General features: G+C 42.0%; 2 protein-coding genes and 2 long non-coding RNA genes across 5 annotated transcripts; all 4 read right to left on the bottom strand.

Moving 5' to 3' along the window:
- Nucleotides 1-16,947: 16,947 nt before the first annotated feature.
- Nucleotides 16,948-18,483, bottom strand: LOC118560396. Of its 2 annotated transcripts, none has more exons than XR_004929308.1 (3): nucleotides 18,395-18,483; nucleotides 17,094-17,308; nucleotides 16,948-16,985 (listed from the first exon to the last, which is right to left on the bottom strand). It is a non-coding gene; the product is annotated as an uncharacterized LOC118560396 (long non-coding RNA). The 2 variants fall into 2 exon arrangements; XR_004929309.1 differs by lacking the exon at nucleotides 18,395-18,483 and adding an exon at nucleotides 17,822-17,985.
- Nucleotides 18,484-18,539: 56 nt separating this feature from the next.
- Nucleotides 18,540-19,759, bottom strand: LOC118560395. Its single transcript, XR_004929307.1, has 4 exons — nucleotides 19,574-19,759; nucleotides 19,387-19,489; nucleotides 18,871-19,063; nucleotides 18,540-18,626 (listed from the first exon to the last, which is right to left on the bottom strand). It is a non-coding gene; the product is annotated as an uncharacterized LOC118560395 (long non-coding RNA).
- A 10,947-nt stretch (nucleotides 19,760-30,706) lies between these two features.
- Nucleotides 30,707-37,412, bottom strand: LOC118560394. Its single transcript, XM_036131373.1, has 5 exons — nucleotides 37,290-37,412; nucleotides 34,433-37,015; nucleotides 33,286-33,436; nucleotides 33,092-33,186; nucleotides 30,707-31,000 (listed from the first exon to the last, which is right to left on the bottom strand). Exons 2-5 carry the CDS (start codon nucleotides 35,900-35,902, stop codon nucleotides 30,707-30,709), a joined length of 2,010 nt encoding a protein of 669 aa, XP_035987266.1. The 5' UTR covers nucleotides 35,903-37,015; nucleotides 37,290-37,412.
- A 1,367-nt stretch (nucleotides 37,413-38,779) lies between these two features.
- LOC118560393 (zinc finger BED domain-containing protein 1-like) lies at nucleotides 38,780-40,540 on the bottom strand. Its single transcript, XM_036131372.1, has 3 exons — nucleotides 39,687-40,540; nucleotides 39,422-39,500; nucleotides 38,780-39,168 (listed from the first exon to the last, which is right to left on the bottom strand). Exons 1-3 carry the CDS (start codon nucleotides 40,131-40,133, stop codon nucleotides 38,780-38,782), a joined length of 915 nt encoding a protein of 304 aa, XP_035987265.1. The 5' UTR covers nucleotides 40,134-40,540.
- Between the last annotated feature and the right edge of the window lie 31,549 nt (nucleotides 40,541-72,089).

Here is a 72,089-nt window from a genome sequence, read left to right as displayed (position 1 = left end):
CTTCCTGTGCCTCTCACTGCTGTCTGACTGCATTCAACTGACACTGATATGAAGCAGAGAAGAAGAGCCAATCAGAGGAGGAGCAGCTGATCTTTTTCCAGCACTAATGATGTAAAGGATGATGAGAGTTGATGTGCAGATGAATGATTTGTGTTTCCTCTGCAGGTGAAGGTAGAAAGTGTGTGTGAGCTGATGTGGATGTGAATTCAGCAGCATGGATCAGTGTGAGGACAGAGAGGAGGGAGTCCCTCCCTCTAAAACCACTCTGTGTGGGGAAGCTGAGAGCCAGAGCCACGCTCAGAGGTGAGATCAGCATCTCTAAGTGTCCAGAGCCCTTTTCACACAGCGTTCTCACTATATCAGGCCAGAAGAGACCAAGTGGTCCTGAAGCTGCTGCTGTTCCTCTTTGCTGCTTCATCCAGACTGAACAGAGCAGCTCAGCATGGTACCAGTGGGTTCTGACAAACAGCAAGTCAGTGTTGCACAACCAGCTGAGTGACACCAGCCTGTTGCTTAGAGCTTTGGGTTCCAGCAGGACACATCTGGAAAAACTCACCAACTTCCAGAACATTTCCTGGATCTTGATGACCAACATGTGTTCAACATTATTCATCCTAGAAAGAAGGACGGCTGATCAGACATTTATCCTCCTGAGACCCAGCGTCCACCTCCGGGGACATTGCATTTTTGCCTCTCTACCCCATATACTTAATTTTTTTCAACTTTAACCCACTGGCCTCATTAGTGGACACTACCAGCTTCCTCTAGTGGTAAGATGACAGTATTACACTCATTTGAATTGAAGCAAGATGGCGGGGAACCCAGTAAAAATCGTCTACAACAACTCTCATAAGAAAAATGGGCAAGGACATAATCTAAATTATATTTCATGCTTGAAACCAGTGTTTCTATGCACAATTACGTCTTTAGATTCATAAGGCATGCAAATTTGATTTTTTTTTTTTACAACTGAAGCAAAGCACAACATTGGTAAAGATGAAGTACTCATTTGAGGACATCAGGGCTATATTTCGTCATTGATTGTGCCATGTAGTTGGATAAACCTGGAAATAATTAGAAGAGTTTACAAATATAAATGGTAATTGGAAGTTTTATTTAGTCACATATTTTGATTTAATTAATCTGGAAATATTTATAATGATTCCCAAGTGTAAATAGTTCTTGTAAGTATTAAATCTTTCAACCAAATAATTATCTTGCAAGTTACATTAGCCACCTAATTGTGGTATAGATTTTTATCTGAATTTAGGGTTGATTTTATCATCACAGGGAAACTTGTCACATTGTCACAAACATTGTCAAAAACTGCTAATGGCAATTGTAGACAACTCTGATGTTAAAGATTTATGAGATGGAGAAGCAAATGATCCATTTGTGGACAAACATATTACTTATATGGACCTCTTACATTTAGAACAACCGTTGGATGACTCTGAATCCACCTAATTTTCCTGAAGAGGATTCTGATGATTATTTACTGCCTGATGGAACAGAAGCTAATCACTTCAGCAGTGATGATATTGACAGTGGGAAATGGCGTGAACTACCACATACAGAAGTACATAAACGCAGACGTAAACAAAGACACTGAGTCAGAACCCGAACCCAGGGAACCTCAAAATGCTGAACGTGGTGATCACTGGAAGTCTGCTCCTTTCACTCCTAACTTAGCTCAGTTTCAGGGTACAGATGATAAACTGAAAGATGAGCAAGCAGATTGGCAGCCACAGGATTGTATGGAGCAGTACTTAGACTTGGAGCTGATGAAACTACTGTCTGACTGGACAAATGCAATGTAACTGGCTAAGACTGGGAGATCTCTCAATATTTATGTTTATGAGATCTATGACTTGTTTGATGCATTGATTTTGATATCTTGTGTACATTATCCTCAAACAAAGATGTTCAGGTCAAATGCTTTGCAAATTCTTGCCATCAGTCATGCAATGTCACGTAATTGGTTTTTCAACCTGAAGAGCAACCTGAAAGTGTGTTGCACCAAGAAGTGGAAAATTTGTATGATGATGCACTTAACTGATCTTACTCTTGTTAACATATGGCTGCCGTAATGCCAAGTTTATTAGGAAAATGGCACCCCAACAAAGATTATCATTTTTGCATTTTACACATTATGGTACACACCTGTTTGCACCTTTGAAAGTTTCACCGATGACCAGTAGGTGTGTTTTAGATATGCAGATTGCTTTTTAGCAGAGGTTTTCTGTTACTTTGCTATACAGTTGGATAGCCATTGTAGTTGCCTGAAATACTTCCTTCTTATTAGATCTTTGTTGTATGCCCCAACTGGTTTTATATGTTTCACCCAATCGTGTCTTTATTGTGTCATTTGGGAATATAGATCCAGTGTCCTCATATGGGGACATAGCTTTTTTTAAAAACTACTGATTGTAGAAAGCTGAAATTTTGTGTGTATAGTAATTGAGATCGTCTAATCCCAAATTACAAATAAATTTTTTTAATGCAAAGATAATTTAATTGTCCTCATATGAGGACGTCATTTTTTTCAAAAACTATTTGTTGTATCATGACAGAGTTTAGTAATCAAACTTATTAGGTCCTACTAATCCCATGTAACTTGGAAATAATAATAAAAAAATAACTCCAAATAAAAGCCCGGGTCTCTAAAAACTCACCAACTTCCAGAACATTTCCTGGACCTTGATGACCAACATGTGTTCAACATTATTCATCCTAGAAAGAAGGACGGCTGATCAGACATTTATGGAACAATCTTTACATTTAGTTTCTGTCTAAATATGACCCAGATCATCAGAACCAGCTGCTCCCTCTATGTAGGTATTAAAACAACTTTTCTTCTTACAGAATGCTTGAGAGACTGAAATGCAAACATCAACCAGAACCAGAACCCAGCTGTGTGTCCTTTAAGAGCGACATGTCAATGGGTAAACCTATTGACTTCAACTCTCCTGGACCTGCATCCTCAGAGAGGTGAGCTGTATCTAACTGCTGTAACTGTGGAAACTGAGTCAGTCTGAAATGTTTTTATTCCAACATGTGTTTAACGTGAGCTCAGCTCTTTTTCCCACATTTCTATGTTCATATGTGAAGCGGTGTGTGTTGGATGTTCTCCAGAACCACAGCAGTGAAAGTGGAAAGAATGGATGTTGTTGGAGGTGTCCTGGATGCTGCTACATCATGTTTAACAGCTCTGATCTGTTTGCTTTTGGGCCTCAATGATTAGTCGCCGTCATTAAACACTTTTCTCTGCTTAAAGTCAAAGATTTAGTTTGGACTGGAGCTCTCTCTGATTGGTTCTCTGTGGTTCTGTAGTACCCGGTTCTATTGCTGTTCACCACTAAAAGTCCCTAAGCCTAAAGCTTTATCATTTTGATACAAAACAGTCATTATAATTTTCTCTACAATGGAGTAACTAGTATTTGAACTAGAAACGTTCAACTTCTGAAGAAGTTGAAGAAGGCGCCCGCCTGGTGGTGCGCGTAACCGTCAAAGGCAAAGCTTCCGAGTTCCTTGGTCGTAGGCTTTTATCGCTTGGGGATTTTAAATCAAATCTTCTGAGTGTGAAAAGGATTTGTCTTCGTCAAAACCAGCCGACAGGAGAAGGTCTGCATCCAAGCAGCATGGAAAATTGGTGTTATTAAAACATGATTAAATACTTCAATGTAGCATGAAAAAATGAAATAATAAAAATGATAAAGGCATTACAAACTACTAAAGGAAGTACAAACTCTGTGAAGCAGAAGTTGGTGAGACCTTCCTAGAGCTACTTCCGGTTAGCAACATGCTAAGCGTTAGCCGCTAACATGGTTGTGTCCAGTATCACCGGGTGATTGTACTCTGTTAGTTTGGTTCAAATCCTGTACTGGGAAGTTCCTCAAAAAGGGTGCCAATACTTAATGTCACCAAAGCTCACCAAAGGCCATGTGTCAGATCGGCCTCCTTTAGCAACTAAGCCTCACCAAAAAAAAAACAGCCGACAGGAGGTCTGCATCCAAGCAGCATGGAAAATTGGTGTTATTAAAACATGATTAAATACTTCAATGTAGCATGAAAAAATGGAATATGTGAATAAAAATGATAAAGGCATTACAAACTACTAAAGGAAGTACAAACTCTGTGAAGCAGAAGTTGGTGAGACCTTCCTAGAGCTACTTCCGGTTAGCGACATGCTAAGCGTTAGCCGCTAACATGGTTGTGTCCAGTATCACCGGGTGATTGTACTCTGTTAGTTTGGTCCAAATCCTGTACTGGGAAGTTCCTCAAAAAGGGTGCCAATACTTAATGTCACCAAAGCTCACCAAAGGCCATGTGTCAGATCGGCCTCCTTTAGCAACTAAGCCTCACCAAAAAAACAGCAGCCGACAGGAGAAGGTCTACATCCAAGCAGCATGGAAAATTGGTGTTATTAAAACATGATTAAATACTTTAATGTAGCATGAAAAAATGAAATATGTGAATAAAAATGTTAAAGGCATTACAAACTACTAAAGGAAGTACAAACTCTGTGAAGCAGAAGTTGGTGAGACCTTCCTAGAGCTACTTCTGGTTAGCAACATGCTAAGCGTTAGCCGCTAACATGGTTGTGTCCAGTATCACCGGGTGATTGTACTCTGTTAGTTTGGTCCAAATCCTGTACTGGGAAGTTCCTCAAAAAGGGTGCCAATACTTAATGTCACCAAAGCTCACCAAAGGCCATGTGTCAGATGCTGACAACCCACTCACAGAAAAAACTCAGTTAAATAGACGGAATGGTTAGTGCTTGGTTTGTGCACGTTTGTGCCGTTAAAATTAGCGTTTGTGCTGTTTTGGTTTTGAAGATATTAAAGAATATTTGTTAAGTTCATCTAGAGTTCACCATCCCATCATTTTGCTTTGAATCCAACCAAGCTGGTCAACTTCTTTAGTGCTTCATTTGTGCAGGTTTGTGCCGTTAAAATTAGCGTTTATGCTGCTTTGGTTTCGCAGATAATATAAGTTTTAATTCCGGCCGGTGACGTCACCACAGGTCGCCGCTGCAAAATAAAGCGCTACATTGTTATTCCTTTGCTGGTGCTGAGCTGGAGCCAAAGCAAACCAGAGTGGTCAACTTCTTTAGTGCTGTGTTTGTGCATCTTTGTGCCGTTAAAATTAACGTTTGTGCTACTATGGTTTCGGAGATATTATGAATTTTAATTTCAGCCGATGACGTCATTCCAGACCGCCGCTTCAAAATAAAGTGCTACGTTTTTCTTTCTTTGCTGGTGCTGAGCTGGATCCAAAGCAAACCACAGTGGGCTACTTTTTCAGTGCTTTGTTTGTGCAACAACAACCTTGGAATAAAATAAAATAAAGTTTTCATTAAGATTTGCAGCCCAATAGTTTTTGGGGAGCGTTAAGTTTTTGATATTTTGTGCTGAGCTCAATACACAACAAACCAAATTGGTCTATATTTTCAGGCATTTCTAATTCAGTCTATATGCTTTATACTTTCAGCTGATAACACAGTCAATATATTCATAGTTGAACAATATTTCCCACTTCATGCATAAAGCCAATAAAAAGTGGAATGGTCCTTCAGCCTAATTAAAGGTTTAGCTTGGACAAAGGAACGTTTTAGGAGATCGTTCCTTACAGTGTTGTTATACTTTATAGGCTGACCAGTGTGATTTATTTTTTGCAGTTTTTCTGTTATTGATTTTAGTTTGGGTATGTTTTCTGCGTTATATAAGCCTGTATACTTTAATTGCCCTTTTGTTAGGTGCAGACACCCCAAAATCTCCCTATTGTAGAGCAATAAAGGTTTGCTATTCTAATTAATTCAGAGGAGTAATGAACTATGACTAAGATCAACTATAACCAAGTTATTGTTTGAAAATGTTATAAACATTATACTCTCGAAGAAGAATAAACCCTTCTGATTAGGAAAAATAGACTTTATGAAAACAGTTGAACATTCTAATAAATGAAATGCCTTTTTTGGCAATGTCACTTGGCATTGCTATCTTAAGTAAAGTTTTTTTAAATGAGACAAAATAAATCATAATATTTATTCAGGAATAAAGTACAAAACAATATAACACACATTTTACAATAGCAGCTAAAACAACTTGCATGATAAAAGAAAAATATAAAATTAATAACTGCTTTCTTGAGAAAAGTGTTGAGACCAAACGGTAGACCTGACCACATCTTTTTACACAAATGAGGAACATCATTAAGGACGCCAGCCATCCTGCACAGAGACTGTTCCAGCCTCTCCCCTCAGTCAGGAAACTAAAAAAACAAACAAAAACATGTTTCCCAAGAGATCTTTGCCAATAAGCAGGAATATATAAATCATTTTATAAGAATGCTGTAGGGGGGGTGGGGTGGGGGGAGGCTCGGTAGATGACACAACTTCATAGTAATGTTACTGATTTATCAGTAGAAATATATTAAAAAGACTTACGTTTTTTCCAGTGACGGCAATAACATATGATTTACCGTAGCACTTTATTTTGAAGCGGCGGGCTGGGATGACGTCATCGGTTGAAATTAAAATTCATAATATCTCCGAAACCAAAGCAGCACAAACGATAATTTTAACGGCACAAACCTGCACAAACGAAGCACTAAAAAAAGTAGCCCAGTTTGATCGGATTCGAAGCAAAATGAGGAGATGGTGAATTCTGGATGACCTTAACAAATATTCTTTAATATCTTCAAAACCAAAACAGCACAAACGCTAATTTTAACGGCACAAACCTGCACAAGCGAAGCACTAACCATTCCGTCTATTTAACTGAGTTTTTTCTGTGGGTGGGGTGTCAGCTTCACGCAGCTCTTCCATCCCTCAGTGCCGTGTAGCCTAGCCACCGCATTTCTACCATAATATAAAACCGACATTAAATAAACGACTCACCGTCACGTAGTTGCAAGGAAAACACCCAATGGAACACCCTTCGTCTGGGTAAATTGGACTTGATTCAACAATATCCTTCAGTAATTTAGGAAAACCGGCAGCACAGCACAGCACAGCAAGCAATAGCAGCCACAAGACGGAGGAGTTCACCTCTGACCCGGAACTCAAAGAGTACTGCTTGTTGTCTGCTCACACAGCGCCACTCGTGGACAGTATAGGAACTGCAGGAACGAAGTACGTCTTTTTCAGTAATCATTGTTGAATGATGATAATGCATTTTTCTAGCGATGATTTCTGTCACGAGGACATAATGCAGTGTTGTGCTGGCAGCCATCCCAACTAATAAAAATAAGATTTAAGATTAAAATAGTACATTATAGTAGTAAAATAAATACAATTATTGTGGTTTAAGGACAAGTTTGGTACCTGCATTAAGGTTAATTTCAAAAGGTACTAGTCATTTTCAGACTAAAAAACATTCTAAAAAGATGTTCTAATTCAGTGAATATGACTGGATATTTAAACAGAATAATAATGAAATTAATTATTCTTTCAGCTAGAAGTTTTTGAGTATGACTAAAATTCGAGGCAGTGAAGGAGGGTAACTGATAAGTGATGGCTGATGGTGGAGAGCTTGCAGGCCTGGCTTCGGTGGAGAAGCAGCAAACAACTGTGGCAGGAAATGTGACTTTCATTTCAATGCAATGCAATGCAAAACTGTAGAACAGTAGAAATCAGTAGAGTGAGAAAAACTGGCCCTGATGTCCTCCAGTAGCCTAAGCCTGATTGTAGGATGTCCCTGAACTCTCGTTACATTACAAAGTTTACAATAATAGGGAGAGCCAGCGAAATGCTTGAGGCAGGATTTGACAGGAAAAGGAGGAGATTAAGTATTAATATAAAATACATTATTAAACAATACATAAAATACTTTAATGTTTTCTTAAAACGTCTGAATACAAACTGTCCCAAAACATGTTAAATAAATTCCTTTATCATCATTCATTTATACCAGTTGTTCAAGTTATTTAATTGTTACTTGTAAAAAAAAAATTATTGTAAATTAGAAATGTCCCATGTTCCTGAATGCACCATAGCTTTCTGACGCTCGGGAACGCATCACACTGGTCTGAGAACGCAGCGCGGAGTAGAGGCACGTTTCTGCTTAAGACAAAGCTTTGCTGTTTGTAAAACTCATGTCGGCTGGCACGGTTCATTGTTCTGTGTGAATGACAACAGACCACAACAAATGAGGCTGCTAATGAGCCAACAGCCAACAGGAGAAGGTCTGCATCGAAGCAGCATGGAAAATTGGTGTTATTAAAACATGATTAAATACTTCAATGTAGCATGAAAAAATAAAATATGTGAATAAAGAAGTTAAAGGCATGAGGTGAACTGTATTGATTTAAATTGAAAAATCGTTTTTTAAAGCCAAAGGGAAATGAAATATTGGGTGAAAATGTAATTCTCTAAAATTGGCACATCTTGGATTCGAACTTTCAATCTTCTGCTTCGCAGCCCGACACCTAACCCACTCGACCAAAACACCAGTGTCGTGCTCAGCCAAGCATTATTGAGAGGTCAATTGTGTTAAGAAGTGTTTTTTGCGAATTCTGTTCCAACTGTAAGTCGAAACGGCGTCAAGTACAAAAAGCCCTGATCGCGGCGTCGAGACGCACGTTTTGATATATAGTTTGTGGGGGTACAGCCTACGGTTCGGGCTGTATTAACAGTGACGGAATATTAATAAACAATAATAATAATAATAATAAAGAAATCCTTATTGGGTGCATAACATAAGGCCTCCGCCATGCATTTTCAATGCATAGGCGGGCGCCTAATAATAACTAGAAAAATTTCTGAAGAAATTTAGCAAGGCGCCTGCCACTTGGTGCGTACCGTACCGTCCGAAATAGCAACAGGAAGCAACACTGCAAATTTCAGCTTCCTACGGTCTTCACAGCCCCCGCAGCGGCCGTCGAAAGGTGCCATGTTAAGTCAATGGACCTCCTAGGAGCCTCTTGCTAGCAGCGTTGTCATGGAGACTCACTGACAGCTACAGCCCTCTCTGTCTGTAAAGGCAGAACAACCCTGGCTAAGCAGAAGTTGGTAGGACCTTCCTAAAGCTACTTCTGGTTAGCAACATGCTAACGGTTAGCCGCAAGCATGGTTGTGTTCAGTATCACCGGTTGATGTTACTCTGTTAGTTTGGTTGAAATCCTGTACTGAGAAGTGCCTAAAAAGGGAGAAAATCCTAAAATTCACCAAATCTGTCAAGCAGGAGTTTGTACAGGCTTCCTAGAGCTACTTCCGGTTAGCAACATGCTAACCGTTAGCTGCTAACATGGTTGTGTATGGTATCACTGGGTGAGTGTACTCTGTTAGTTTGGTCCAAATCCTGTACTGGGATGAGCCTCAAATAGGGAGAAAAAAACGCTGTTTATAACGTTGCCATGGTAACTCAAAATGGCGGGTGGTACAAAAAAATACTTCATGGGATCAGCACACATGTTTTAATATACACAATGTGGGGATTATAATACAAAACTCTTAGTCTCCCACGCCGGAAATCGATCCCACGACCTCTTGCATGGTAAGCCTGCACTCTCCCTCTGAGCTATACTGTAGCTCCATATATGGGCATGCATTATTGGGACCATAATGGGTTTGGTCCTCCATTGAAAAGCATTGGATGTTTGACACCTCATAGCTTGGAGATGCTTTATGCGACGTAGCCCAAATTGTTTGTGGAGCTTTCTCTCTAAAGGAAGAACAGACTCTGTGAAGCAGAAGTTGGTGAGACTTTCCTAGAGCTACTTCCGGTTAGCAACATGCTAACCGTTAGCCGCTAACAAGGTTGTGTTCAGTACCACCGGGTGAGTGTACTCTGTCAGTTTGGTCCAAATCCTGTACTGAGAAGTGCCTCAAATAGGGGTGCCAATACTTAATGTCACCAAACGTGACCAAAGTTCATGGGTCACATTGGCCTCCTTTAGCAACTCATCCTCACCACATCTGGGCCCAGAACTCAACATTTGACCAAAATGGTGTGTAGTGCCATTTCCCACATGTGGGTGGTGCTGTATTGGCCAATTGGGTCGTGTCTGGGCATCATGCCAGGTCCTGTTGGAAGCAAAGGCCCAATAGGAAAGCATGTAAAATCCAAAATGGCACAGAAAACTGACACATGGCTGAAAGTCACATGAAAATTTTAAAATGTTAAGAGGAAGTGACTGTGCGAATTTCAGATTTCTACATTAATCACAGCCACTGCAGTGAGCGATGAAAGTTGCCATTGTATCTCAATGGAGCGTCTCCCTCTGGGCCTCAGAGTTCCGTCGTCATGGAAACTCACTGACACACCTGCAGCGGCCAGAGTACCGAAGTGCAGAGACTTTGCTCACAATAAGTCCCATTGGATTATAATGGAGAACTTTGCCCCGAACAACGCTCGATATCTCTTCATCCGTAAATGGTAGAGACGTAATTTTTTCTGCGTTTAGTTCGTAACGGATAGGGGAAGAAGAAAAGCTATCGTTTTTTGCTAGAAAAAGTTTAATAAAGGTGTAAAAAATTATGATCTAAATGGCATTTTTGTGGATTTTCAGAAATCCTCTAAAAAGGGTCCCGAACAAATCGCTGTAACTCAAGAAGTATAAGAGATATCAAAATAATTCTTTCACCATGAGTATCAGCAGGCTTTTGAGGACCATGACGCTCATTTTTATGTTTGTACAAAAATCGATGTAGACACAGCGACGATGTAAAAAAGTGGTTGATGTGGGAAAATGCAGCTCCAAAGCGTTTTTAGGATTTTGCACATTCGCTACTCCCGAACAAATTGTTCCTGTGGAAAAACTGTAACAGTTATCCACAAAATTCCTTTTTTGTGAGTGCCAGAAGGGTTGGGACATTCATGTGTGAAAGTCTCATGTCTGTACATAAAACGGTTTAGGAGTAGCGACGATGCGAAAACATGTGATGTTTTGGATTTTTAGACGTCATTTTTCAAAACCGCTCCATAGGAAATAAATGGGGGAGGTTTCGGGTTTGTGTCGGTCTGAGGTGATTTGCGAAAAATCTATAAATGCCACACCAATGAGGGTTACATTTCCCAAATCCTGACAAAAATACCTACGTTTTGATGTATAATTTGTCTACGTAGAGTGAAAATTGAGCGAGTAGGCTCAAGTTGTTTGGAGTTTTGAAATTTTAAAAAAAGCTAGAGTGGGCCACTCTAGCGGTTGGAGAATTCCGTCATTGACTTTCATTGTAAACGATGATTTTGCTGATTTTTGGACATGAGCTTTGAGGAGTACTTGTGAGGAGACGATAACAGATATCCACATCCCATTTTCACTTCTGAGTAGTTCACAGATATATCTACAAACTAGAAGTTAAACGGTGTTCATAGGTGAAAGCATGGCGACACAGTACAGCTTTGAAAATGGTCATTTTGAGGCTTTTTTTAGGCTTTCTTTCTACCCGACTCCATTGATTATTATGGGTTTTTGGGGGTTGGTTTTTCCGCTAATTTTGTTGCCATGGTAACTCGAAATCCCAATAAAAGTAGTAGCACACTATTCCCGACCGAGCCGGACGTTTTGCTACCTATGTTGTAGGGGTGCACGCTACAATTCGGGCCGCATTAAGCGTCAAACAATTAAGAATATTAATAAGATAGAGACGCGTTTAGAGGTGCATAGTAATAGGTGCCTCCATGCATTTGAATTGGAGGCAGTGCTGTGCGAAGCACAGTACTGCCAAATGCTATGGCAGGCGCCTAATAATAATTTTAAAGAAACCCTTATTAGGTGCATAACATAAGGCCTCCGCCATGCATTTTCAATGCATAGGCGGGCGCCTAATAAAGAAACCCTTATTAGGTGCATAGCATAAGGCCTCTGCCATGCATTTTCAATGCATAGGCGGGCGCCTAATTATCAGTGAGAATGCTATACAGCATTCTCACTTATTGTTTTCCTGTTTTTCTTTATTATTATTATTATCAGTGAGAATGCCTATTGTTTTCCTGTTTTTCTTTATCAGTGAGAATGCTATACAGCATTCTCACTTATTAAGTTCCTTCAGGTCTTGATTATTATTCCGTACGTTTTTCGGCATCTAACTACTCCTGCATACTTCAACCGATTTAAACAATTTTCGTATCAAAACGTTCAGCTCGTTCACGACATTACTGCTATGTCTTTTTGTAATTATAACTTTTATAATATTTAAAATATTTAACTTTTTGTGCGTTTTTTGCTCTCATTGAAATTGAATGGAGAATCCTTCAAATTCTTCAAATATTTCGGCTTTTTGTAATCTTACTGCTTCAGCCTACTTTCAGCTAGAAACGTCATTGAACTTTTAAAATGTAGTGATATCTTTTGGCTATTATGGTATATTTCAGCTTTTTCATATCTTTTACCTTTTTCGTATAGTACGTCTTTAAAATAATTTTGGCTTTTAAAGAAATTCAGCAAATAACATGCGTTGCTACGGTCGTCAAGGAGGCTCTTTTAGAGTGCGAAATTCAACAAATTCTTCTTCTCCAAACAACTTCTTCTCACTCGCTCAATTTTAACCCTATCCACATAAATTATACATCAAAACGTAGGAATTTTTGTCTGGATTCGGAAAATTTAACCATCATTTGTGTGGAATTTATAGATTTTTCGCAAATCACCTCAGAGCGACAGTAACCCGAAACCTTCCCCATTCATTTCCTATGGAGCGGTTTTCAAAAATGACGTCTGAAAATCCAAAATATCACATGTTTTCGCATCGTCGCTACTCCTAAACTGTTTCATGTACAGGCATGAGACTTTCACACATGAATGTCCCGACCCTTCTGGCACTCATAAAAAAGGAATTTTGTGGATAACTGTTACGGTTTTTCCGCAGGAACAATTTGTTCGGGAGTAGCGAATGTGCAAAATCCTTAAAACGCTTTGGAGCTTCATTCTTCCACAACATCCACTTTTTTACATCGTCGCTGTGCCTACACCGATTTTTGTACAAACATAAAAATGAGCTCCATAGTCCTCAAAAGCCTGCTGATACTCACAGTGAAAGAATTATTTTTATATCTCTTATACTTTTTCAGCTACAGCCATTTGTTCGGGACCGTTTTCAGAGGATTTCTGAAAATCCATAAAAATCCCCTTTATATCATAATTTTTTTACGCCTAAATTAAAATATTTCTAGCAAAAACCGATAGTATGTCCTGTTCTCCTATCCGTTACGAACTAAACGCTGAAAAAAATTACGTCTCTACCATATACGGATCAGGAGATATGGAGCGTTGTGCGAGGCAAAGTTCTCCATTATAACCCAATGGGACATATTTTGAGCAAAGTCTCTGCACTTCGGTAGACTGGCCCGCTGCAGCTGTGTCAGTGAGTTTCCATGATGACGGAACTCTGAGGGCCAGAGGGAGAGGCTCTATTCGGCAAGAATGGCAACTTTCAACACTCACTGCAGTTGCTGTGAGTAATGTAGCAATCTGAAATTCGCACAGTCACTTCCTCTTGACATTTTAAAATTTCAAGTGACTTTCAGCGATATGTCACTTTTTTTCCCATTTTGGATTTCACATGCTTTTCTATTGGGCCTTTGCTTCCAACAGGACCTGGCATGATGCCCAGACACGACCCAATTCGCCAATACAGCACCACCCACCTGTGGGAAATGGCGCTACTGACCATTTTGGTCAAATGTTGAGTTCTGGGCCCAGATGTGGTGAGGCTGAGTTGCTAAAGTAGGCAGATCTGACCCATGAACTTTGGTCACGTTTGGTGACATTAAGTATTGGCACCCCTTTTTGAGGCACTTCCCAGTACAGGATTTGGACCAAACTGACAGAGTACAATCACCCGGTGATACTGAACACAACCTTGTTAGCGGCTAACGGTTAGCATGTTGCTAATCGGAAGTAGCTCTAGGAAGCTCGTATAAACTTCTGCTTCATAGAGTCTGTACTTTCTTCAGAGAGAAAGCTCCATAAGAAATTTTGCCCACGTCAATTTTTTCAAATTTCTTCAAATTCTTCAAATTTTTTCAAATTTTTCAAATTTTTCAAATTCCTTCAAATTTTTCAAATTCCTTCAAATTTTTCCAATTTTCTAAATTTTTCAATTTTTTCAAATTCTTGAATTTTTTCAACTTTTACAAATTTCTTCAAATTTTTAAATTTTTTTCAAATTCCTTAAATTTTTCAAATTCCTTCAAATTTTTCAAATTCTTCAAATTTTACAAATTTCTTCCAATTTTTTCAAATTCTTCAAATTCCTTCAAATTCTTCAAATTTTTCAAATTTCTTCAAATTTTAAATTTTTTTTCAAATTCCTTAAATTTTTCAAATTCCTTCAAATTTTTCAAATTCTTCAAATTTTACAAATTTCTTCCAATTTTTTCAAATTCTTCAAATTCCTTCAAATTCTTCAAATTCTTTCAAGATTTTACATTTTTTCAAATTCTTCAAATCTGATTTCAATGTTTTCTGCATCTTCTGCTCAATCATTCTGCAGATTAGCATTCTCACTCGCTGTTGCGTAGCATTCTCACTTATTGTTTTCCTGTTTTTCTTTATTATTATTATTATTATTATTATCAAGTGAGAATGTTATACAGCATTCTCACTTATTAAGTTCTTTCAGGTCTTGATTATTATTCCGTACGTTTTTCGGCATCTAACTACTCCTGCATACTTCAACCGATTTAAACAATTTTTTTATCAAAACGTTCAGCTCGTTCACAACATTACTGCTATGTCTTTTGGTAATTATAACTTTTATAATATTTAAAATATTTATCTTTTTGTGAGTTTTTTTAGAGTGGCCACTCTGCCGTTCCTATAGATTTTCCTTCTCTGAACAACTTCTTCTCACTCGCTCAATTTTCACTCTATTCACATAAATTATACATCAAAACGTAGGAATTTTTGTCTGGATTCTGGAAATGTAACCATCATTGGTGTGGGATTTATAGATTTTTCGCAAATCACCCCAGAGCGGCGATAAACCCAAACGCTCTCCATTGATTTTCTATGGAGGTGTAGTGAAAAATCACACCTGACATTCCCAAGCGACACATGTTTTCACATCGTCGCTACCCCTAAACCCCCTCATGTACAGGCATGAGACTTTCACACATTCATGTCCAGACCCTTCTGGCGCTCACAAAAAATGAATTTTGTCGATAAATGTTACGGTTTTGCCGCAGGAACAATTTGTTCAGGAGTAGCGTTTTGGGAAAATGCTAAAACAGGATCAGACTTCCATCCCACCAAATGAGGCACTTATCTACATCGTCGCTACTGCTAAACCATTTCATGTACAGGCATGACACTTTCACACATGAATGTCCCGACCCTTCTGGCACTCACAAAAAAGAAATTTTGTCGATAACTGTTACGGTTTTGCCACAGGAACAATTTGTTCGGGAGTAGCGAATGTGCAACATCCTGAAAACGCTTTGGAGCTTCATTCTTCCACATAATCCACTTTTTACATCGTCTCTGTGCCTACACCGATTTTTGTACAAACATAAAAATGAGCTCCATAGTCCTCAAAAGCCTGCTGATACTCACAGTGAAAGAATAATTTTGATATCTCTTATAATTTTTCAGCTTGAGCCATTTGTTGGGGAACCTTTTTAGAGGATTTCTGAAATTCACTAAAAATCCCCTTTATATCATAATTTTTTACGCCTTTATTAAACTTTTTCCAGCAAAAACCGATAGCTTGTCTTCTTCCCCTATCCGTCACGAAATAAACGCAGAAAAAATTACGTCTCTACCATTTACGGATCAGGAGATATAGAGCGTTGTTCGAGGCAAAGTTCTCCATTATAACCCAGGCAGACTCTGACAGAAAGTGTCTGCACTTCTGTAGACTGGCCCACTGCAGGTGTGTGAGTGAGTTTCCATGATGACGGAACTCTGCGAGCCAGAGGGAGAGGCTCCATTGAGATAGAATGGTAACTTTTGACGCTCACTGCAGTTGCTGTGATTAATGTAGGAGCCTGAAATTCGCACAGTCACTTCCCCAGATAACAATTTTTTATGGCCCAAATTTGGCCCAAATGTGGCTTGCCATTTTGGAAAAGCTTTGGAATGATGTACGGCCCAAATTTGGGCCAACTCTGGCATGCCAAATAAAGAACAAATCTCAGCCAAAAGTAAGCCAAAATGGATTTTGGAATTCCAAAGTGTTGCCAAACCTACCCCAGAGAGAAGCCAAAAACCCATAACCTTGCCAAAAACTAGCCTAAACTGATCCAAAACGATGCCATAATTGAACCAAAATGATGCCACAATATATTTTTAATTCTATTTACTTATTTATTTATTCATTCATTCATTCGTGTGATAACTATATCCTAGGCTCATGTGCTATTTATGTGTTATATCTGTATGTATAAAAACGAAACAAACATTTTATATATATATATATATATATATATATATATATATATATATATATATACTTTATTTTTTAATTAATGTCTTAAAACAATGAATTAAGGATTGATACAATTATTCTGCTGGCTGCCCTCGGCTGGAGCCTGCAGCCGATTTTTCCTCCCCCCCCCTCGATCCCCAGCCCAGTAGAACCACCTTTTAATAGCATCAGCAATGGTCAGATCAGTTGCTTCCAGACAGACTGGGTTATGTCTGACAGCATCTGAAAATGACATAACAAATTAAAGAAAAACAATACTGCAGAAAAACTTAATGTGGTACAAGTAACATGGCAAACAGCTCATCCAATTTACAAACTGCAATCGTGATCATTAAACAGTGGTCATGAGCATTGCCAAAAGGGCATGGGAGATTAAATTCTGTTTAATTCTAATCAAGACAAATAATAATAATAATAGAATAAATAGTCAATATGGGTGCAGGATAATCCTTACCTGTCACAACTGCCCTGAGGTGGAGCTTTTCAAAAGGCACCTTGCCATTCAAGCCACGCCATGAGATCGTCTTAGCAAGGTCATTTTTGATGGCCTGTTTTAAAATGCGCCACACAGTTTCTTTTACTGTTGCCCCCCTGCCAATCCAAGAGTGATGACCTAAGTACAAAAAGAAAAAAAAAATTAGGAATTCAAAATAAAAGAGTCCCATTTTCCATCATCAATTCGGCATAAACATAAATAAAAAAAAAATTGAAAGCAGCTCACCAGTTCCTTACGGAGGTCTGGTTGATTTGCTAGATCCTTCTCAAGTTTATACAGGGCAGGCTTATCACTCAGAGGGAAGATGGTCATGTGGGATGAAGTGATGGGAATCCCTGTGACACCACTGTTGGATCTTTGCAAATCTTGGATCATTCTGATTATGTTCTTTTGCTGATCCATTAGAATTTGTTGATTTATCAGAACTTCTTTCAGAAGAGCTGAAAAAGAAGAATTGTTTAGTTCAAATGTGTAGTTTTAAATTATCAGGGCATGTACAGTCATGGATGAAAATATTGGGACCCTTGAACTTTTTCAAGAAAGTACATGGCCCCTACAGACAATGTGGAGGTTCACAGATGTTTTGGGGTTGCTTTGCTACATCAGGCACCAGAGACCTTGTCTGCATACATGTCATTATGAAATCTAAAGACTGATAAAAATCAAGGGGCATAAGGCATTATGCAATAGAGGTTATTGTCATTTCAGTAGGACAATGACCTTAAACACCAAAAAGTAACCAGATGTGGTCCTAAAGTGGCCGTCAATTAATCTATCCAAGTCCCATAAAACTCTCTATGTGTGTGTGTGTATGTGCAGCGGGCCTGTGTGTGTGTGGGTGGATATGGGTTTATATGTATGCGTATGTGCATGTGTGTATGTCTCTACAACTGTGTCTCTCTGGGTATTTAGGTGGGATGGGAGGGTTGGGTCTTCTTTTTTTTTTTTTTTACCTCCGCCAAGGAGGCAATGTTTTCAGTCGCGTTGGTTTGTCTGTCAGCAGGATAACTCGAAAACTTGTGCACGGTTTGGATGAAATTTTGTACAGTTGTTGGAAATGACAAAAGGAACAAGTGATTAAATGTTGGTGCATTTCTGTAGCCTAAGTAACATAAACAATGCAATTGTTACCTCCGTTTGAAATGTAGTGCTTACCGCGGTCACGTGGCCAGATGTCCGGGTCGCGGTGGCTGCTGGGTATTGTAGTTGGCTTGTGCTGAACATGTTTCCCAGTGTGTGGAGCCAAATTGGTAACGTAGTTAAGCACATCCACAGCATGTAGATGTTATGGCATTGCATCAGTGACCCCATGGCCTTGGCGGAGGTTTGCACTCTCTCAGTGCTTCTAGTTTTGTTTTGTTTTTTTCTCTTTCTTATCGCTGTTGTCGTTTTTAGCCTCTGTGAGGCACTTTTTGTTGCTTTTAGGTATGACAAGTGCCATTTAAATAAAATTTGATTTGATTTTTGAATTGACCTGTGGTGAGATCTCAAAACAACAGTTGGGAGAAGGCACCCTTAAAACTTACTTCCACACATTTGGTTGCAGCCTCTCATGTACCCATGATAGGGTGGACTAACAGGCTGGGCTGCTGTCACTGCGATGCTGCTGCTCTGCTGCTGCTCTGACCCTGCCATGCTGCTGCTCTGCTGCTGCTCTGACCCTGCCATGCTGCTGCTCTGCTGCTGCTCTGACCCTGCCATGTCACCATAATGTTGCTCTATTGCCTGGCGGAGGGTTGACCCCAGGTTCATTACATGCTGAAGGTGAATGTAGAAAAAAGAATATAAGAATTTTAAACCTATGAACTTGGTCATTAGTGAACAACAATGTAAGTTGTCAATTAAGCCTAAAGCTGCATATTATCTGACATTTTAATGTCAAAAAGGTTGCTGACTGCTGATCAATCATCCCTATTCCCTGAATCCCTGAATAATCCCTAAAGAGCTAATTTCAAACATATTTATTTACAACTAGAGATAAAATGATTATGCAATTCTATACCTGAGAATTCTGAGGCTCCTCAATAGATGAGGGGACCTCAACAAACCCACATTCTGTATTTGGCATCAGAATGAAGCGCCTGGAATTGGAGGGAGGTCTTGGGATAGCGGGGGCCTTGGGAAGAGACACAGTCTTCCTTTTCGGTGGACTGAGGTTTTCCTCCTCCTCCTGGTCTCTATTATATCTACTTGGCCTTTGTTAGAGAGACACAAAAGACACAGACATCAACATCGGCATCAGATACAAAGAATGAACTGAACTCCTAGTATTTAATACAAAAGTAAACAGAGAATATTATGTGCCCAGCAGGTATATAACACTGTTATATGAAAACATTGTCATATGGTAATTCTAAAGTAAATTGACCCATACGCATGCCACTTTTTAAAGAATGTGTGTGTGTGTGTGTGTGTGTGTGTGTGTGTGTGTGTGTGTGTGTGTGTGTGTGTGTGTGTGTGTGTGTGTGTGTGTGTGTGTGTGTGTAGAGAGAGAGAGAGAGATGCATAAAAGTCATACTTAAGTTTTCTTTTAGGCCGCATGTCTTGGTCGTCTGCCTCTGATGTATAGTCCGTCTGTTCCAGAGCCAGTGAAACTCGCTTACGGCACTCTAAAATACTGTCTGTTGAGTAGAACACAATTTTAGGATTATGTTTCCTTTTGACATTACTAATCAGTTCATTTTCTAAAGTAAAGTAGAGTAAACCTGAAGAATAAAATATCCTGGCGTCTGTGTAAACAGGCCATGTACTTTGGGCCTCCTCCAGCTGCTTGATGGCCCTCTGAATTCCCTGGCTCTTGTAGGGAGGCCACCTACAGGTCCCTTCCTGAAACCAGGATGTTGGGGCAACCTCCACCTCCTCATCTTTGTCAAAGCAGATGACTGAGTACATCTTTTCTGCAAAGTGAGAACATAAATGTAACAACATTATGACAGGATTTTGCTTGGGAGTGTAAGCTAATCTTTTTCTCTCTTTTCTTTTGTGCCCACCACCACCATTCCAGAGGACAAATAAAAATTATTCATCATAAATCTGAACATGTTATAATCAATAATCAATGACATATTGTTAAACAACAATACTAAAAGTAATTATTAAATTCCTCTGCTTTGTATCAGAGTTTTTCCACCTCCACTTCTCCATAAGGCCATGGAACAGACCTCAACAGTCTTCATCCTTTACTAAACAGAACAGTTCACACAGAGTCTTTGTGTGTGTGTGTGTGTGTGTGTGTGTGTGTGTGTGTGTGTGTGTGTGTGTGTGTGTGTGTGTGTGTGTGTGTGCGCACCCGCATGCGCACCTGTGTTCAGGTCCTCTTCTGCTTCTATGAATCTTTGGATTTGTACAACCACTCAATTAAGGTGTAGCAGAGGAAACACAACAAAGGTATCTCTAATCTCACACAAAGGAATTCTAACAAACTTGCTTAAATTTCCATCGAGCCTGGCACATTTAAGGTTGGTTGACAGACCTGAAACAACCAGAATATCTAATTCAGTAGAGTCAACAGGGTAGTTGAAAAATGTATCCCTTCTGGTGTATGACCTGTACACTACATGATAGAACCCGTCATGCAGAATAATGTTTTCCACTAAAGCTATATCATTGTGAATCCTAAAGCAGCTGTCACCACCACATGAGGATTTAACAGTCACACCATCAATGACTAACTTTCTGTACTGATTTACAGAACTTCCAATTAACTCTTGTGGCACAGGTCCATCATTGTGCTGCCCTGATGCATTGTAACTATGTTTCTCTGCAATGCTTTCCTCTCTGATATTCTCCATTTCTGATACACGCCTTATCACTTGAGCCAAGGGATTGTTTGGTTTCCTTACCATTTTCTTTAAAATCTGCAGATAGTTTTCATAAGGAAAACCAGAAAAGAGGTCTAAGTGACCATGAGCTTTTGCATCATCACTAAGATGAACAAGACCATGTATGTTGTAAACGACAAAATGGTCACCATACAACTTACTGAAATGGTCCACAAATGAGCAGAGCAGTGTCCTGGCATAATCATTTAGCACTAAACATAATGAGGGCCGAGCTAGAACATGAATGGCAACTGAAAGCAATAAGAAGTTATTGTAAAGCTCATCAGCTAGGATACCCTTCAGCACAACTGGACCCGTATACAACAGAAATTGTCTCCATTCTGTTGCTTTCCATCTATGTCTCTCTGTAAGCCCTCTTGGTTTCCTGGCAAACTCAGAAGGGACAAATGCTCTCAAACCAGTCAGTCTGTCAGATATGATGCAACTTTGACTAGCTGACATGCGACAACGAAGAGGCCCAGCTGCACCCATCCACAAATCCAAAAGCTTACGTACCACACCAAGACATACCAAATGCATGTAATTGTGAGGAAAACAGCTCACCATACCTATATTCAAGTCAGTAAAAGGTGAGACACCCTTATGGTGGTCTTCATCACTTAAAGCCTTGAAATTCTCATCTGTCCTACGAGGAGCATTTTTTTCTGGGAATGTCATGCGATGGTTACTGGAAACACCTGACTGGGTACACTTATCACATCCTGAATATCCAGTGTGACTCTTGACTGCTTTAACAAAATCTTGGGCAGGAGCATCACATACAACTGAACCAATTTGCACAAAGATAGTCTTTTGACCAACGAGAAAACCATCCTTCAACACTTTAAGCTCATTCACAAGTGCCCCGAGGTAATCTGACAGGGAAGTTGGTTTAGATTCACCACAAAACAATGCAATCAACACAGGTCTTTTCATAAAGCCTTGTAACATGCCTAGAATTGGCCAAAACTGAATAGAAGAACTTTTAAACAGTGGCAAACCATCTATGTTCAGCTGCATTTTAAACAAGTGTCTGTCATTTACTTTACTTAACAATCTCTCAAATGTTCTGGAAAGTGTGTTCAAAACCCCAAAGTAATAAAACCAGCCACCTGCTAACTTGTCTACAGAATAATTCATCTTAGTTTTAAGCAAAGTCCGGCCATCTTTTGGTAGGAAAGGGTGGTAAACTCTAAGTATGGACAAGAGTGCTGACAGGGCGACCAGAGAAATACCAAACCGATCAAATAGTGATCAATATATATATATATATATATATATATATATATATATATTTGTGTGTGTATGTGTTATGAATATAAGGATCAATTTGTTAAATCTAAACATTGTGGTCTTCATTATTTCATAAAACCGCGTCACATGTGAACCTTTAGGAACAGAATTTTTGGGTGAGTATTAAAGAGGTAAAATTAATAATATGAGGAAAAAAAGTCCTAGGTCAATAAAGTAAAAATAAACAAACAAACACATAAGTGATAATGTTATGATAAAAACATCATATTATGAGAATTAAGGGGGAACATTTCCAGAATATTCAGTTTGCAGAAATATTTCACTCCTGGAGTAACAGGGCCAGGTTAGATTATGTTAAATATTTTTATTCATTAGGAGAATACATTCAGGAGAATGAAGCTAAAGGGATACGAAAATAAACTTGTAATATTACAAAAAAAATACTACGAATACAAAGTATATTCAGAGATTAAAGTCCCTCTGATACTGTTTAAGTGACTGAGTAACTGCAGATTTGCCACATTTAAGATGGCAGACGCTCTGACGCATCGCAGCATAGGCAGAACCCGCCTAATGACGCGTCTACTCTTATATTATGTCTATGGTGAGAGAGCCCAGTGCTGATCTGGGCTGTATTTACTTAGCTTCGGACACACAGCTGACAGCCGCCACCAGCGGTCAGAGACGTTTTAATTATCCATATCAGATTGCTTGATTCAGCAACCCAGCTAACTACAATCTCGAGTGCGATGACTAACGTTAGCCTACGATCAGATCAAAAATGAATGTACTTCCGACAGTCATGTTATTCATAGGCTAAAATGAAAGTTGCGTGAATGACCCACGTCTCAAAATGATTAAAACAAAACAATTACATTTGTCTAGCAGAAATAAACCACTTTGGAGAAAAGGAAAAATGTACTCACCTTCAGTGATCACGCCGAGAAATGAGATCTGTCCGTTGAAAATTCCCCGCTCTCTGTGCTGACTTTTGGCAAGCCGGAGGGATGCCAAAGCGCTCCCGTAAAATCATGAAATGCGAACGCGCTCAAGCAAATATGGTCCCGCTCATCGCCTTTTTGGCTGGTCATTTTGGATTTCACACGCTTTCCTATTGGGCCTTTGCTTCCAACAGGACCTGGCATGATGCCCAGACACGACCCAATTGGCCAATACAGCACCACCCACCTGTGGGAAATGGCGCTACTGACCATTTTGGTCAGTAGTAGTTCTGGGCCCAGATGTGGTGAGGCTGAGTTGCTAAAGGAGGCCAATCTGACCCATGAACTTTGGTCACCTTTGGTGACATTAAATATTGGCACCCCTTTTTGAGGCACTTCCCAGTACAGGATTTGGACCAAACTGACAGAGTACAATCACCCGGTGATACTGAACACAACCATGCTAGTGGCTAACGGTTAGCATGTTGCTAACCAGAAGTAGCTTTAGAAAGGTCCTACCAACTTCTGCTTGGCCGGGGTTGTTCTGCCTTTACAGACAAATAGAGGGCTACAGCTGTGAGGGATTCTCCATGCCAATGCTGCTAGCCAGAGGCTTGTAGGAGGTCCATTGACTTAACATGGCACCTTTCGAAGGCCACTGCAGGTGCTGTGAAGACCGTAGGAAGCTGAAATTCGCAGTTACTTCCCGTTAGTATTTTTGACGGTACCACAAGGCAGGCGACTTGCTAAATTTCTTCAGAAATGTTCTAGTTGTTCTTAATCTTCACATTCTTCAATTTTTTTTAATTTTTCAAATTTTTCAAATTCCTTCAAATTTGTTCAAATTCTCCAAATTTCTTCAAAATTTTTAAACTCTTCAAATTTGTCAAATTCTTCAATTTTTTTCAAATTCTCCAAATTTCTTAAAATTTTTCAAATTCTTCATTTTTTTTCAAATTCTTCAAATTTTACAAATTCCTTCAAAGTTTTTCAATTCTTCTATTTCTTTCTATGCTATACAGCATTCTCACTTATTGTTTTCCTGTTTTTCTTTATTATTATTATTATCAGTGAGAATGCTATACAGCATTTCAGTCTGAAAAACTCACACAGAAAGAAAAGGCAATTAGAAGAATTTTATTGATACAATATTTTAAGAGTTTGGCGCTCAGACCTCGGCAGGAAAAATTCACGCTGAATTATACTTGAATATGCATTAGCAGGCAGATGAGAATAGGGATATTTCCCCCCGGGTCTGAAACTGGTGGTGGAGTGGAGATAAGCAAAGTTTGTTCAGTCCATATGATGATCTGTTTGAGCTTGATGTCCATCTTGATAAACACAGGTTTGCATGAACTGTCCATGATGAGCAAGCATGAAGCGACTGTGGAGAGAAAAAACTCCCCCTTGGGAAGAAACCTCGGGCAGAACCAGGCTCAGCATGGTGGTCTTCTGCCGGACCGTTTTAAGGAGTGACAGGGAATTCCATGAGAGTCCAGGAGGAATTACACTCTGATAGGGACGAGGTTGAAGGAGGACCGTAGGAAAGCCAGGCGGAGCTTGCTACGATGGTGGAGAAGGGGATGGAGGTGGGTTGAAACCGGTCGACAGAGTCCAAACCGGACACGCGCAGCCACTGCTTGCTCGCTGAGAAGGCCGAGATGAGGATGTGGAGTTCTTTTTAAGATGAACCCAGGATGCTGATTGGCTTTGAGGAGGAGCAGTTCAAAGCTGATTGGCTTGCGTCGGAGGCGGATGAGTCCCCGATTGATGGAGGTAGGCAATAGAGTTTCTTCAGTCTGAATTTTCGCTTAAGCTGCATTTCAATCTGAAAAACTCACACAGAAAGAAAAGGCAATTAGAAGAATTTTATTGATACAATATTTTAAGAGTTTGGCGCTCAGACCTCGGCAGGAAAAATTCACGCTGAATTATACTTGAATATGCATTAGCAGGCGTATGAGAATAGGGATATTTCCCCCCAAAAATTGCCGAGGTCGAGGCCGGTGCGTCTGCATGGTTGAAAGACAATGAGACTTGGATTAAACTAAAAACAGAGACAAGTAGGATGAGAGAGACATAAGGATATACCTTCTGCCACTTTTTAATTGACGGATGATTTATGACCCTAATCATTTCCAGTCTCCCTTGATTTCCGGTCTCCCTTGATTTCCGGTCTCCCCTTTGATTTCCGCCACCCTTGATTTCCGGTCTCCCTTGATTTCCGGTCCCCTCTCGATTTCCGGCCCCACCCCCCACTTCCGGAATTCACACCCCTCCCTCATTTCCGGTCCCCTCCCCCAGTTTAGGAATGCAACCCTCCCCCATTTCCGGTCCCCTCCCCCACTTCCGGAATCCATACCCCTCCCCCATTTCCGGTCCCCTCCCCCACTCTAGGAATTCGAAACTGACACAGATTCAACAAATAGGATCTTCTCACCAACATGACAATCAAAAACGGGGCTTACCGGTCGATGGTTTCTTCCGCGCAACTCCGAGACAGGCTCAAGATAAAACAACTCCGGTTATTTTTCTGCTTAACGCATGGCGTGACAAGATGATAGCAGACCGGATGTCAACGCTGTTCTGCAACTGTTGCAACTGGAGAGATGTTTTGAGGATCAAGAAAGTGATAGCTTTTTAGACCCGCCCTCCTCATAGCAGCCGATACCGCCCCCCCCCCCTTCAACGTTAACCACACCCCTTCTCAGTATAAAAAAACAACCGGGCAGACCGATCGGGACCTCTATGCAACTTCACCGACCAGACTTTTAGCATCTGAAACCATGAACAACTACGCAGTTGAAAGAACTACCGCTTCAACATCACCGCAGCATGGCCACCCCGGACAGCGACAAATTCTTTCCGGGACCGTACCACCCTCCTTCACCCTCGCCAACCCCTGAATCATCTCCCGAAAGCGACAGCGAGAGTCTCCTCACATCGCTGCAGAGGCGTATCGACGACTGGGCCAATGCCCCCGGAGGCGTGCAGGTACGGCCCGAGTACTTTGTTTTACGGGATGAGAATTCCACGCTTCCAACCACACTTCCAGCCAGGCTTCCAGCCATGCCATCTCTGTCAGAGACCCAGGAGGAAGATTCACAAGTGCGGAATCTTCCACCCTCCCCGGACCCTTCTCAGTCTGAGTACTCACTGCTCCAGGACTCGCAACTTCCCTCCGGTCAAGGAGATCCAGCCTTCCCGCCCCCATCGCCGCGTGAGGACATGCAGATTCCATCCGGGGAACCAGACGCTGACACCGGAGCGGATGAATACGACGGGTGGATCCGCTTTGGCTTCATCAAAGCGGTGAAAACTGTGGTGCACCATCTTTTGAGCACCGCCATCGAAAAGTACATGCGTGGAAAGTGCTACGGATGCATCAATGATCGTCCGAGTCAGAGAGACCATGAATGTTTGGAGCAGCTTGAGGACCGGTTCTTTGAAAGTAATTACTACGGTGTAATGCGAGTGCTTTATAACGAGCGTTTCATCGATGCCGTTCAACAGTTTCTAGCTGCTCGCAACATCCATCAAGACAACGGCACAGTCAACGCAGTTGCACAAGCTTACTTGTACGAATTGACGCTGGTCAAGCAGGTGTATGATCCCATCAACGAGGTGTATAATCAGCTGGTTCAAGAAAACTATGACTTAAAAGATCAACTTGAAGCCATCACGCAGTACTGGCAGGGGTCTTGAAACCAAAGCATGCATGTTTTGTCATATCTTTCTGTAATAAATATTAAAGTAGTGTTTTCTACAATGAGTCTGTGATATATGAAATGATTGTTTTCTACAACTAGATTGTGATACATGAAATGAGTGTTTCTTTTACATTGAGTTTGTGATATATTAAACTAGTATTTTCCGCAATTAGTTTATGACATTGTATTAAAAGAATGTCTTTCTTTTTATCTAACCAATGAGTGTTTTTTTTACATTGAGTTTGTGATATATTAAAGTAGTATTTTCTGCAATTAGTTTGTGACTTCGTAACAAAATTAATCTCTTTCTCTAAATATGAAATGAACTTTCTCTACAATTAGTTTGTGATATAATAAATGCATATTAATAATAAAATATATAAAAACCCAAATACAGACGTCTTTTTCCTTCATTTAGCATCACTACATGCGTGGGAAGGTATGGCTGAAGAAAAGTTAATGAAGCGGGTATATTACACGCCTACGCACCCCGGCTCTTTCGGCGGGGTAGATAGACTACAGAGAGCTTTGGAAAGTGAAACCGGTGAGAAGGTACCGTTTGAAAAGGTCCGAGACTTTTTATCGGAACAAGATGCTTATTCTTTGCATAAACCCGCAAGAATAAGATTTCCTAGAAATAGAGTGTTTGTCACCGGGCCTCTGAAACAGTTCCAAGCCGATCTTTGTGATATGCAGAGCTTGTCCGAAGAAAACGACGGTTACAATTATTTATTAACCGTAATCGACGTATTTTCCAAAAGAGCCTATGCCAGGGCTTTAAAAAGGAAAACAGCCTCTGGCGTCGTAAAAGCTTTTGAATCCGTTTTAAAAGAGAGTCAGATTCCAAAGAAACTGCAAACTGATGACGGAAAAGAATTTTTCAACAAATCATTCAAAGCGCTGATGGATAAAAACGGTATTAAACATTTTTCCCCGGCTAGTGAAATAAATGCGTCGGTGGTTGAGAGGTTTAACCGTATGTTAAAATCAAGAATGTGGAGATATTTCACCGCAAACAACACTCTCCGATATCTAAACGTGCTTCAGGATCTGGTCAAAAGCTACAACAACGGTTATCATTCAAGTATTAAAATGGCACCTATCCAAGTCACCGCTAGTAACGCTTTTCAAGTGTTTCAAAATCTGTACGGGACCAATTCCGAACGCAGTACAAAAGTCAAGACCGCATTTAAACCAGGTGACCATGTCAGAATCTCCAAGCTGCGTGGCGTGTTTGACAAGAAATATGAACAGAATTTCACGGACGAAATGTTTACAGTTACAGAAGTGATACGACGATCTCCACCCGTCTTCAAACTGAAAGATTTAGGCGGGGAGCCCGTCCAAGGCTCTTTTTACGCAGAAGAGCTTCAAAAGGTGAAAATGTCAAAAAACAAAATGTATCAAGTGGGTGAAATTTTAGACAAACGCACCGTGCGGGGGGTCAAACAGGTCTTAGTACGTTGGAAAATATGGCCGGAGAAATTCAACAGCTGGGTGAGAGCCGACGACCTGCGAGACGTCTAAAAGAAGACGTTGCTCTCTGACGGTTGACAGTGCAACATGGACCACTTAACTCAGGACGAAGGATTTTACCTGACGCTACCCTCCAACGCTAGCCTGGATGTGTTTAAGGATAATAACTTATTGAGTTTCCGCGTGGATTTTGCCGAGCATATCAATTTACAAGGAGAATGGCAAGTGGCATTGACGGAGGTTTCTTATCCACACACATGGCATAACGTCCCCTCAGAAAATGCTTTTTTCAAATGGCGGAAAGCGAGCGAGGAACAAGTCCATCGCATACAGATTGGAAACGGATACTACAGTAATATGAATCAGCTTATCAAAGAGATCGAAGCTCATCTGAGAAAGATAGATTCAGATATTTATTTCAAGGTTAACAAACTCGCAAACATACTCACCTACCAGGCCGGCGCTAAGTACCATCTACGTTTTCACGCTCCACTGGCCTACATGCTCGGCGCGGAACCCGGAGAATGGATCAAATTCGACCACTGGCACGCCCCTCACCCTATAGATTATAAAGCAGGTTTCTACCACCTCTATTTTTACAGCGACGTTGTTGCGCCGCAGATAGTGGGGGATGCATACGCACCCCTCTTGCGAACAGTTCAGGTCCAGGGCGTTTTTGGAGATATTATCACGCAGACCTTTCATAACCCCTACTATCTCCCCGTTGCCAAGAAACATATTGAAAATATACAAGTTGAAATTAAAACGGATCAAAACACCCCGGTGAAATTTACATACGGAAAGTGCATCATGAAACTACATTTCAGACCCGTTGGTTCAAGCAGAGCGTTCAGGTGAAACGGCTCATGCTTATAAAACCACACGATTGTGGACAGAATCATTCATAGCTGTGCAACCAGTCACAACGACAACGTTGCAGCGTTCTAAAAACGTGAGGAAGAAGCGACGACAATCGAGAAAACATGGTTTTCTTGAGAGAGGACCCGCACCGTTTTATCCCTTACTACCAGAACCAGGTAGGGGGAGAATTACCCGGCTTCTATGGCGCCCCTGTTATGTACGTCCGTGAGATAGGATCCATATTTTCAAAATTATTTCGTTTCGTATCACCCTTATTTAAATCCGGCTTCGCTATTGCTAAACCGCATCTGAAAAAGGCAAACAAGAGAGCCGCTTTCACCGCTAATTCCAGAGAGTTACACCTGATGGGACCTCTTCACGCAGATATTTTCTTCTGCGAAAGACTCCTCTTGAATTCTGTCGATATGAGGGTTAAACTAACCAGAGCCAGTGACGCCTTCTCTCTCATGGGACCGCGTGATTCAACCTTCCGACTGAAAATTCTGGGGGCTTCGCTATTTATGAGAAAAGTTTCAGTCTCCCCGGCTATCCGACTAGGGCATGCCTCAGCATTAATAAGAGGAAACGCCCTCTATCCTCTTTCGCGCGTGAACGTGAAAACGTACTCTGTCCCTGAAAATTCCAGGATATGTACTCAGGAGAATCTCTTTTTGGGAACGATGCCGAAATATGTCGTTTTAGGTATGGTCAACCACGAGGCATTCACTGGAAGGAGAAGCATGTCGCCTTTCAACTTTAAGCATATGGATGTGGAATATTTAGCGCTCTGCAAACAGACAGGTCCCCGCCAAAGCGTTTCAACCCCAAGTCAACAACGGTATTTCAGTCAGGGAATATTACAACATGTTCACCTCTACAGGTCGTCATTTAAAAGACCTTCCTTTAAGCATTGCTCGTGAGGAATTTAATGAGGGTTATTCCCTGTTTGTCTTTAATCTCAATCCAAGCGAGGACGCAGACGCTCTGTCACCGGTGTGCAACGGCAATTTGAGACTGGAAATGTGATTCAGAGTTCCGCTGCCTCACACGACCACCCTGATTGTGTACGCGTGTTACGACTCAATTTTGGAAATCGATTCAAAAAGGCAGGTCCTGGTGGATTTTTATGAAAACATGAATAACCACGAGATCGAGAGTCTGATGCATCACCTGTTGGGGGACCTATTTTGCGGCGTTTGGGCTTGTGATCAGCTTCCATTACTCAAACGCACGTACAGTGGCCCGGCCTATTTTATCGTCAACACTCATCCTTCACACATGCCTGGTGAACACTGGCTAGCTCTGACTTTGGAAGAGAATGATAGAGCCACCTTTTTTGACTCTTACGGATTTCCTCCAGATTTCGAATTTTATCCCTCAAGCATAGTGACATTTTTGAAAGAGAGATCCTCGAAAATATTGTATCATAATCGTCAACTTCAAGACACTCTATCAGTCGTGTGCGGTCATCATTGTGTTTATTATCTTTGTCATAAAGCATGCGGGCTATCGATGCATGAAATATTGGCTACCTATGATGACAGTGTTTATAAAAATGATGTCATGGTATTTGATTTTGTGAAAAATATCAGCGTTGTGTAAAAAATAGGGCCTCGTGCTCGTTTAATCATGGAACGTGTTCTTTACAATTGTTTAAAGATTGTTACAAACTGTAACCGGTCTAGAAGAAAAACACTGTATACACAAATAATTTGAAACAATAAAAGTATCTTTATTACAAATTCATTTCTCTAGTTTCTATTTCATACAGAGTTTTAAGGAGAAAATTTCAACCATGCAGGGTTCTTGACTCTTTGGCTCTTGACTCGTTCGTTGTAGGGGGTTGGATGCTCAAAGTCTATTCCGGAGAATTTAGGGGACAACACAATTTTTCCTTTTTGTTTTGCAAAAGGTTTAGCTCCGTTCTTCTCCGATACACCCGTTTCTGCCATGCCTCTGTATTGCTCCCGGGCTTGCGGATTGCTGACTGACGACACGGGGATGTTTAGCTCCTTCAGGGTGGCCATGAACGAGGTCCAACCTACAGTTTCCTGGGTCTGTGTTTTCCGCTTAAATGGGAGCAGAAGGTTTTTCAACAGATCAACCAAATGTGAGCCCCCCATCACACGATCGCGGTAAACAAATTCCCCTTTCGAAGTCCAACTCGTACCAACTTGCGTTAACCTTTTCAGTATGTATTCAGCATTTTTGCGATCTCTGTTTGGTAGAGCTTTTAGAACTTCGTTGGCGGTTTCGTCCAATTCAGCAGGAGAGGGTGTAGAAGCAGTAGAATCAGAGCCAGAGTCCACTTCACCGTCATTATTTTCCGGAGTAGGGTTACGCTGTAAAGTTAAAGTCACTCGGGGTTGCTCCAGCTGACCTTGTTTCATTAGAGTCAGATATCTCTGCAGCAGAGCGTTGTACCTTTTAATTTTTAATTTTTAAGAACTCAGTCCCGGTTCATTCAGTATTTCTCTCATTTTAGAATCCAAATCTTCTTCAGCCGTCTGTCTGATAGAAGGCTCTGACGGAGTCAAACGTTTGAACTGATGCGGAGAAACGAGATACATCTTCTGCGCCGTCCTAAGAGACATTTTCTCATCTCCTGATGAGACCCCCAACCACCTCTCCGATTAAAGGGGCCACAACGCTTAGCAGGGGTAAAATAAAACCACCGGTTTGATTTTTCAGAGCCAGCTGCTTGCGTTTTAAACCCGTTCTTTTATCGGCGAGCAGTCTGATAATCTTTTTCTGCTTTTGCAGTTTTTTATGTTGAGCGGAAGATACTTTAACGTTACCTTTTAAGATATTCAGAGCTATTTCACACAAGGCTTTAAGAAAATCCGGCGAGCAGTGTGCGAGAATGTCTTTCCGTTTCTGCGCGGTAGCATAATACAGAGCTCTGAATAGAGGTGCGTTCCGTTTTATGCGCGCCGACATGGTAAATTAATTTACTTGGGTACATACACAGCCGGCCACTGACCAGGGAGCATTCCCGTTCTCAGTCTGAAACGATCTGGGCAAGTGGGAGTCAGATCGACGATTAAATACCCGTGTGGTTCTCTGGTGGCGTCTTGAAAACTCTCCATAAAGAACGTTTTCTCTGACGGGAACATCTGACGGGCTAATATATTCAGCTGCAGTTTATCTCTGGGGTTCTTAAACAACACCATTTAATTAGTGTTTAAGCTGATGGTGCGGCTGTACTTGCCTTGATGAAACACATTCTGAGTCAGCATCATCACGCTCATATTTCTGTGATGTCTGTATTGCGTAAAAATCTTGACCACTTCTGGATGCTCCGAAGCCTGGAAAATTACATCGTCCAATATACCCAGATGATTCTGATCAGGAGGAAACAGATTTTCATCATCAAAAGAATCAGGTAGTCCTTCGATGAATTTAATCTTTTTATTCATTCTCTGCAATTCAGCGTACATGGGTTGAAGAGATGTATAAATCCATACAATATTTACAGGTACAACATCCATAACATGGTTACAATTCTGCAAAACACGTTTAACAAAAAAAGATTTTCCACACCCGCTCGGACCCACTATCAGACATGAAAAAGGGGTTTTGAATCTAGGGTCAAATTCAATCTCCTGTGTTTCACCAGAGAGCGACATTGTTCTCGGTTAACCTTTTTAGTAACCAAAAGGGAGAGTTGTTCCGTCAGGAAAAAGCCTTCTTTTGTCATACACCACACGGAACTTGTTCTGAAATGTGGCATTTTTAAGTTGGAAGTTTCTTTTATCCCTCCTGATGGTATGCTGCGGAGCTTCTAAAACCTCCCCTGTAGACCCCTGCAGATAACCTTCTACCAACTCTTTCACACTGTCAAAATTCACCCTCTCACTGCATTCCTGAGTTTGAGTGATGCATTTACAACGCATCACAACTTTTTTCTGGTTTCTTGTCTGGTAAGCGTAGCTTTTGGGGCCTGTTGAAAAAAATTGCTGTATGGTATCACCTCCCAGCTCATTTGTTAAATCCCCCAAATAATTTCCCAGCTGGAGGGAGGTCTGACCCGGTTTAACCACGTAGATCAGGCTGTCTGTGTCAATGTACAAAACGCGCTCCTGAAGTGGTTCGAGACAGGTGAATAGTTTCGACCGCGCGTGTGCTGTGGTAAATGCCGCGATAAATACATTATTCACCTTGTTGGGCGGGGAGATGCACCGTTTGTTGTATTTCCACTGAATCATACACATGTCATCGTTCAGGAAGTGAAAGTAGCACACAACGTATTTACCTGAAAACAGGAAGTTAAAAAACTCATCGGACCCTCTCACAATGGTAGTTTTAGCCAGATAATTTTTTTGCGCAAATTTTTCCCAAAAACTGTTCAAACACAGTTTAGCCACTTGCCTTTTAGCAGGATTGACCTCGATCTTCCGTACATCTAGCTGGATGCCCTGGTTCAGTTTGTAGTCTGCCACATACTTTAACCTGCTCTCCTCATCCGTTGCTTCAGCCGGGAAACCTGAAGCTTCCTGCTTACCCTTGAGAAAAGTGTGGATATACGGTTTAAAGATTGAACTGCTCTGGTTCTCAAAATGCCAAACCTCAGTGATTTCAGCGACGGTGTAACCGAGTTCCAGAGCTTTGTTGAATTCGAGGGTTACCCACACCCCCATCAACGCTCTCTCTCGGTCAGTGTGGCTGCATGGGCCTGCCTGGTAGTTCATTTCGGCGCAAGCACGGCAGAGAGTAAACACGAGTTTACCGGTAGATGTCTTGTACGGCAAAACGGGAAAAAACAGACCGCGGGGTGGAAACACAGTCGCCCTGATGAACCCGAAATAGTTACGCGGATCGTCAAAATCTTTACAGATGATTTTGGGGTGGCCGAGAGGATAGGGACAGTTTGCATTCACGTACGGGTACAATGAGGTAAAATCTACATAATGCACCGATTCCTCCTCCCCCGCCGTGTACCGGAGTCTGAGAGCACAAGTCCTCCCGCCGTACAAAGCTTCTCGCGGGGAAAGAGGCTCCAGTGCGTTGAAAGACTGTAGAAACCTTTTGAGACCCGGGTGTGACTCCTTCATTAGGATCCAGTCGTGTTCCCATATAACTTCTAATTGCACGCCGTAAACCGATTGCAATAACCTCGCTCTCTCCATGGTAGCAGAGTGGAATGTTTCAAAGCAAACCCCCCTGAGAGGACAGGTCTGGTCGGGTGGAAAGCAAGTGGGACACCCATGAAAAAAACACCCGTTGAACTCAAACGCGATTTTCACCCGTTCAACCTCCGCGTATCCATCGACGTGATAAGGGCCGATTTTCTTTTCACCTTTTTTGAGCGCATGCTGAATGAAAATGCCACGTTCCTGAGCTACCCATTCTAACCATTGAATAGACGCGTTCGAAAATGTTTTACATTGACGTCGGTTATCCACCGGAGAGGGGATCGCGAGAGTGTTAGGAGGGAGGAAATTGGATGTGAAAACTTTCATACAAGCTGACGCAATAGTGATTGACTTTAAAGGATCCACGGTTGTCTCTTTAAAGAACTCTTCTCTGAATTTCACACAAGCCTTGAAAAGAATCTCCACATAATTTTGACAATAATAAAGAGCTTCTTTCTGAGAGTCAAAGGGGTGTTTACAAGCCTCGTTGTACCAAATGTAAAACCGTTCCTGTTCGGCGGGATTCATGCGGTCTATCGCGTAGAAGCAAGGGGGAGGAAGCGGGCCCACGTAGCTTAAAGTCTTCTCAGAGGAGAACAAGTGAGGGAAAAACCCTTTAGAGTGATCGGTGAAGCCTAATGCTTTTGGCATTTGTCTGAGTTTCATAGTAAGGAATGAAAGGCTGTCGATGAATTTCAGAGCGTAATCAGGCTCGGTAAAACAGAGTATTTTGCTCCCCTGTGTGATGAGGTACGGTTTAATGCCCAATTCAACCATCACACTCAGAACCAAGTAAGAGTCAAACCCACGACTGTTGTGAGCTAGGAAAGTGAAACCTTTATAACAAGGTTTTCTAAAATGGAGCAGAAAATCCCTGACACAGTTCAACCCGTAAGAGTACCAAACATCTCCCGCCAAAGTTTTTGTGTAGACAAGGAATGGGATGTGTCTCCCGGTTTGATCTGTAAAAGTTTCAAAATCGTAAAAAAACAGTTTATTGCCGAGTTCAGGGTCTGTCAGTGTGGGTTGAATGTAACACTGATGCTCGTTTAACGTTACATCAACACCGCTAGGGAGTTTCTGACGACAGACTGTACATTTCATTGAACACTCGTGAGGCTTGCTGTCTCCGCTTACTGCTAGATCATATAGCTTTTTACACACAGGACAGAATTTAGTGGTTTCACAGTTACTCACATGCTTTCCGAGGTTAGGTCTCAATCTGGGGACCTTGTGTCTATCGAGGCAGAATGAATTATGACAGATTCGGTTACAATCTATGCATTGTACAGAGTTGTACTGCTGCAGAGTACATTTCGGATCGAGACAGACTGAACAATGACCCTCACAGTTATGCCTGTTGATGTTTTGGAAACCGGTAAAGCAGTAGCTGCAAATGTAGTTAGAACCTGTGAACCCTGCCAGGTTTTTAATGCCGTAATAATGGTTTTTGAACAGAAGCAGAAAAAGCGGATTTGAACGATCGGAAAAGTCAGTCTGGAATTTACGAAGCATTGCGTTCTTGCCGTCTTTATAGAAAACGATAATTTTCCTGTTGACAATCTTTTCAAATTTTTGCACGTCACTGAAAGTGACGGGGGTTTGCTCTGTGAGGCCCACTGTGCGTTGCCAAAGTACGGCTTGCTGCACTGCTTGGGCATCTGTAAAAGCAGGGTTACACATATGGGCAAGACTGATTGAAAAACAAAGCTGATCAGAACGATTGGCGACGATATACAAATGTTGACGTTTTTTACGAATCAGTTCACTGTCCAATGTTTTATCAGCTTTACGTTTGACACCTCCATGAGGGTTTCTTACAACCTGAACAATCATTTCTAAGTTGTTTGGATCCGGCAATTCTGCGTTTGACTGTGTTAGCTCCTCTAAAAATTCCAGAAATGCAGGCAGAATTGAATCACGTTCATCATTTACCTGAACGATGGCGTGATGAGAAAATCCTTCTCCGCTCAATTCTAGCTGAATAATATCGCTACGAGAGGCAAGGCGAGCAGCTGACTCTGCGAGCTCGGTGAGAATATGATACACTTGTGTGTAAAATTCGGCGGGGTTGGGAGCGTCGCCGGCTTGCGAGGCAATGACGTTGAAAGGACGTCTTATTTCTGTAACATTGAAACCTTCTCGCTCTCTCTGAGTTTGTTGGGTATGTTCAGAGCTGTTTACAACTCACTCTCCATGACTAGTGCACGGTTGATTTGCTCGATCGAGTGTGGGGAGGTCGGGTGCAATAAGGCTTGGCTGATGAGGCTGGTTGGATGAGGGATTTTGCGAAGCAGGATTCAAAGAACCTGAGGGATTATGTTCACCGTTTTCTACAAGACCCCCACCATGTTGCACATACTGAGCGTTTGTAGGATTAGGGCTAAATGTTTGAGAGAGAGAAACGTTTAATTGATGGATCGCTTGTTCTAACCTGGACGGTGAATGTGGAGCTACATTGAAAGAACCAGGCACATGTTGAACAGGAAGATTTTGAAGGTCATTAACCATTTGTGTGATTTCGTGTAAAGCGTTTGTAACTTGCTGTTGAAACTCTATGAAATTATTTTCAAGCGAGTATGGTTGAGAGAAAGAATCATTTAATCGTTCGATGGCTCGTTCTACAGATAGTAAACGTTCAAGATCCAAATCTGGACCCTGAGTTCTGAGGGGGGAATTTGGGGTTAGATTGAGAAATTCAGTTGCAGGGTATACAGGGAGATTACGGAGTACATTCACAGCTTCAACAATTTCATACAATGCATTTCTCATTTGCTGGCTATCCATTTTAACAGAGGTCACAATTTAAAAGGTTAACTCTACTGTAGCGTTGAGATCTTGGCGATTTCGTCCAGCAGACACTTGCAGCTTCTCAGAAGTTCAGTTTCCGGCTGTGGAACCCTCCTTTGCGACCGGAAAGTGGAATTTTCTGAATACTCTCCACCGTTTCTGTAATATGAGAAAATAATTATAATTAGGAGAGAATACAACATTGATTTATTATACGAGAAACCAAATTGTAGAAAAATAATAATTATAATAATGATAATAATATTAATAATAATAAGTAAGAATGATAATAAAAAGAGAAAACAGTCATTAATTTATTTCGTCATACACTAACTGTACATACAGGTTTTTAATAAAGAAGGAGGCTGGGTTTTTTTTATTCATTTTATTAAAGGAAACATAGTTCTTTGAAAGCTTTGAGATTCAGATTTACCTGTGATAATCTTCCGGGCTTTAATTATTCTGGATACGTTCTTGTTGATGACTTCTTGAAACCTCAGGGTGGTAGAATGTAGCTTCACCAAACTGGATAGTTGCCTCTTACGTTTTAGAGAGGGTGTTCCCCGTCTGGCAGTTGGGGCTGCAAAAATAAAAAAACTTAAATAAATAAAAAATAATAATATATATATATATAAATAAGTAAATACAATTAAATAAATGAGTAAAAACCAGCATACAGGTGAAAAGTGAAGAGAGGCCGAGGAGCAGAGGTGTGATTCGAACACACACACACACACACACACACACACACACACACACACACACACACAAGGAATGGTTAACATATCCATACTTTGTAAAATATCCTGACTGGAAAGGTTAAAAACCTGTGATGGTCCCCACTAAGACGGTAGAACACGCACACATACACACACACATACAGAGGGAGGGAGGCATAGATATTTTTGAACCATTCAGAAAACTAGTTTAAACTTTAAGACTGTAAATAAAGAAATAATGAATTAATTATTAAATAAAGAAAAAAAATGTATTACTAACTAGGGGTGTAAATCACACCCATCATGGCGATTCGATTCAGTATCGATTTCCTGACCCAACGATTCGATTATTTTTGATACTCAAGAATACACCACGATACGATACGATTCGATTCAATTAATTGGTTCATTTTTTTACCTTACAGGCTAGACAATGTTTCAAATTTGAAATAAATAAATGAAAGCTGTAATATTGTTATGCATTTTATTTGAGAAACAGCAAATAACGGAAGTAGCAAAATTGTACTCCACCTATAAAATACCTCATTCACTGAAAAATAATGCCTCTGTGTACTAGATTCTGAAAGGCCTTGCATCAAAAAATACAGTACAAAATCAGTGCAATGAGTGCAAAAGTGCACTAGCAGATTAAGTACCAAAATAGGCCTATTCTACATTCACTATAGAATAACAATACTCAACAAAATCAGAGCAATGAGTGCATAAGTGCACTAGCAGATTAAGTACCAAAATAGGCCTATTCTACATTCACTATTGAATAACAATACTCAACAAAATCAGTGCAATGAGTGCAAAAGTGCACTAGCAGATTAAATACCAAAATAGGCCTATTCTACATTCACTATAGAATAACAATACTCAACAAAATCAGAGCAATGAGTGCATAAGTGCACTAGCAGATTAAGTACCAAAATAGGCCTATTCTACATTCACTATAGAATAACAATACTCAACAAAATCAGTGCAATGAGTGCAAAAGTGCACTAGCAGCAAATGGTAACGAAAAATACCCCTGTACTTTATTCACTATAAAATAACAATACACATGAAAGTACATTACCAACAAAAAGTAACAAAAATATAGGCCATACTTTACTTAAAAGTAATAATGCTTCTGTTCTATACTGAAGGGGTTTGTAAAAGAGAACAGTTAGTAAAGCTGTAATATTAAACTACAGCACTGTTACAGTTTAATACTTTCAATTGTGCTTCTTGACAGATTTTTCTTTAAAAAAATTAGCTGGTCCACATGCTCAGCGGACAAAACACTACGTTCTGAACGCACAATGTCCCCTGCTGTGCTAAACACACGCTCGGATGGTACACTTGTACCAGGTATGCACAAGTAGGTCTTGGCCAGGTCGGCCAGGAGAGGAAACTCGGCCTGGTGAGCTTTCCACCATTCTAACACCTTACCACCCAGGCTCAGAGATGCAATATCTCTGTACTTTCTAATTTCATCGTTGGCTAGCTCTTTGGATGTTTTCTTCCTGAAACTTTGGTCCTCAGTGCTGAAGGAGTCGCCAAACAAGTCATCCAAGACTTTTGTTTTCTTGGAAACTGGTGGTTTTTCTAAATTAAACAAAAAAAAAGACAACAGAAAGAGTATAGTTATAATCAAAGTATAATATGGCAGTAGGCTATAATCATACAGTACAGTTTTAGCATATTATATACATACATAAGTGTGTGTGTGTATAAATATATAAAATGTGCATGTATAATATAATATCTATATAACATTTATAAAGTATATGTGGTATGAGTAGGTTAAAGTAGGATCTTTATAATGTATCTGAATATTTGTAGAATGTATGAACAATACCTTCCATAGTCTTTGTTTCCCACACATCACACATCTGGGCATGAGGAGGTGTTTTCTGGTCCTGGGCCTCTGATTCATTCTGTAACGGTCACAGATACATACACACTCATAAGAACCAACTTACTACTACATAAGAACAACACCAAACAGTTCAACGTATTACCTTAATCACAACAACACAATTAACAAGTACTACAACTAATAATGATAAATAAATGAACTTTTTACTGTATTTAAAAAAAAAATATGATGAGAAACAACCTACCCTCTGTTCCTTCAGCTGTACTGCTTCTTCAGCAATACATTCAAAGGTTTGGTTTCTTCTTTCATCACTCAGGAACGGGAGCTTTTTAAACCTAGGGTCCAAGGCAGCTGCTCGGAGTAAGAATGGTTCCTCGTCCACATACCGTTCTCTGAGATCCTCAGCCATGACTCGTTTCATGTCTTTGATTAAGGGAGTGTCGTCTGGTGCACATTCAAAATGAGTCAGCAACTTCGTTCGGAGGGGTGCGATGACTGACACTGTGGGTTGCTTTTCTTCGCACATGAGCATGGTGACAGCTTTCAGTGGGGCCAACAAGCTAACTATTTGCTCTGCTGTGGATAGGTCACTTTCCGTGAGAGCGTGAATGTCGCTTGCACCTTTCCTCAGCTTCTTGTCCAGGAGGGTTGCCGTCACCGCAGGCTGTTGCTCCAGGAACCGCTCTAACATCTCGAATGAACTGTTCCACCTTGTCTTTACGTCCGCTTTAAGTTTGTGGGACGGGAGGTCAAGTAGTTTTTGTTTTCCTTGTACACTGTGGTGGCAATTGAGCTGCGATGGAAAAAACTCACAATTCTCCTAACTCGACCCAAAAGCCTGTCTGTGGCTGTGATCTTGAGGCCATCTTGAGTGGACAGATTGAGTGTGTGCGCGAAGCACATGATGTGGGGCGACATCCCGGCCTCTTGCCCAGCCCTCTTCATATTAGATGCATTATCGGTGACGAGGGCTGGTGCTTTGTCACTCAGACCCCACTCTTCACACGCAGCTCGTAGAACGTGTCCGATGTTCGCTCCTGAATGTGTATCCGCAAGCACACGCGTCTGTAACACATTATTGTGCATCTCCCATCTGTGGTCAATGAAGTGGCATGTTACTGTGATGAAGGATTCTGTAGTGCAGGAAGTCCAACCGTCATGTTACAGCTACGCGCTGTGCCTCATGCAGCGCTTGAATAACAACATCACGAACTTTGGCGTATAATTTTGGAATCAAGGATTCACTGAAGTGCTGTCGCGAGGGAACGCAGTACCTCGGCTCCAGAGTGTCGAGCAGGTATCGGAAGCCTTCGTTCTCCACGACGCAATAGGGCCGTATGTCTGTACATATGAAGAACGCGATTGCCTTGGATATATTCACCGCCCTCTTAGAGCTGTGTGAAAACTTCTGAGGGAAAAATTTTGTCAGTGGCGAAGTAGAGGGCTGTGTTCTTCGCCTTGGACACCATGGCGTCTTCTCAGGTGAGCAGACAAATTAGATGTGTTGCCACAGTAGCGAATTTCGCAACGACAATATCTGCATATAGCCATGTCCTTCATCAGTTTTTTCCATCCTTACGGAACCCGAAATGCTTCCACACAAACGACTTGAACACGCAAGGGGTGTGTAAGTCATCTTCTTTTTCCTCCACCATGTCTGTCTTGCCTACCTCTTCTTTCACCTCCGCTTTCTGCGCCATGTCTGTCTTGCGTACTGTTTACGCGACTGTGTGTGCAAGCGGAAAGAGGGTAGTGGCTAAAAGAAGCTAGGTAGGAGGGCAAAATAGGTTTAGCGCCACCGCAGCACGGGAGTCAGAATTACGTCCAGGAGCAAATGGATAAAAATAGACCGAAGGAAAAAAACATGAGTCGACACTCTTGCGGACGTGTCGATGCATCGGATCGTCGGCTGTTGGATCGATGCATCGATCCAAAACGATTATTATTTACACCCCTATTACTAACCCTGTGAAGAGGTTGCTGGCAGATCAGTTTGAGGTGCGTTCGCGGGTTGTATCTCTGCACCTTCAGCAGCGAAAGGGCCTGCTTCTGTTAAGAAAGAAAGACGGAGCTTTTTAATGGAGCGAATTACACGCATACAATGATTGCAGCAGAAATAAACACACACACACACACACACACACAATGAGAACATGAAACTGGGCTAATTCAGAAAAATAAAATCGATATATAGATTCAGAGTTATAAAGAATGGTAAACTTACGAGGCGTTGGGTTTACTGGTGGAATCGTTCCTTGTGGTACAACCGTTTGGACCCTGTTGTTTTGCGAGGTGGGCAGTTTTGTTTTTTATACTGAGAAGGGGTGTGGTTAACGTTGAAGGGGGGCGGTATCGGCTGTTGCGAGGAGGGCGGGTCTAAAAAGCTATCACTTTCTTGATCCTCAAAACATCTCTCCAGTTGCAACAGTTGCAGAACAGCGTTAACATCCGGTCTGCTATCATCTTGTCACGCCATGCGTCAAGCAGAAAAATAACCGGAGTTGTTTTATCTTGAGCCTGTCTCGGAGTTGCGTGGAAGAAACCATCGACCGGTAAGCCCCGTTTTTGATTGTCATGTTGGTGAGAAGATCCTATTTGTTGAATCTGTGTCAGTTTCGAATTCCTAGAGTGGGGGAGGGGACCGGAAATGGGGGAGGGGTATGGATTCCGGAAGTGGGGGAGGGGACCGGAAATGGGGGAGGGGTATGGATTCCGGAAGTGGGGGAGGGGACCGGAAATGAGGGAGGGGTGTGAATTCCGGAAGTGGGGGTGGGGCCGGAAATCTAGGGAGACCGGAAATCAAGGGAGACCGGAAATCAAAGGGGGGCGGAAATCAAAGGGGGGCGGAAATCAAGGGGGGGACCGGAAATGATTAGGGTCATAAATCATCCGTCAATTAAAAAGTGGCAGAAGGTATATCCTTATGTCTCTGATGAGCTATAGAGGAAAAGTGCTGCGAAGGCTTACCAAACAGGGCCGGTTGCCGCGAAGGCCTACCAAAGTTGAGTGAGATGAATGGGGAGATGAGGTGAGGTGTATGGTAAGGTGCATGAATAGAGATGGTCGGTCTCAGAATGATACTTGGAACTGAAAGGCTTGCAAAGGGGAATGTCTGAAGCGAAATACGACATTAGTGCAATGGTTCTTGCGCTTGCCAAAAAGCAGGCTGAGAGATGATTTGGAGTTGCTGTTTAAGGTGAACACTGGATGATGATTGGGCTTCGAGGAGGTGTGGCTTGAAGCAAATGCTCCATCGGAGGCGGACAAGCCTCTGATTGAATGGAAGTAAGCAAGAGTTCTTCGGTTGTATTTCCGCTTTAGCATCATTTCAAACTAAAGACTCACAAAGAGAGAAAAGCGATAGGAATTTATTGATACAATAGTTTAAACTTTGGCGCTCGGACCTCGGCAGGAACATAAACGGTGATTTATACTTTAACATAGATAAGCAGATGTATGAGAATAGGGAAATTACCCCCCAAAAATGCTGAGGTCCAGGCAAGAGCGTCAGCAAGTTCAGAAGGCAGAGAGAAGGATGCATAATGAAGGAGAAAAGATGTGAAAGCTTAGCAAAGAGGGCCATTGCCGCAAAGGCTTAGCAGAATTAAACAAGATGAATGGAAAGATGAGGTGAGGTTGATGGAGAGGTGGAAAGTGAGGTGAATGGTCAGTTTTGGGCTGATGCACGTGATGAATGAATAATCATGGCGGGGAGCAAGGCGGGCAGCATGCAGGGGACATGGGAGGGAACACACAGGGAGCATGGCCAGAAATATGGCAGGGAACACGCAGGTGGTATGGCAGAGAACGCAGGGAACATGTTAGAGAACGCAGGGAGCATGGCAGAGAACGCAGGGAGCATGGCATAGAACACACAGGGAGCATAGAAGGGAACATGGCAGGGCAGGCCGCATGCAGGAGCATGGCCGAGAACGCAGAACACACAGGGAGCATGACAGAGAACTCAGGGGGTATGGCTGAGAACGCAGGGAACACACAGGGAGCATGGCAGAGAACGCAGCGAGTATGGCAGAGAACGCATGGCTGAGAACGCAGGGAACACACAGGGAGCATGGAAGAGAACGCAGGGAGCATAGAAGGAAACATGGTGAGGAGCATAGAAGGAAACACATGGCAAGGAGCATAGAAGGAAACACATGGCAAGGAGCATAGAAGGAAACACATGGCAAGGAGCATAGAAGGAAACACATGGCAAGGAGCATAGAAGGAAACACATGGCAGGGCAGGCCGCATGGAAGGAAACACATGGCAGGGCAGGCCGCATGGCAGGAAACACATGGCAGGGCAGGCCGCATGGCAGGAAACACATGGCAGGAAACATGGCAGGAAACACATGGCAGGAAACATGGCAGGGCAGGCCGCATGGCAGGGAGGAGGGCATTGCAGGAGCGTAGAAGGAAACATGGCAAGGAGCATAGAAGGAAACACATGGCAAGGAGCATTGAAGGAAACACATGGCAAGGAGCATTGAAGGAAACACGGCAAGGAGCATTGAAGGAAACACATGGCAGGGCAGGCCGCATTGCAGGGAGCGTAGAAGGAAACACGGCAAGGAGCATAGAAGGAAACACGGCAAGGAGCATAGAAGGAAACACGGCAAGGAGCATAGAAGGAAACATGGCAAAGAGTATGGCAGGGAAGGCCGCATGGCAGGGAACACACAGGGAGCACACTGGGAGCATGCAGGAAGCATGCAAGGAGTATGCAGGGAACGTAGTGGGGAACGTGGCAGGGAACATGAATAAATGAATGACCATGAAAGAATGAACAGAATAACAGGACAACTGCATGGCGGGACGCCTGGATGACAGGATAAATAACAGAGGATGCTTAGGGATGATGCACATAAATGAATGAGTGACCAAGAGGGAATGAACAGGACAGGACGCGGGCTTAATGAGACTTGAATGAGATTTGAATCCACCACCAGTATTTGTAGTTAGATTACCTTTAAGATGAGCATTAGGCGGCTAAGATGAATGAAAAGTAAGAGCAGATATGTGAGGCATGCTGATGATAGCCATCACCTACGATTGGGCTCCACAAGCGTCTGCTGTTACGCAGCTCACATCCTGAATGCTGAAATAACTCTAGATGAAAGGTCACAAGATTAACGATTTCTTTGACAATTTCACGAATCTGTAAACCAACTATTTTTAGAATCCTCCAAAACTTACGGATGCACATCCGTAAAATTTAACGCATCTACAGACAAAAAGACATTATAGAAAGTGTATTTCAAATCCGGACGAGAAGCAAGCCAGACCAGAAGGAAAGTTCAGAATGGCAACTCTTAACCAGAGTATCCTGTTCAAGGAGGGAAGGAAACGAAATTAGTGAGCTCAAGCTACCTGGAAATAAAAACGTGACTCTTAAAATGATGCACCTGCGAGATTGAGGTGACCGAGCGAGGAGAGCAGCCGACGCTCAGAAATAACTGATATGAAACTGATATCTCGAGAATTTGAGACTTTGTCTGCAGGCAAAAGCCATCATGGAACTAGGTTAAGATCAATACGTAGAACTCAATGCAGGCTGACAGGTTTAGTTTGAGAAAACAACTGGGAATAGTGAAAAGAATATCTATAAGAAGAAAACATCCAGAAAATGAAGGACCATTAAACACGGGTAACACTTCTTAAGACATAATCAATAATGTTTGCTTAGCTCATAAATGCGTAGAATGCCAAACGCATACCAAATGCTGTTATGAATCGATTAGCTTATTTAGCTTATTCCATGTCGTTTGGATGAATTTAATAATTTAATTCAGATTCTGCACTGCATCCTGCTAACTGATGATCTCGTTGCTTAGTAGCTTTAGTTAGCCTCACAACTGCAGAGAGGATCCGTAATTGAAAATAGTATCAACCAGACAACAGCACCTTCAGTGATGCTCTCCGGTTATTCATCTTGAATGAATTCTTGAACCTAAAAGAAGAAATAGACAATCCCTAAATACATGAGCAAGTTGCTGTTAAAGATATTCCAATACTCAAACCATCCCCACAGCCATCCGTACGTAGGGTCCCAGCTGACATTCAGATAATACCTACTAACAAATCTTAAATAACTTTAACATGTATAATTTAACAACACCTGAAGAATTAATTGGCAAAACATTGAAATGACAAGAGTGACAGAAGTGGCCTGGTCAGCATAAATGAGAAGTCTGAACCCAATACAGACCAGTCCAAGCGGATGCCATATTGCACCAGAGTTGCAGCGGTTTAATAAAGATTGGTATCAATTGCTGAATTTAAAATGCACTTCATACTCCAACCAGTAGGTGGCAGCAATGCCACCAGAAGCCCGGTGGCTACCGGCAACACCAGAAGAAGAAGAAAACGAAAACAAACAGTAAAATGAAATACGTTCGCCTGAATAGAGGACGAACATGGGTGAATACATATTACCTGAGCTGGCTCCAAACGCATTAGCGAGTGAATGAGAGAGTAGATCCGGCTGAAAAGTTGCGGCTGGGACGAGCGGCAAGGTGGCGCCGCAAAGCCGATGAAAACCAGAGGAGGTCCCGGATGAGTCGGCGGATCCGCAAACCAAGAACCAGCCCCACGGGATCAGTTTGAGAAAGACCCCGGCGCGCTATGAAGCGAAGCTGACCGGAACTTAGGCAGAGTTGGGACGCGTCTGCGTCGCTTGCGAGTTCTTTGCGCCAGGAATCGGAGCTGACAAAAACAGAGGTTGGAAAGGAAGATGTGCGGCTAGACGGTATTCCTATGGCAGGAGGATTTCAAGATAAGTTATTGTCTCTTGAAACCGGTCGACAAAGTCCAAACAGGACACGCGCAGCCACTGCTTGCTCGCTGAGGAGAAGGCCGAGATGAGGATGTGGAGTTCTTTTTAAGATGAACCCAGGATGCTGATTGGCTTTGAAGAGGAACAGTTCAAAGCTGATTGGCTTACGTCGGAGGCGGATGAGTCCCTGATTGATGGAGGTAGGCAATAGAGTTTCTTCAGTCTGAATTTTCGCTTAAGCTGCATTGTCACTTATTGTTTTCCTGTTTTTCTTTATCAAGTGAGAATGCTATACAGCATTCTCACTTATTAAGTTCCTTCAGGTCTTGATTATTATTCCGTACGTTTTTCGGCATCTAACTACTCCTGCATACTTCAACCGATTTAAACAATTTTTGTATCAAAACGTTCAGCTCGTTCACGACATTACTGCTATGTCTTTTTGTAATTATAACTTTTATAATATTTAAAATATTTAACTTTTTGTAACTTTTTTGCTCTCATTGAAAATGAATGGAAAATCCTTCAAATTCTTCAAATATTTCAACTTTTTGTCATCTTACTGCTTCAGCCTACTTTCACCTATAAACGCCATTCAACTTTTAAAATGTAGTGATATCTTTTGGCTATTATGGTATGTTTCAGCTTTTTCATATCTTTCATCATTTTCGTATAGTACGTCTTTAAAATAATTTTGGTTTTTCAAGAAATTCAGCAAATAACATGCGTTGCTATGGTCGTCAAGGAGCCTAGTTTAGAGTGCTCACTCTAGAAATTTAACAAATTCTTCTTCTCCGAACAACTTCTTATCACTCGCTCAAATTTCACCCTATCCACATAAATTATACATCAAAACGTAGGAATTTTTGTCTGGAATCGGAAAATGTAACCATCATTGGTGTGGGATTCATAGATTTTTCGCAAATCACCTCAGAGCGACACTAACCCGAAACCTTCCCCATTCATTTCCTATGGAGCGGTTTTCAATAATGACACCTGGAAATCCAAAACATCACATGTTTTTACATCGTCACTACTCCTAAACCGTTTCATGTACAGGCATGAGACTTTCACACATTCATGTCCCGACCCTTCTGGCGCTCACAAAAGAGAAATTTTGTCGATAAATGTTACGGTTTTGCCGCAGGAACAATTTGTTCGGGAGTAGCGTTTTGGGAAAATGCTAAAACAGGATCAGACTTCAATCTCCCCAAATGAGGCACTTTTCTACATCGTCGCTACTCCTAAACCGTTTAATGTACAGGCATGAAACTTTCACACATGAATGTCCCGACCCTTCTGGCACTCATAAAAAAGGAATTTTGTGGATAACTGTTACGGTTTTTCTGCAGGAACAATTTGTTCGGGAGTAGCGAATGTGCAAAATCCTTAAAACGCTTTGGAGCTTCATTCTTCCACATCATCCACTTTTTACATCGTCGCTGTGCCTACACCGATTTTTGTACAAACCTAAAAATGAACTCCATAGTCCTCAAAAGCCTGCTGATACTCAGAGTGAAAGAATTATTTTGATATCTCCTATACTTTTTCGGCTACAGCGATTTGTTCGGGAACCTTTTTAGAGGATTTCTGAAATTCGCTAAACATTGCCTTTATATTATAATTTTTTATGCCTTTATTAAACTTTTTCCAACAAAAACCGATAGCATGTCTTCTTCCCCTATCCGTTAAGAATTAAACGCTGAAAAAATTACGTCTCTACCATTTACGGAACAGGAGATATGGAGCGTTGTTTGAGGCAAAGTTCTCCATTATAACCCAATAGGCAGCCTCTGACAGAAAGTGTCTGCACTTCAGTAGACGGCCCGCTGCAGCTGTGTCAGTGAGTTTCCATGACAACGGAACTCTGAGGGCCAGAGAGAGACGCTCCATTCGGATAGAATAGCAACTTCCAACATCCACTGCAGTAGCTGTGATTAATGTAGGAGCCTGAAATTCGCACAGTCACTTCCTCTTGACATTTTAAAATTTTCAAGTGACTTTCAGCGATATGTCACTTTTCTGTCCCATTTTGGATGTCACATGCTTTCCTATTGGGCCTTTGCTTCCAACAGGACCTGGCATGATGCCCAGACACGACCCAATTGGCCAATACAGCACCACCCACCTGTGGGAAATGGCGCTACTGACCATTTTGATCAAATGTTGAGTTCTGGGCCCAGATGTGGTGAGGCTGAGTTGCTAAAGGAGGCCAATCTGACCCATGAACTTTGGTCACGTTTGGTGACAATAAGTATTGGCACCCCTTTTTGAGGCACTTCCCAGTACAGGATTTGGACCAAACTGACAGAGTACAATCACGAGGTGATACTGAACACAACCTTGTTAGCGGCTAACGGTTAGCATGTTGCTAACCGGAAGTAGCTCTAGGAAGCTCGTACAAACTTCTGCTTCACAGACTCTGTACTTCCTTTAAAGAGAAAGCTCCACAAGAAATTTGGCCTACGTCAAATTTTTCAATTTCTTCAAATTTTTTAAAATTTCTTCAAATTCTTCAAATTTTTAAAATTTCTTCAAATTCTTCAAATTTTTAAAATTTCTTAAATTTTTCAAATTGTTTCAAATTTTTCAAATTTATCCAAATTTTTCAAATTTCTTCAAATTTCTTCAAATTTTTCAAATTTCTTCAAATTTTTCAAATTCCTTCAAATTTTTCAATTTTTTTTCTAAATTTTCAAATTCTTAATTTTTTTCAAATTATTTCAAATTTTTCAAATTCCTTAAATTTTTTCAAATTTTTCAAATTCTTCAAATTTTTCACATTTTTCACATTTTTTCAAATTCTTAAATTTTTTCAAATTTTACAAATTTCTTAAAATTTTTAAAAATTCATCAAATTTTTTCAAATTCTTAAAATTTTACAAATGTCTTCAAATTTTTCAAATTCTTCAAATTTCTTCAAATTTTTTCATATTTGTTTCAATTTTTTCAAATTCTTCAAATTTAACAAATTTCTTCTATTTCTTCTGCATCTTCTCCTCAAATCATTCTGCAGATTAGCATTCTCACTCGCTGTTGCGTAGGAACAGCTTTTTCTAGTATTTTTATTGAGTTTTGTAAAATAAACAATTTATTCCACTTAGAGTTCAGTGAATTGTCTTGAAGATGAACCTTTCCCCGAAACCTTTATTGGTGAACCTTTCCTTAAAATGACTAATAAAAGATTTATTGACACATACAGAAAAGAAGTACACACAAATAAGATAATTCACTTATTTTCCATTAACATTCTATGTCAAAATATCTAAAATGGACATTGGAAGCCCAAACAGTGGATCACATTTCCACGACGCACTGGGAAATAGCTGGTAGAGCCAGTCTGACCCATCAAGACTTGGTTACTGTGTGCGTTGTGAGAGCAGTTCAACAGGGAAGGAAAGCTTCATCATGTGGTTGGTGGAACCAAGCTGAGCTAAAGTGGACCATCAGAGGTTCTGCTGGTTCTTAGTGGATCAGCAGGAACATTAAACATCTCCAACTACCTGGATCCTCTGGTTCTCTGCTCATATCCAGATGTCCTTCATGGACCTTTACCTTCTGATTGCCTCTGTGTGGACAGATATAATGTAAGCTCACTGGCTTCCAGGGACCTACAGGATCCATTTTAAAATACTCACCATCACATCCAGGACAGAACCTTACATGGACACACAGCCACATATCTCAGACCTCCTCCAGGTCCACACCACCTCAGATCTAGTCATCAGAACCTGCTGGATATCCCACACACTGTCCTGAAGACCTGTGTGGACAGAACCTTCACCTCCACTGTCTCCAAGCTCTGGGTCACTGTCCCCACCAGCATCAGATCTGCTGACAGTGTGGACAGTTTGAAGTCCCAGTTAAAGACCCACTTTTTAAAATGTCTACTGGGTGGTTCTGGTGGTTCTGGTCTTCATCCTTTTAGTTCATCTTCCTCTTTTTAACTTATTTGTATCGTGTTCATTTGATGCTCAGTTTTTCTGATTTAAGGACTTTTACTGTGAAGCTCTTGGTGATTTCATCTGTGAAAACTGCTGAATGAATATTTCCTTCCTTCCTAATTGTTCTGGTTCCTCCACAGAGTGGACCAGCAGAACTCAGAGGTTCCCAGAGGTCCGTCTGCCCGGCAGCATCAAACCCAGCTGGACTCCATATTTATGGTCTGTACATGTACAACAACTACTTTTCCATCGGTTCTGTTCAGTCGTCTCCATGCTGGACTTTGTGGACCAGTGGACCGTCAGTCTGTCCAACATGGTTCTGATGTTTGGATCCATGATCTCAGTCTGATGTGTCCTTCATTATTATTCTGTTCCAGCTGCTGGAGGACAACATTGTCACTTTTGTGAAGAAGGAGCTGAAGAACATCCAGAAGGTTCTGAGTCCAGATGACCCAGACTGCTCAGAGAGTCAGAGAGATTATGAAGAGGTGTTGGAAGGTGAGGATGAAGAGCAGAGGAGGAGCAGCAGAGAGGCACTGATGAAGATCACTCTGAACTTCCTGAGGAGGATGAAGCAGGAGGAGCTGGCTGACCATCTGCAGAGCAGTAAGAGGATTTTTACAAAGCTTTAACTTGATGGATAAATCACACATTTACTGATGTCTAAAGAGATGGAATCACATTTATTCACATCATCTTCACAAGATAATTTGGTTTCCTTCCTGATTTCACTTTTTCTGTTAATTTAGAACATCTTGCTGCAGTTTGTCAACATGAACTTAAATCTGGTCTGAAGGAGAAGTTCCAGTGTGTGTTTGAGGGGATCGCTAAAGCAGGAAGTCCAACCCTTCTGAACCAGATCTACACAGAGCTCTACATCACAGAGGGAGGGACTGGAGAGGTCAATGAGGAACATGAGGTCAGACAGATTGAAACAGCATCCAGGAAACCACACAGACCAGAAACAACCATCAGACAAGAAGACATCTTTAAAGTCCCACCTGGAAGAGATCAACCAATCAGAACAGTGATGACAAAGGGAGTGGCTGGCATTGGGAAAACAGTCTTAACCCAGAAGTTCACTCTGGACTGGGCTGAAGACAAAGCCCACCAGAACATCCACTTCATATTTCCACTCACCTTCAGAGAGCTGAATGTGCTGAAAGAGAAAAAGTTCAGCTTGGTGGACCTTGTTCATCACTTCTTTACTGAAACCAAAGAAATCTGCAGCTTTGAACACTTCCAGGTTCTGTTCATCTTTGATGGTCTGGATGAGAGTCGACTTCCTCTGGACTTCCGGAACCAGGAGATCCTGACTGATGCTACAGAGTCCACCTCAGTGGATGTTCTGCTGACAAACCTCATCAGGGGGAAACTGCTTCCCTCTGCTCGCCTCTGGATAACCACACGACCTGCAGCAGCCAATCAGATCTCTCCTGAGTGTGTTGGCATGGTGACAGAGGTCAGAGGGTTCACTGACCCACAGAAGGAGGAGTACTTCAGGAAGAGATTCAGAGATGAGGAGCAGGCCAGGAGGATCATCTCCAACATGAAGACATCAAGAAGCCTCCACATCATGTGCCACATCCCAGTCTTCTGCTGGATCACTGCTACGGTTCTGGAGGACGTGTTGGAGACCAGAGAGGAAGGAGAGCTGCCCAGTACCCTGACTGAGATGTACATCCACTTCCTGGTGGTTCAGACCAAAGTGAAGAAGCTCAAGTATGATGGAGGAGCTGAAACAGATCCACACTGGAGTCCAGAGAGCCGGAAGACGATTGAGTCTCTGGGAAAACTGGCTTTTGATCAGCTGCAGAAAGGAAACCTGATCTTCTATGAATCAGACCTGACAGAGTGTGGCATCAATATCACAGCAGCCTCAGTGTACTCAGGAGTGTTCACACAGATATTTAGAGAGGAAAGAGGGCTGTACCAGGACAAGGTGTTCTGCTTCGTCCATCTGACTGTTCAGGAGTTTCTGGCTGCTCTTCATGTTCATCTGATCTTCATCACCTCTGGTGTCAACCTGATGGAAGAAACACAAACATCTAAGAAGTCCTTATTTTCTAAGAAACCTAAGCCAAAGTCTCTTCACCAGACAGCTGTTGATCAGGCCTTACTGAGTCCAAATGGACACCTGGACTTGTTCCTCCGGTTCCTCCTGGGACTTTCACTGCAGACCAATCAGAGACTCCTGCAAGGTCTGCTGACACAGACAGGAAGTAGCTCACTGATCTATCAGAGAGTCCTGCAAGGTCTGCTAACACTGACAGGAAGTAGCTCACAGACCAATCAGAATACAGTTCAGTACATCAAGGAGAAGATCAGTGAGAATGTGTCTGCAGAGAAAAGCATCAATCTGTTCCACTGTCTGAATGAACTGAAGGATCGTTCTCTAGTGGAGGAGATCCAACAGTCTCTGAGTTCAGGAAGTCTCTCCACAGATAAACTGTCTCCTGCTCAGTGGTCAGCTATGGGTTTCATTTTAGTGTCATCAGCAGAAGATCTGGATGTGTTTGACCTGAAGAAATACTCTGCTTCAGAGGAGGTTCTTCTGAGGCTGCTGCCAGTGGTTAAAGCCTCCAACAAAGCTCTGTAAGGACACAGTTTGTTGCTGCTTTTATTTCTGATAGGGAGAAATCTGCTAATGAGGTAAATATTGATTCATGTTGCTTCAGTTTATTTATAATGAACCAGTTCACAACAAAAGGCAACATAAAGACGTGTAAAATCAGACAGATCCATCAATCTTTCCAAGGAGAACTTTGGCAAATTCATTGCAGGCCCTCCGCCAGGGCCTGCAATGAATTTGCTAACTTCTTTACTAAGAAAATCCTAAAAATTAGAGGATCAGTTTGTACATCCATATCAACTCCAGAACCAAAGCTGTATCCAGCTGGAACTACTTCTGACAAAATGTCCCAATTCAGCCAAATAAACCACAAAAGCTTAGAAGAGATCATTCAGCAGCTAAGTTCCTCCTCTTGCTGCCTTCATGTTCTACCCACAGTTTTCTTTAAGAAAGTTTTGCCTATCAGTAAGATTATTGAAAAAGCTGTGTTTCAACAATTAAACACCTTCTTAACAACGACCAGCCGCTTTGATGTTTTCCAGTCAGGTTTCCGTGCTCACCACAGTACAGAGACTGCCCTTATCAAGGTGTTTAATGACATCCATATAAATACAGACTGTGGAAGAAACACCGTACTGGTTCTGTTGGACCTCAGTGCAGCATTGATACTGTCGATCACTCTATTCTGTTAGAGCCCCTGGGGAACTGGGTCGGCCTCTCTGGTACAGCTCTCAACTGGTTTAAATCCTATTTAAAGGATTTTTAGTGTCAGTAGGTAACTTTACATCCCAGATGACAAATATCACATGTGGGGTTCCCCAAGGGTCCATTCTGGGTTCCCTCCTGTTCAATATCTACATGCTCCCCTTAGCTCAGATCATAAAAAACAACAACATCAGCTACCATAACTACGCAGACGACACACAGCTTACATCACCATGTCACCAGGTGACTATGAACCAGTTCAGGCACTGAGTAAATGTTTATAAGAAATCAATGCATGGATGTGACAAAACTTTCTTAAATTGAATAAAAACAAAACAGAAGTAATAATCTTTGGACCTATAGATGAGAGATCAGAAGTTAGCACACAGCTTCAGCTGCTTCAGCTAGAAACCACTGATCAGGCCCGAAACCTGGGTGTAGTGATGGACTCAGACCTGAACCTCCAAAAGCATCTAAAGACAATTACAAGGTCGGCTTTCTATCACCTGAAGAACATTTCTAGGATTAAAGGACTAATGTCTCAGCAGGATCTGGAAAAACTAATCCATGCGTTTATTTTTAGTAGAATTGATTACTGCAATGGTGTTTTCACAGGTCTGCCTAAAAAGTGGATCTGACAGCTGCAGTTCATCCAGAACGTTGCTACCCGCGTCCTTACTAAGACTAAGAACGTAGAGAACATGGGCCCCGTTCTAAAGTCCTTAAAATTGGCTCCCTGTATCTCAGAGAATACACTTTAAAATCCTTCTGTTAGTCTATAAATCCCTGAATTAGCACCTAAATACATCACAGACTTGTTATCAGTGCATCAACCCTCCAGACCACTAAGGTCTTCTGGCTCCAGCCTACTCTGCATACCTAGAACCAGAACTAAATAAGGAGAAGCAGCATTTAGTTCCTATGCTCCACTGATCTGGAACAAACTTCCAGAAAACTGTAAAAAAAGACAGGAGAAAGTCTGAGTTCCTTTAAATCAAGATTAAAACACATTTGTTTAGGATTGCCTTTGACTGTTCTAGTTAAACTGTTTTACTGAAATATAATTAGTTCACTTTGTAGTCCAACTGTTTTTACTTGTTTGCTTTTAATTTTTATTCTTCCATGTTCTATTTTGTTTCTGCATTTTATTCCTGCTTGCTTTTATTCTGTTTTATTTTCCTATATTTTAATCATGTAAAGCACTTTGCATTGTCTCTGTACTGAAATGTGCGATTCAAATAAATCTGCCTTGACTGGTGACTGTAAAGAAATCAACAATATCTCTGATGAATTGTTTAATAGCAGATTTTTCTCCCTGTTTCCTCAGACTGAGTGGCTGTAACCTCTCAGAGAGAAGCTGTGAAGCTCTGTCCTCAGTTCTCAGCTCCCAGTCCTCCAGTCTCAGAGAACTGGACCTGAGTAACAACAACCTGCAGGATTCAGGAGTGAAGCTTCTCTCTGCTGGACTGGAGAGTCCAAACTGCAGACTGGAAACTCTCAGGTACAAAGTTCTCCATCCTGTTGAAACCAGATTTCTGTCCATTACCTGCTAAAAAGTTTATGGAAATGTTAGTTCACTGATAGATTTGTTAACTTTCGTCTGACCTTTATTCCCTATGAATAGAAACCAGACACAGATTCACCATATAGGAGTGATTCTGAAAGGTTTTATTTTGTGACCACTTCGAAGAATGAAATACATTCAGGAGCCCCATCACAACAAAATGTGTCAGAATTGTTGTGGTTATAGTTTTCAGTTTTAATGCAGTAAATTAAAGTATTATTATTATTATTGTCCTGCCTTTTGTTAAAAGTCAGCAATAAAATTATGGTGTGAATAAATTACATAAATAATATAATAAATATGTTAATAGCTTAAAATGAGTCCTAGTAAATCACTGCTAAAAACAATTAAAAAGGTTTTGGCTTTCATGTTTAATCAGAGTAAGACATCCCACCTTTGTCAGATTTGTACGAGCGGGGGGGGAGACAAGCTTTGCAACCGGCAGAGCGGGGGAGACAAGCTTTGCGCGCATATGGAGTTATTTATTTTTTTTTTTTTGGAATGTTGGCCAGTTGGTAGCGTGAGGGAAACCCTACCATGTTACTTACAATCGCATCAGCAGAAACGCGAGGTCCGCGTCAGCCTTGCAGCCTTCTTTTTCTTTTAGTTCTCGCCATTCTGAAAAAGCTTGCCCGATGTTCACCCGTGTAGGACTCTTCTCTCTGTCCAGAGCCATTTTCCTCTTTCTTGCCTGCTCCAACATGGGCTTTCGCTGTTTTCTCGCTGGTTCCGCCATAATAACTGCACAAATCTAGGAACAAGCATGCCTTTCACTGGGGGCGTATAGCAGTTCTCGCCGAAAAGCAAGACCGACTCTCGCGATGCACACGAGACTACTGAGCCTGTGAGTGCGGGCCGAGTGCTCCTGGAATTGCAAGTGCGGTATTTCCCTCACAGACCACCAGGGCGGCCGAGAAAACCTTAGTTTGACCTGAAATGACTAATTTAATCATCCAAAACGGTATGGAACACATTAATTAACTGAAAAATGTTGCATAGTATGCATTTAAGTTGACTTTGTGTGTGTGTGTGTGTGTGTGTGTGTGTGTGTGTGTGTGTGTGTGTGTGTGTGTGTGTGTGTGTGTGTGTGTGTGTGTGTGTGTGGTGGCGGCAGGTGTAGAGGGGGGCCCCAAAAAGACTGCGTTGTCCCGGGCCCTAGCAAAGCTGTCAGCTGGCCTGCTCACCGATATATATATCTGTGCTGAAGCTAAACTAGCTGAGTGTTACCTTTCTAATTCCAGAACAGGCTGGTGTCTATTTCGGCTCAATTGCTGGTAACAAGCTCATAGGTTCTGCTCTGCTGGCGGTAAAAACAAGGAGGAGGCAGATGAAAGCTTGTTGAACTTTATTCCTCTTCTTGGCAAAGTGAACAAAAACAATAACTCCCCAGCTCCAGTCTGTACTGCTGATGCACCCCGGTTCTTCTTCCTCTTTTCCTTCGCTTCGTTGTGCTCCCCCCCCCCCCCCCCCCCCCAGGGGAAAGGCTGTGCCTGTAACACTACCCCCATACTGGATGATGTTAAAACATATTTAACATTACTCCATCAAACATAACTGATTAAAACAAATTCCCCAAAATCTAAACTAGAACATTCCATCGATGATCTAATGGGGACAGAGACTACAGTGTTACTTACTAATACACAGGTCAGGCTGAGGTGCTTCACTTACCAGGTGGATATTGGGATGAGTGCCGTTCTGCTCGTTGCTATTCGTGCAGTTGCCCACTACGCCCACTAGATGCTGCCCTAGGGAAGTCGAAAAGTCAGTTTGGATTGATGAGCTATCCATTAGGGAACACTGCACAGCCTTGTGTTGAACTTGCTTCCTGCTCAGCTCTGGATATGGTATCTTACATGCACAGTGCTCACGGCAGGGCTTCCTGGAAAGAGCATCTGCATTTAGGTGTTTAATGCCTGGCCGGTGAAGCACTTGGAAATCATACTCTGCCAGTTTTTCTAACCAACGGGCGAATTGACCCTCAGGTTCTCTCAGTCTGGTGAGCCATCGTAAGCTGCTGTGGTAAGTTTGAATGGTAAAGTGTCGCCCCAGCAGGTACTGTCTGAAATGTGAGGTGAACTCCACCATAGCTAAGAGTTCCCATCTGGTGGTGCAGTAGTTCCTCTCTGCCATTTGCCAGGACTCTCTCCTCCCCATCTTGTATCTGAGAGAGAACCAATACCACAGTCAGTGGCATCAGTATCAAGGAGCAACTCACCGCTATCCAGAGGGTAGCCGAGGACAGGCGCTGAAGTTAGGCGTCGTTTTAATTCTTCAAAAGCCTCCTGACATTGAATTGTACAGTTAAAACGTGCATACCTTTTGGTGAGCTCATGAAGTGGCTTGGCAATGGTGGTGAAATTTTCCACATAACGGCGATAATATGAAGCCAGCCCCACAAAGTGCCGCACCTCCCCCACGTTTTGAGGGGTGGGCCACTCCTGTACCCGCTGAATCTTCTGGGGGTCTGTGGCCACGCCCTCAGCCGTTACTTTGTGGCCTAGGAAAATTACTTGCTTCCAAAACAAGCAGCATTTGGAGAGTTTGAGCTTGAGGCTGGCTGCACGCAGCCTGGTGAACACATGCTCCAGTCGCTCCCACATCTGACCAGTGTCCCGTCCTAGAGCTATAATGTCATCGAGACAGACCAAACAGGTCTCCCATTTCAGCCCTGCCAGGACACGGTCCATGAGCCTTTGGAAAGTGGTAGGAGCATTACACAGTCCGAAAGGTGTCACGTTCCATTCGAAAAGCCCTTTGTTTGCAGAATGCAGCGGCTCTTCTCGTCCGAGGTGTCATCTCCACTTGCCATTTTTAAACTGTTGAAATAAAGTTGTCTCCTCCTCTCCTCTCCCTCACCCCCTCTGTCGGCATTCCAAAGCCGTAACGCTTTCTGACTCTGGTTACTATGGTAACGTTTAAACACGCCGTCAAACAAAGATACAGACACACCAAAAAAGAATAAAAAGTGCATGAATTTTAACTTATAACCATAAATGAGCAGCGTAGGAACAGAGGCGTTTTATTGTGACAGTTCAACTCTCTGCCGTGATTAACTCACCGGGGAGCGCCCATCGTTTTATACTGTGACCTAAAAAGTTGTTCAGGCTCTCTAGTGTCATAGAACTGCTTCACTCCAAGGCTCGATCAGTCCGAAAAAATTCCAAATGAGGATTTTCATTATCCTGCGCCTGCCTGTCACCTGTCGCTAGATGAGACCTGCAGCTGCTTTATTTTCAGTGTACAGCGCATGTGGAGGGGGGGGGGGGTTGCTGCTGCTGGTCACCGCTATACCGCAGAGAGAGAGAAAAGGAGACATAAGCTGAGCGCCTGGGCTGCTACAATTATTATAGTGATTATTAGTTGGGCTACGTGTAATTAACTTGCCTCCCTGGCTGTGTTCAGGTGGGGCTGAACCGCTGCCAATAATTAAGTCAACTTCATCTCCTGGACAACGAACAAAATATGTGTCCATATTTTGTAACTTAGCTTTTATGCTTATATGAAGTGCTCATGTCGTTAAAAACGCTCCACTTAGTTTACAATCTGTTGCCTAGTGACCAGAGATGCTGTTGGTAGACGTTTGGTGATGATGATTTTTACCCAAAATGCACTTGGAGAAATTATCGGGAATCCACTTGAAAATTTGCATCATAAAGTTAAATATAGGAGTGAGTATGAAACCAGTCATGCAGGAAAACATTTTATTTAATATTTTACACCTACTACATCACTGAAATCAGGCAGTCTTTTACAGTTTGTAGAACACCATGACTGAGTCTTTACTGTGTAGCAGTTATAAACCATTTTCAGTCTGCAGGCCTGGGGTTGGAGAATATTGTGTTGAATCACATGATTAAGCTATCACATTGGTAACAAATTAAAAAAATTCACTGGGGCCCCCTGACTAACTGGAGGCCCTAAACTGGCACGTAGTTCGCGTATGCTATGGGCCGGTACCGGGTTGGGATGAAATACAAAAATTGTGGTTGCTCTCTGCTCTGCCACATGGTGCTACGACATGATGTACGGAGCATGTGAGGAAAATCCAGTCATGCAGGTGTAAAACTTTGTAGTGTACAGTTAGCGGGGAAAAGGAGATCTGCCAACAGCAGCTACACTTTGGCTATCAGTCTTATTGTCCATATAACATGTCGTCACATGAGGCGTGGACGCTACGTTTCCATCACCACCATGACTTGGATAAAAATGGGCTAAAGTCTCATTCTAGTTTGTCGTTCGCTGGTCCGGTGTTGTAAAGGGGTTGTAGTGTTCTGATGGCGGCGGGGTAAGCAGCCATGGTGGAGCGTATACGCCATCTTCGCTTGCGGCTGCAGTTAATTCAATACTCGTCACCCGCCGATCATCACCACGTCACTCCATTTTACCACACAAACCTGCATTGTCCTGTCGGGTCTCTTTTACATCCATCAGGATGCTTACTCTTTGACTCCTTCCCTCCGAGTGCGTTGACACTTTGCAAGCACTGTTGGCGCCAGTCACAGCCTTCTTGGGAAATCCCACAAAGTTATTTTGGCTTGCTTCATCCATTTCTTGCCCTTCCATGTCCTTTTTTTGTTTTCTTTTTAGCAGAGCGATCCCGGACCGAACCCCCAGGGTTACCTTTCTAATTCCAGAACAGGCTGGTGTCTATTTTGGCTCGTTTGCTGGTAACAAGCTCATAGGTTCTGCTCTGCTGGCAGTAAAAACAAGGAGGAGGCAGATGAAAGCTTGTTAAACTTTATTCCTCTTCTTGGCAAGGTGAACAACAACAACAACTCCCCAGCTCCAGTCTCTATTGCTTACACCCCCCGTTCTTCCCCTTCGCTTCCTCTTAATTGCTCTCGAAAGGAAATGACGTGATGCTAAATTGTGAGGGGTAAAACTCCTGTTGTTTTTCTCATGTATGAGAGAACATTGTAAGTTCAGTGCTGCGGAGACCTGGCTTTGTATGGTAGATGAGAAATAAAGTGAAAGTGTGGAATACTTGGTCCAAGTGTTCTGCTGATTCAGCTTAGAAAGGCTAATAGCTGCTGCTAACTCCTCCCACCTCACACCATCACAAGAGGTCTGAGGAGCTGCAGAAAATACAGCAAGAAGGAAGTTTGATGGATGCCGCAGAGGTCCTGGATCAAAATCCTGAATTCTAGGAGCTAAAGAGGAAATGTTGAGCCCTAGAAAGGATACACCTCCAGTGAATTTCAAAATAAAAATAAAATAAAATCACTTCAACAATCTAACTATCGTGACTGGCATAAATAAAACAATGACACTGAAACAGGAAGGCCATAGATATAGACTCTGTGTCCCTGTCTCTATGTTAAGAACGTTAGCTAAATTCATCTGCAGTTACAAAGCAGACTAACTTGGCCTTAGAACATTAGCTGAGATTACTGTAGTGACGTTTTATCATTTTCTCAGCTGTACCAAGTGGTTGGGTTGCTTTAAGCTGTTCATTACACAACCTTGTGTTCTGAAAGCAGCCCAGCTTAGTGCAGGTTCTGCTACATGTTGCTGCCACTGAGAGACCTTATGTCACCTCCACCGTGATCATCAGCCATGGCAGCTGTTGACGGCCCTGCTACAAACATTTCTGTTATTTTGAACAGTCATTTTGAATTGTTTAACAGCAGATTTTTCTACCTGTCTCCTCAGACTGAGTGGCTGTGACCTCTCAGAGAGAAGCTGTGAAGCTCTGTCCTCAGTTCTCAGCTCCCAGTCCTCCAGTCTCAGAGAACTGGACCTGAGTAACAGCAACCTGCAGGATTCAGGAGTGAAGCTTCTCTCTGTTGGACTGGAGAGTACAAACTGCAGACTGGAAACTCTCAGGTACAATGTTCTCCATCCTGTAGAAACCAGATTTCTGTCCATTACCTGCTAAAAATTTTATGGAAATCTGAGTTTGATATTATTCATCATTAAAAAAAAAACAACGAAATTTTGACACTGTACAATATTTACAGTTTTTTCTTACAATGTGAAATATTTACACATATATTTAAACAATAGGAGTGATTCTCAAAGGTTTTTTTTGTGACCACTTTGAAGAATAAAATATATTCAGGATCCTCATCCCAACAAAATGTGTCAGAATTGTAACTTTTATGGTTTTCTGTTTTAATGCAGTAAATAATAATAATTAGTATTATTATTATTAGGCGCCTGCCATAGCAATGAGCTTCGCACAGCACTGCCTCCCAATGCAAATGCATGGAGGCACCTATTACTATGCACCTCTAAACGGACTCTTTATTAGGCGCCTGCCATAGCATTTGCAATGAGGAGGCAGTGCTGTGCGAAGCACAGCACTGCCTCCAATGCAAATGCATGGAGGCACCTATTACTATTCACCTCTAAACGGACTCTTTATTATTATTCTTTATTATTCCATGATTAATGCGGCCCGAACTGTAGCGTGCACCCCCACGATATAGGAACCAAAACTTGCGGCTCGGTCGGGAATAGTGTGCTACTACTTTTATTGGGGTTTCGAGTTACCATGGCAACAAAATTAGCGAAAAACCAACCCCCAAAAAACCCATAATAATCAATGGAGTCGGGTAGAAAGAAAGCCTCAAAAAAGCCTCCAAATGACCATTTTCAACGCTGTACTGTGTCGTCATGCTTTCACCTACGAACACCGTTTAACTTCCAGTTTGTAGATATATCTGTGACCTACTCAGAAGTGAAAACGGGATGTGGATATCTTTTATCGTCTCCTCACAGTTACTCCTCAAAGCTCATGTCCAAAAATCAGCGAAATCATCGTTTACAATGAAAGTCAATGACGGAATTCTCCAACCGCTAGAGTGGACCACTCTAGCTTTTTTAAAGATTTCAATACTCCGAACAACTTGACCTTACTCGCTCAATTTTCCCCCTACGTAGACAAATTATACATCAAAACGTAGGTATTTTTGTCAGGATTCGGGAAATGTAACCCTCATTGGTGTGGCATTTATAGATTTTTTGCAAATCACCTCAGACCGACACAAACCCGAAACCTCCCCCATTCATTTCCTATGGAGCGGTTTTGAAAAATGACATCTAAAAATCCAAAACATCACATGTTTTCGCATCGTCGCTACTCCTAAACCGTTTTATGTACATACATGAGACTTTCACACATGAATGTCCCAACCCTTGTGGCACTCACAAAAAAGGAATTTTGTGGATAACTGTTATGGTTTTTCCGCAGGAACAATTTGTTCGGGAGTAGCGAATGTGCAAAATCCTAAAAACGCTTTGGAGCTGCATTTTCCCACATCAACCACTTTTTTACATCGTCGCTGTGTCTACACCAATTTTGTACAAACAAAAAAATGAGCTTCATGGTCCTCAAAAGCCTGCTGATACTCATGGTGAAAGAATTATATTGATATCTCTTATACTTTTTGAGTTACAGCGATTTGTTCGGAACCCTTTTTAGAGGATTTCTGAAAATCCATAAAAATCCAATTTAGATCATAATTTTTTACGCCTTTATTAAACTTTTTCTAGCAAAAAACGATAGGTTTTCTTCTTCCCCTATCCGTTACAAACTAAACAGAGAAAAAATTACGTCTCTACCATTTACGGATGAAGAGATATCGAGCGTTGTTCGGGGCAAAGTTCTCCATTATAATCCAATGGCACTTATTGTGAGCAAAGTCTCTGCACTTCGGTAGACTGCAGGTGTGTGAGTGAGTTTCCATGACGACGGAACTCTGAGGGCCAGAGGAAGAGGCTCCATTGAGATAGAATGGCAACTTTCGACGCTCACTGCAGTTGTTGTGATCAATGTAGAAATCTGAAATTCGCACAGTCACTTCCTCTTAACATTTTAAAATTTTCATGTGACTTTCAGCCATGTGTCAGTTTACTGTCCCATTTTGGATTTTACATGCTTTCCTATTGGGTCTTTGCTTCCAACAGGACCTGGCATGATGCCTAGACACGACCCAATTGGCCAATACAGCACCACCCACCTGTGGGAAATGGCACTACACACCATTTTGGTCAAATGTTGAGTTCTGGGCCCAGATGTGGTGAGGCTGAGTTGCTATAGGAGGCCAATGTGACCCATGAACTTTGGTCACGTTTGGTGACATTAAGTATTGGCACCCCTATTTGAGGCACTTCCCAGTACAGGATTTGGACCAAACTGACAGAGTACAATCATCCGGTGATACTAAACACAACCATGTTAGCGGCTAACGGTTAGCATGTTGCTAACCGGAAGTAGCTCTAGGAAGCTTGTACAAACTTCTGCTTGACAGATTTGGTGAATTTTAGGATTTTCTCCCTTTTTAGGCACTTCTCAGTACAGGATTTCAACCAAACTAACACAGTAACATCACCCGCTGATACTGAACACAACCATGGTAGCTGCTAACCGTTAGCATGTTGCTGAATGGAAATAGCTTTAGGAAGGTCCTATCAACTTCTGCTTAGCCAGAGTTCTTCTGCCTTTACAGACAGAGAGAGGGCTGCAGCTGTCAGTGAGTCTCCATGACAACACTGCTAGCAAGAGGCTCCTAGGAGTTCCATTGACTTAACATGGCACCTTTCGACGGCCGCTGCGGGGGCTGTGAAGACCGTAGGAAGCTGAAATTCACAGTGTTGCTTCCTGTTGCTATTTCTGACGGTACGGTACGCACCAAGTGGCAGGCGCCTTGCTAAATTTCTTCAGAAATTTTTCTAGTTAGGCGCCTGCCATAGCGTTTGCAAAGAGGAGGCAGTGCTGTGCGAAGCACAGCACTGCCTCCCATGCAAATGCATCGAGGCACCTATTACTATGCACCTCTAAACGGACTCTTTATTATTAGGCGCCTGCCATAGCATTTGCAATGAGGAGGCAGTGCTGTGCGAAGCACAGCACTGCCTCCCATGCAAATGCATGGATGCACCTATTACTATTCACCTCTAAACGGACTATTTATTAGGCGCCTGCCATAGCATTTGCAATGAGGAGGCAGTGCTGTGCAAAGCACAGCACTGCCTCCAATGCAAATGCATGGAGGCACCTATTACTATTCACCTCTAAACGACTTCTTTATTATTAATATTCTTTATTTTTCTTCCTTCACGATTAATGGGGCCCGAACCATAGCGTGCACCCCCACAATATAGGCATCAAAACCTGTGGCTCGATCTCGAGATGTGTGCTACTACTTTTATTGGGATTTCGAGTTACCATGGCAACAAAATTAGCGAAAAACCAACCCCCAAAAAACCCATAATAATCAATGGAGTCGGGTAGAAAGAAAGCCCCAAAAAAGCCTCCAAATGACCATTTTCAAAGCTGTACTGTGTCGCCATGCTTTCACCTATGAACACCGTTTAACTTCCAGTTTGTAGATATATCTGTGAACTACTCAGAAGTGCAAACGGGATGTGGATATCTTTCATCGTCTCTTCACAGTTACTCCTCAAATCTCATGTCCAAAAATCAGCGAAATCATCGTTTACAATGAAAGTCAATGACGGAATTCTCCAACCGCTAGAGTGGCCCACTCTAGCTTTTTTAAAGATTTCAAAACTCCGAACAACTTGACCTTTCTCGCTCAATTTACCCTCTACGTAGACAAATTATACATCAAAATGTAGGTATTTATGTCAGGATTCGGGAAATGTAACCCTCATTGGTGTGGCATTTATAGATTTTTCGCAAATCACCTCAGACCGACACAAACCCGAAACCTCCCCCATTCATTTCCTATGGAGCGGTTTTGAAAAATGACGTCTAAAAATCCAAAACATCACATGTTTTCGCATCGTCGCTACTCCTAAACCGTTTTATGTACAGACATGAGACTTTCACACATGAATGTCCCAACCCTTCTGGCACTCAAGAAAAATGAATTTTGTGGATAACTGTTACGGTTTTTCCACAGGAACAATTTGTTCGGGAGTAGCGAATGTGCAAAATCCTGAAATCGCTTTGGAGCTGCATTTTCCCACATCATCCACTTTTTTACATCGTCGCTGTGCCTACACCGATTTTTGTAAAAATATGAAAATGAGCTACATGGTCATCAAAAGCCTGCTGATACTCACAGTGAAAGAATTATTTTGATATCTCTTATACTTTTTTAGCCAGAGCGATTTGTTCGGGATCATTTTCAGAGGATTTCTGAAATTTCATAAAAATGTCCTTTAGATCATAATTTTTTACGTCTTTATTAAACTTTTTCCAGCAAAAACCGATAGCAAGTCTTCTTCCCCTATCCTTTACGAAATAAACACAGAAAAAATTACGTCTCTACCATTTACGGTTCCGGAGAAATCGTGCGTTGCTCGAGGCAAAGTTCTCCATTATAATCCAATAGGCAGACTTGGACACCAAGTGTCTGCACTTTTTTAGACTGGCCCGCTGCAGCTGTGTCAGTGAGTTTCCATGACGACGGAACTCTGAGGGCCAGTGGGAGACGTTCCATTGAGATAGAATGGCAACTTTCGACGCCAGCTGCAGCGGCTGTGATTAATGTAGAAATCTGAAATTCGCACAGTCACTTCCTCTTAACATTTTAAAATTTTAAAGTGACTTTCAGCCATGTGTCAGTTTTCTGTGCCATTTTGGATGTCACATGCTTTCCTATTGGACCTTTGCTTCCAACAGGACCTGGCATGATAACCAGACACGACCCAATTGGCCAATACAGCACCACCCACATGTGGGAAATGGCACTACACACCATTTTGGTCAAATGTTGAGTTCTGGGCCCAGATGTGGTGAGGCTGAGTTGCTAAAGGAGGCCAATCTGACCCATGAACTTTGGTCACGTTTGGTGACATTAAGTATTGGCACCCCTATTTGAGGCACTTCCCAGTACAGGATTTGGACCAAACTGACAGAGTATAATCACCTGGTGATACTGAACACAACCATGCTAGCGGCTAACGGTTAGCATGTTGCTAACCGGAAGTAGCTCTAGGAAGGTCTCACCAACATTTGCTTCACAGAGTCTGTTTGTACTTTAGAGAGAAAGCTCCACAAGAAATTTGGGCTACGTCGCATAAAGCATATCCCAGCTATGAGGTGTCAAACATCCAATGCTTTTCAATGGAGGACCAGACCCCTTATGCTCCCAATAATGCATGCCCATATATGGCGCTACAGTATAGCTCAGAGAGAGAGTGCAGGCTTAGCATGCAAGAGGTCGTGGGATCGATTCCCGGTGTGGGAGACTAAGAGTTTTGTATTATAATCCCCACAGTGTGTATATTAAAACATGTGTGCTGATCCCATGAAGTATTTTTTTGTACCACCCGCCATTTTGAGTTACCATGGCAACGTTACAAACGACGTATTTTCTCCCTATTTGAGGCACATCCCAGTACAGGATTTGGACCAAACTAACAGAGTACACTCACCCAGTGATACTAAACACAACCATGTTAGCGGCTAATGGTTAGCAGGTTGCTAACCGGAAGTAGCTCTAGGAAGCCTGTACAAACTCCTGCTTGACAGATTTGGTGAATTTTAGGATTTTCTCCCTTTTTAGGAACTTCTCAGTACAGGATTTCAACCAAACTAACAGAGTAACATCACCCAGTGATACTGAACACAACCATGCTAGAGGCTAACTGTTAGCATGTTGCTAACCAGAAGTAGCTATAGGAAGGTCCTATCAACTTCTGCTTTTCCAGGGTTCTTCTGCCTTTATAGACAGAGAGAGGGCTGCAGCTGTCAGTGAGTCTCCATGACAACGCTGCTAGCAAGAGGCTCCTAGGAGGTCCATTGACTTAACATGGCACCTTTCAACGGCCGCTGCGGGGGCTGTGAAGACCTTATGAAACTGAAATTCGCAAAGTTGCTTCCTGTTGCTATTTCTGACGGTACGGTACGCACCAAGTGGCAGGCGCCTTGCTAAATTTCTTCAGAAATTTTTCTAGTATTCTTTATTTTTCTTCCTTCACGATTAATGCGGCCCGAACCGTAGTGTGCACCCCCACAATATATACATCAAAACGTCTGGCTCGGTCTCGAGATGTGTGCTACTACGTTTATTGGGGTTTCGAGTTACCATGGCAACAAAATTAGCGAAAAACCACCCCCAAAAAAACCCATAGGAATGAATGGAGTCGGGTAAAAAGAAAGCCTCAAATGAGCCTCCAAATGACCATTTTCAACGCTGTACTGTGTCGTCATGCTTTCACCTACGAACACCGTTTAACTTCCAGTTTGTAGATATATCTGTGACCTACTCAGAAGTGAAAACGGGATGTGGATATCTTTTATCGTCTCTTCACAGTTACTCCTCAAATCTCATGTCCAAAAATCAGCGAAATCATCGTTTATAATGAAAGTCAATGACGGAATTCTCCAACCGCTAGAGTGGGCCACTCTAGCGTTTTCAAAAATTTCAAAACTCCGAACAACTTGAGCCTACTCGCTCAATTTTCACTCTACGTAGACAAATTATACATCAAAACGTGGGTATTTTTGTCAGGATTCGGGAAATGTAACCCTCATTGGTGTGGCATTTATAGATTTTACGCAAATCACCTCAGACCGACACAAACCCGAAACCTCCCCCATTCATTTCCTATGGAGCGGTTTTGAAAAATGACGTCTAAAAATCCAAAACATCACATGTTTTCGCATCGTCGCTACTCCTAAACCGTTTTATGTACAGACATGAGACTTTCACACATGAATGTCCCAACCCTTCTGGCACTCACAAAAAAGGAATTTTGTGGATAACTGTTACGGTTTTTTCCGCAGGAACAATTTGTTTGGGAGTAGCGAATGTGCAAAATCCTAAAAACGCTTTGGAGCTGCATTTTCCCACATCAACCACTTTTTTACATCGTCGCTGTGTCTACACCGATTTTTGTACAAACATAAAAATGAGCTTCATGGTCCTCAAAAGCCTGCTGATACTCATGGTGAAAGAATTATTTTGATATCTCTTACACTTTTTGAGTTACAGCGATTTGTTCGGGACCCTCTTTAGAGGATTTCTAAAAATCCATAAAAATCCCATTTAGATCATAATTTTTTACGCCTTTATTAAACTTTTTCTAGCAAAAAACAATAGCTTTTCTTCTTCCCCTATCCGTTATGAACTAAACGCAGAAAAAATTACGTCTCTACCATTTACGGTTCCGGAGAAATCGTGCGTTGTTCGAGGCAAAGTTCTCCATTATAATCCAATAGGCAGACTTGGACACCAAGTGTCTGCACTTTTTTAGACTGGCCTGCTGCAGCTGTGTCAGTGAGTTTCCATGACGACGGAACTCTGAGGGCCAGTGGGAGACGTTCCATTGAGATAGAATGGCAACTTTCGACGCCAGCTGCAGCGGCTGTGATTAATGTAGAAATCTGAAATTCGCACAGTCACTTCCTCTTAACATTTTAAAATTTTCATGTGACTTTCAGCCATGTGTCAGTTTACTGTCCCATTTTGGATTTTACATGCTTTCCTATTGGGTCTTTGCTTCCAACAGGACCTGGCATGATGCCTAGACACGACCCACTTGGCCAATACAGCACCACCCACATGTGGGAAATGGCACTACACACCATGTTGGTCAAATGTTGAGTTCTGGGCCCAGATGTGGTGAGGCTGAGTTGCTAAAGGAGGCCAATCTGACCAATGAACTTTGGTCACGTTTGGTGACATTAAGTATTGGCACCCCTATTTGAGGCACTTCCCAGTACAGGATTTGGACCAAACTGACAGAGTACAATCCCCCGGTGATACTGAACACAACCATGCTAGTGGCTAACGGTTAGCATGTTGCTAACCAGAAGTAGCTTTAGAAAGGTCTCACCATCTTCTGCTTCACAGAGTCTGTTCTTACTTTAGAGAGAAAGCTCCACAAGAAATTTGGGCAACGTGGCATAAAGCATCTCCAAGCTATGAGGTGTCAAACATCCAATGCTTTTCAATGGGGGACCAAACCCCTTATGGTCCCAATACTGCATGCCCAGATATGGCGCTACAGTATAACTCAGATGGAAAGTGCAGGCTTTGCATGCAAGAGGTCGTGGGATCGAAACCCGGCGTGGCAGACTAAGATTTTTGTATTATAATCCCCACAGTGTGTATATTAAAACATGTGTGCTGATCCCATGAAGTATTTTTTTGTACCACCCGCCATTTTGAGTTACCATGGCAACGTTACAAACAACGTTTTTTCTCCCTATTTGAGGCTCATCCCAGTACAGGATTTGGACCAAACTAACAGAGTACACTCACCCAGTGATACCAAACACAACCATGTTAGCGGCTAACGGTTAGCATGTTGCTAACCGGAAGTAGCTCTAGGAAGCCTGTACAAACTTCTGCTTGACAGATTTGGTGAATTTTAGGATTTTCTCCCATTTTAGGCACTTCTCAGTACAGGATTTCAACCAAACTAACAGAGTAACATCACCCGGTGATACTGAATACAACCATGCTAGCGGCTAACCGTTAGCATGTTGCTAACCGGAAATAGATTTAGGAAGGTCCTACCAACTGCTGCTTAGCCAGAGTTCTTCTGCCTTTACAGACAGAGAGGGCTGCAGCTGTCAGTGAGTCTCCATGACAACGCTGCTAGCAAGAGGCTCCTAGGAGGTTCATTGACTTAACATGGCACCTTTCAACGGCCGCTGCGAGGGCTGTGAAGACCGTAGGAACCTGAAATTCGCAGTGTTACTTCCTGTTTGTATTTTTGACGGTACGGTACGCACCAAGAGGCAGGCGCCTTGCTAAATTTCTTCAGAAATTTTTCTAGTATTCTTTATTTTTCTTCCTTCACGATTAATGGGGCCCGAACCATAGCGTGCACCCCCACAATATAGGCATCAAAACCTGTGGCTTGATCTCGAGATGTGTGCTACTACTTTTATTGGGATTTCGAGTTACCATGGCAACAAAATTAGCGAAAAACCAACCCCCAAAAAACCCATGATAATCAATGAAGTCGGGTAGAAAGAAAGCCTCAAAAAAGCCTCCAAATGACCATTTTCAACGCTGTACTGTGTCGTCATGCTTTCACCTACGAACACCGTTTAACTTCCAGTTTGTAGATATATCTGTGACCTACTCAGAAGTGAAAACGGGATGTGGATATCTTTTATCGTCTCTTCACAGTTACTCCTCAAAGCTCATGTCCAAAAATCAGCGAAATCATCGTTTACAATGAAAGTCAATGACGGAATTCTCCAACCGCTAGAGTGGCCCACTCTAGCTTTTTTAAAGATTTCAAAACTCCGAACAACTTGACCTTACTCGCTCAATTTTCACTCTACGTAGACAAATTATACATCAAAACGTAGGTATTTTTGTCAGGATTCGGGAAATGTAACCCTCATTGGTGTGGCATTTATAGATTTTTCGCAAATCACCTCAGAGCGACACAAACCCGAAACCTCCCCCATTCATTTCCTATGGAGCGGTTTTGAAAAATGACGTCTAAAAATCCAAAACATCACATGTTTTCGCATCGTCGCTACTCCTAAACCGTTTTATGTACAGGCATGGGACTTTCACACATGAATGTCCCAACTCTTCTGGCACTCACAAAAAAGGAATTTTGTGGATAACTGTTACGGTTTTTCCACAGGAACAATTTGTTCGGGAGTAGCGAATGTGCAAAATCCTAAAAACGCTTTGGAGCTGCATTTTCCCACATCAACCACTTTTTTACATCGTCGCTGTGTCTACACCGATTTTTGTACAAACATAAAAGTGAGGTTCCTGGTCCTCAAAAGCCTGCTGATACTCATGGTGAAAGAATTATTTTGATATCTCTTATACTTTTTGAGTTACAGCGATTTGTTCGGGACCCTTTTTAGAGGATTTCTAAAAATCCATAAAAATGCCATTTAGATCATAATTTTTTACGCCTTTGTTAAACTTTTTCTAGCAAAAAACGATAGCTTATCTTCTTCCCCTATCCGTTAGGAAATAAACGCAGAAAAAATTACGTCTCTACCATTTACGGATGAAGAGATATCGAGCGTTGTTCGGGGCAAAGTTCTCCATTATAATCCAATGGGACCTTTTTGTGACCAAAGTGTCTGCACTTCGGCCGCTGCAGGTGTGTGAGTGAGTTTCCATGACGACGGAACTCTGAGGGCCAGAGGAAGACGCTCCATTGAGATACAATGGCAACTTTCATCGCTCACTGCAGCGGCTGTGATTAATGTAGGAATCTGAAATTCGCACAGTCACTTCCTCCTAACATTTTAAAATTTTCATGTGACTTTCAGCCATGTGTCAGTTTTCTGTCCCATTTTGATTTTACATGCTTTCCTATTGGGCCTTTGCTTCCAGCAGGACCTGGCATGATGCCCAGACACGACCCAATTGGCCAATACAGCACCACCCACATGTGGGAAATGGCACTACACACCATTTTGGTCAAATGTTGATTTCTGGGCCCAGATGTGGTGAGGCTGAGTTTCTACAGGAGGCCAATCTGTCCCATGAACTTTGGTCACGTTTGGTGACATTAAGTATTGGCACCCCTATTTGAGGCACTTCCCAGTACAGGATTTGGACCAAACTGACAGAGTACAATCACCCGGTGATACTGAACACAACCTTGTTAGCGGCTAACGGTTAGCATGTTGCTAACCGGAAGTAGCTTTTGGAAGGTATCACCAACTTCTGCTTCACATAGTCTATTCTTACTTTAGAGAGAAAGCTCCACAAGAAATTTGGGTTACGTCGCATCAAGCATCTCAAAGCTATGAGGTGTCAAACATCCAATGCTTTTCAATGGAGGACAAAACCCCTTATGTTCCCAATGATGCATGCCCATATATGGCGCTACAGTTAAGCTCACAGGGAAAGTGCAGGCTCTGCATGCAAGAGGTCGTGGGTTCGAAACCCGGCGTGGGTGACTAAGGTTTTTGTGTTATAATCCCCACAGTGTATATTAAAACATGTGTGCTGATCCCATTAAGTATTTTTTTTGTACCACCCGCCATTTTGAGTTACCATGGCAACGTTATAAACAACATATTTTCTCCCTCTTTGAGGCTCATCCCAGTACAGGATTTGGACCAAACTAACAGAGTACACTCAATCAGTGATACCAAACACAACCATGTTAGCGGCTAATGGTTAGCATGTTGCTAACCGGAAGTAGCTCTAGGAAGCC

This window comes from Fundulus heteroclitus, unplaced genomic scaffold (genome assembly GCF_011125445.2).
Source record: "Fundulus heteroclitus isolate FHET01 unplaced genomic scaffold, MU-UCD_Fhet_4.1 scaffold_428, whole genome shotgun sequence".
Taxonomy (NCBI): Eukaryota; Metazoa; Chordata; class Actinopteri; order Cyprinodontiformes; family Fundulidae; genus Fundulus; species Fundulus heteroclitus.
The sequence above is the reverse complement of the archived record's forward strand: the minus strand, read 5'-3'. Positions and strand labels throughout refer to the sequence as shown.

Bases quoted from the DNA above. Each gene is read 5' to 3' on its own strand.
- LOC118560394 (XM_036131373.1), bottom strand. From the start codon at position 35,902: ATGATTGTTCAGGTTGTAAGAAACCCTCATGGAGGTGTCAAACGTAAA. The intron at 33,437-34,432 runs GTGGATCCTTTA...ACTTTTCTCAAG, and splicing joins AGTTCTTTAAAGAGACAACC to GGTAAGCAGGAAGCTTCAGG. The intron at 31,001-33,091 runs GTGAATAATGTA...CTCCCATTTAAG, and splicing joins GCATCTCCCCGCCCAACAAG to CGGAAAACACAGACCCAGGA.
- LOC118560393 (XM_036131372.1), bottom strand. From the start codon at position 40,133: ATGTTAGAGCGGTTCCTGGAGCAACAGCCTGCGGTGACGGCAACCCTC. The intron at 39,501-39,686 runs GTAGGTTGTTTC...TGACCGTTACAG, and splicing joins TACAGCTGAAGGAACAGAGG to AATGAATCAGAGGCCCAGGA. The intron at 39,169-39,421 runs GTATTGTTCATA...TGTTTAATTTAG, and splicing joins GGAAACAAAGACTATGGAAG to AAAAACCACCAGTTTCCAAG.